The 72,089-nt window shown below is 39.5% G+C and overlaps 2 protein-coding genes and 1 pseudogene across 4 annotated transcripts; all 3 read right to left on the reverse strand.

Moving 5' to 3' along the window:
* Positions 1-2,278: 2,278 nt before the first annotated feature.
* Positions 2,279-4,717, reverse strand: LOC122092911 (ABC transporter C family member 3-like). The gene is made up of 6 exons (XM_042663213.1): positions 4,476-4,717; positions 4,157-4,365; positions 3,615-4,009; positions 3,150-3,202; positions 2,545-2,784; positions 2,279-2,423 (listed from the first exon to the last, which is right to left on the reverse strand). Exons 1-6 carry the CDS (start codon positions 4,636-4,638, stop codon positions 2,323-2,325), a joined length of 1,161 nt encoding a protein of 386 aa, XP_042519147.1. The 5' UTR covers positions 4,639-4,717; the 3' UTR covers positions 2,279-2,322.
* A 14,281-nt stretch (positions 4,718-18,998) lies between these two features.
* On the reverse strand, positions 18,999-34,440 carry LOC122092912 (annotated as a pseudogene).
* LOC122092806 lies at positions 33,802-40,871 on the reverse strand. 3 transcript variants are annotated; one of them, XM_042663100.1, is made up of 7 exons: positions 40,644-40,871; positions 39,206-39,639; positions 39,073-39,125; positions 38,280-38,317; positions 36,730-37,159; positions 35,857-36,135; positions 33,802-34,262 (listed from the first exon to the last, which is right to left on the reverse strand). In XM_042663100.1, exons 1-6 carry the CDS (start codon positions 40,655-40,657, stop codon positions 35,887-35,889), a joined length of 1,218 nt encoding a protein of 405 aa, XP_042519034.1. In that variant the 5' UTR covers positions 40,658-40,871; the 3' UTR covers positions 33,802-34,262; positions 35,857-35,886. The 3 variants fall into 3 exon arrangements, with proteins under 3 accessions (XP_042519034.1, XP_042519033.1, XP_042519032.1); XM_042663099.1 differs by having other exon boundaries at positions 33,802-34,279; XM_042663098.1 differs by lacking the exon at positions 33,802-34,262 and having other exon boundaries at positions 35,657-36,135; positions 40,644-40,869.
* Between the last annotated feature and the right edge of the window lie 31,218 nt (positions 40,872-72,089).

Below are 72,089 nucleotides of genomic sequence, written 5' to 3' on the forward strand. Positions count from 1 at the left end.
GTACACTAAAATAAGGTCAATATATATTCTACATTATGCTAATTCGAGTAAAAAATTATACCTGAGCTTGACCCCTATTTCGGGTCAAGAGGGGTGGATCCCTTGATTAGTGTTGGCACGAACTTTCTTGTGGATTCTCCCGACTCAGGGGAAGATGGTCTTGACCTCCAACTTCCTTTTCGAGAGATGCTGACTATGATAATATTCGGATAGAGTTCCAACTGGGAACGGTTACTTTCGGGTTTGAATTCTCGCACAACTTCGGCTAGGAAAGGTTACTTCCGGGTTTAGGCTAAGGTGGCACTCTGGTAGAGCTTTAGCTAGGAATGAGTTACTTTTGAATTTTGACTGAGGTAGCACTCTGATAGAGCTTTCTCTAGGGATAGGCTATGGGAGGGCTAGGATGAGCTAGGAATAGGCTATGGGAGGGCTAAGCCAAGGCTTCAAGAAATTCAAATGATTGAAGAACTTCGAAGGCCCGAAGAACACTTTGAAGATTCAAAGAACACTTTGAATCTTATGAAGATTTTTTTGAAGACTTGAAGAACCTCAAAAGGGGGGGGAACTGAAGGCAAGGTTTCTCCTATGAAAAAAATGCTCACTCAAAATTTTGAATGATTGAAGAACTTCGAAGGCCCGAAGAACACCTCGAATCTTATGAAGATATCTCCGAAGACTTGAAGAACCTCAAAGGGTGAGGGGAGGAGAGTGGGCAGAGCTTCTCTACAAGGGGTGCTCACTAGGAGGCTTTAGTATGGAAAATCAAAGGGAGGGGGTATTCATAGGTTTTCGGGCCAATGGGGGGGGGGGAATGGAGATTTCCTTGGCCAATGGGGTAAAAAAGTCGATTTTCTTGACCAATGGGATGAAAATGTAATTTTTTGGGCCAATGGGTTGAAAGTTGAATTTCTTTAGCCAAGGAGGTGAAAAGATATTTTTTTGGGTCAATGACGTGAAAAGATGCTTTTTGGGCCAATGGGAGGTCGTAGTGTAGGGTACGCTAGTAGGGCGGTGCAGAGTACACAAGCCGGTGAGAGAGAATATCCTCAAAACTTTGGTCATCGGAGTGGGGATACCAATCATCGGCAGGGGAGCATGGGTGAGTGTAGGGGCACACATGGGGCTGTCGAGGGCACTAGGCAGTAGGTGGGGGCACTAGGCAGCAGGCGAGGGCACCAAGTAGTAAGTGGGGGCATTAGGTAGTAGGCGGGGGCCCTAGGTAGTAGGCGGGGGAGCAAGGCAATAGGCAGGGGCACAAGGTAGGTGTACATAGGGCACGCAAAGCTAGGGCTAGTGCACATGGGGCACTCAAGGCTAGGGCTAGTGCCTACGAGGCACGCATAGGAGGGTTTTTGGTGCTTATGGCAAGGTGTGGGTGCTTGCATGGGCAGGGTTTGGGTGCTCATGGCAAGGTGTGGGTGCATGCATGGGCAGGGTATGGGTGCTCAAGATGTAGCCTTTGGGAATGATTGCAGGAGATCTAATGATCCGATTTTGACACGCCAAATATCGTTGGAATCGTGATTCCGAGTACTATCCATCTGTATGGTTGCTTTGGACCGGATTCTTTTGTATATAAAAATTCATAATCAGACCCCTCTTTTCTCTTGCACGAGATTTTTAGGATGTTTTTGTGAGTATAGATTGCTTCTGGGTTGGGTTACCTCAGTCAATTGTCATCTCTATTGATCGGAAGTGAAAGGTCACGTCCATGATCTGTAAGTCATCATAGGTGGGGGAAGGTGACAAAATTGGGTGTCTACAGTATGATCACTACCATGGAGGACCCTTTTCAGTTACCAAAAAAAAAAGTAAATCCAACTTATGTATAATACATAACAACACCTTAATTTCTTTTGGCTCAAATACATTGCTGCTAAAGCATTGCATGAAAAACCACTGTTACAAGCGCTGATATTTTGTACCTCGCTGACCCTATGTAACCCCTCCCCCTTTTTCCTCTTTTATTAAAAAAAAATCATGTATTGGTATGTTCACTTTTATTTTTAGCCATTTATTTATGTAAAATTACATTTTCATTGGATTTTAAAGCTTTATTTTTTTAGCTTGGAGAACTCCGTGTTAACAAAAACTTGACATGTGAATAAGAGACCTTGAGCTCTAATTGTCTATAAATTTTGGTTTTGTCCAAAATTCCAGTATATAGATATTCATAATGGTTTAAAGATGTTATTGGACCACTAAAACTTCTACCAAGTTTTTAGGCATGCATAAAGAGAAAGATTACAAGAGCTTTAATAAGTTTATTAAAGCCTGTCTACATTTGGACTTTCAAAATTCATTTATTTATCCTTTCAAAAACTAAGAACTACATCTTCGAGTATACTCCTTAACAAGCTTTGCAAATGATGAGGATTTGTTCTCTAACAATTTGGTTGGGGAATCATATTCCACTACAAGGCCTGCTCAAGACAAGAGAACATATCAACCTGATTAGGAAATGACCTCAAAAAGGATGAGCAACATTTTTTCAAACTTAATTGAACCCAATTGATTGTAGTATACTATTTACTTGCTACTAACCGTTATCAAGAAGGAGAACCAGATTAATATCAATAATTGATGTTATTCTATGTGCAATTGTGATGACAGTGGATCTTGAGAAATATTTCTTAAGCGTTTGCTGAATTAGATAGTCAGTTGTTGTATCCACCGATGATGTAGCTTCATCAAGTACTAACACTTTACTCCCCTTGAGTAGTGCATGCCCTAAACAGACTAGCTGCCTCTGACCCATGCTCCAATTCTCTCCATTCTCAGTCACTGCAATCACCATAACATGTACACTAAAAATAAAACAGCCACCATATGAAAATGGGTTAGCTATTCAATACCTTATTATCATTAACTTTTGACTCCCTACTTTTTTTTTTCGAAATGGGGTTGGGACCTAGGAGGTTGGATTGTGTACTAGAAGTTAGTCATATCATAAGAAAAAAAAATTGGAAGTAGTGTGCGTTTGTGCACAAATTGAAGTTGAGAAACTTTGGAAGAAAACAACAACTGCCTAGCGTAGTTGGTGAGCTGTGGTGTGCAAAAATCCCATGCTCACCAGACTTCCTTTACTAAATATTAAAAAAAAAAAAAAAAAACACTTTGGAAGAATGTGTATATGAGAAGAAACTAACCTGTAGAATCAAGCATCCCCTTCTTCTTTCTAACTTCATCACCAAGCTGAATTCTATCTAAGGCCTAAGACAACAAATTTCATGTCAATTTACCACTTTTCTTGATTTTTTTTTAAGATGACATAGAACCGATCATTAAAGATGAGTGGTGGGAAAGATGAAATGAACAAGAAAGGGGTGCAAAGTGGAATAAAAATTTGGGTAATAACTACAATGCACTCTAATTCCTAGGTCACAATTAATAGATTCTCTTAAGGCCAAACATGGTTCTAAGTTGATTTAATGCATCCAATGAAATTATTTTAATATTAAATAGAGAGAAATAAAAAATAAATAAAAAATAAAAAGAAGATGACCACGAGAAAGGAGCTTATAGAGAAAAACCAATAGAAAAGAGTTCATAGATATACTAGAAAGAAGTTTAGAGAGACAAATGTCCCTAACAATCAAATATGATGTGTTTGCCTTGTGCAGAAAATACCAGTAAGAAGGAGATATGTCCATCCTATCTTTTTGTCAATGAATAAAAATTTCATCAAATGAAAAAACCGCACCTCCCAAATTTGTTCATCAGTGTACTCTTCAAGTGGGTCAAGATTACTTCTTAGACTCCCCTCAAACATTGTTGGGTCTTGTGGGATAATACTCAATCTTGACCGCAAGTCATGAAGGCCAATCTTAGAGATGTCGATACTATCTATCAAAATCTGACCGACTGTAGGTTCAAGCACACGAAAGAGAGCTTGTACGAGAGTTGATTTACCACTTCCTGTTCGCCCAACGATGCCGATCTTCATTCCTCCTGGAAAATTGCATGTAATACCTCGCAAGACAAAAGGAAGATGCGGGCCATATTGGACCTACATACATATCATATAATCAAATCATATAGCTCAGTAGAAATTTATAAGAGCAAAAAGAACTATACAACAAAATTAGGCTTCAGAGTGTCTATTCCATAGAAAGTAAAGGAAATATAAACTTGGTAAATATAGATTAAAGACCACCTGTAGATCAATAATATCAACTTTCCCTTGTGATGGCCATTCATGACCGGGCCTATTTTCTTCTCCCAGTAAAAGGGGTTCACTAGGGATGCAAGTGTATTGTAGCATTCTCTCAACAGATATGATTTTAGTCTGAAGTTGGTTAAGATCCCATACAACACCATGTAAGCTGAAACTAAGCCCATATGTGACAGCTAAACCCACAACACCTTCAAAAGAGAAAGAAATCAAAATCAATTCAAACACTAAATTACATAATCAATATATCATGATTTCTCTAAAGAATGATTTTATAAAAATCTTAATTTCAACTTTTTACCAGGATTGAGTGCATCCTTCGGCACTAAGATCAAGAAAACCAAAAAGACAGCATATGTAATGGATGCCAATATATCCATACGAAAGCATAACCACTCGATTGCACCTGAGAAATGAAATTTTGGCCGAGCATACCCATCTACTAACTTGAGGTTTATCTCCATAAACCTCTCTTCTTGATTGAAGCACCTAATAGTGGTTGAACCTAAACAAGATTCAGAAAAATGTTGTATAATTGGAGCTTGGCATATTCCAAATAGTCGTGACAGTTCTCGCGCTGCAGATATGTAATATTGCTACAAAGCAAGGTTTGTAAAATAAAAATAAATTAGGTATGATATAAAAAAAAAATTGTAATGAATACAAGATAGTAGAAAAATGATATAGACTTTGGTTATGAGAAATTTCTTAATGTTAGCTGCTTACATTTAGATGGTTGATAGTATTTGATCATCATGGATGAAACTATAGGTAAATATTTAATTCTATTTTATTTAGTTCAATTCTTCTCTTTTGAATGGTTACAATTTTCTAATTTTATTAAATGTTGACTATATTCTTCGATAAAATATTTACCGAAACATGAATATAATTTTATCCGGAAATTTATGTTTTGTGTTTACAAATTCTCAAAGAATTGATAATCACATTATCAAACTTCAAATTCAATTTATAATTTCATGTGTCCATATAAAAAAAATCTAATTATAAAATTACATATAATGGATTAGATGGTATGATCTTATCAACTAACTCTAAAAGCATATGAATGTGCAGTTTTGTGTAAAAATGTCACATAGTGCAACCTAGGTACTTTACTTAGGCTAAGTGAAATCCTTTTTCATGATTAGCATAAGGCGAAGCTTATGTGCTTCACTTTGGAAAGAAAGAGGGTTGTTAAGGAAAGATATAATAAGGGAAGAGGAAAAGAAAGATGAAAATGAAAGAAGAACAAGAATTTTCCTTTGAAAACTATAAAGTGATTATAATTTGGCAATAGGTCTCCATTAAGATAGGATTATCTTTACTACCCAAATATTAGCCACATAACAGTTCCATTGAGGCTCAAATTTCTTCAATATCGATTGTCCAAATCACCTTGGGACTCAAATTTGAGCCCTGGTTGATTTATAGTTCAACTTATGTAACTGAAGAAAACTTTAGTTCAGCCATAAAAAATACATGACTAGAATTCAAACAGGGCGAAACATACACTACAAATTGGGTCCAAAACTCTGGTGACAAATCTAAAATAGGAAACAACTATTCAATGATTAGTTTTATTAATGAAGCCTTCAATATAAATCAAATTGTTGGACCATTAAAACAAGGCTCTTAGTTAAGCCTTGCGATGGATATATTCCTTTAATCCTCAATATTTTAGATTTCAAGTATAATATGATAATTTTTCATTTACTAATTTAGTTTCACCAATTTATCATTCTGAATTATCCACTAATAATTTTCAAAAATATTAATGGATTTTTTATTCTTTTTTGCTAATAGGATACTTTTATTAAAATAAAGGGAATGAAAACAATCAAAGAAAAACAAAAGAACATGGCAGAAACTGCTAGGCCTACTTGCAAACTCCAGCTTTGGCATGGCCATTAGCAGAGAGAACAAGTGAGTGACCTAGTATAATCTAAAACTATGCTTATTCATAGCATCATTCTCAAGATCAGCAACAACATGAGTAGGAAAAACCACCGAGAACTCTGAGGTGCCAAACTTTGCTGCCTTCTTTGCTAAGTAGTCTGCAATAGGGTTGGCTTCATGAAAGCAATGAGATATCTTCCAAGGAATAGATTCTAAATAGTGAAGGGAAGAAACCCATTTTTGGAGAGAAAACCAGGGAAATTGTCTTCTTTGGATCGCAGAGACAATTGGCACCGAATCTGATTCTGTCCACATACTTATAGCATTATGCTGCTTTGCCATCGTAATCCCTTCCAAAACTGCTTCGAACTTTGCCTCGTATATCTTTTTTATACACAGGAAAATGCTAAAGGAGTCATATACATGGCCCTCACTCTTTCGCAGAACACCTTTCCAAGGTTGCCCAAACTCCCATCCACATTAATTTTGAACCAACTAGGGGGAGGTTTACACAAGTGCACTTCTAGGGGAGGAGAGGTGTATGAATTTCTAATCATTAACCTAGTTTCCTATAGCATAAAACATCTAAAACTAATCTCACCTCTTCACTTATGCCATCATTATAAAGCATAATCTCCTGTCTATTGCTTTCAAAAACAAATTCAGCCGGTCTTGCTTTGGTCTTGTACCCCCTTTTATTTTTCTCCCACCAGATGTGAGAAGATATTATTGGCAATCCCATCTTCCATGGCTTCTTAATATTGAGGGCACAAGCTCTTCTCTTCCACTACATTAGGAAACTTTCTATAGACACCTCCTCCTTCCTCGTTTCTTGGGTATCTTAGCCTTCGGTCTTTTACTTAGTATCGTGGTGGAAAGCTAAGAGTGATCAAGTCCCTGTCAAAGAGGCTTGGTTGGCTTGTCTCATCCTTGTGCCCTTCTTTCTTTGAATGTAGCATAACGCTAGGACATATGAAACGAAACAATGAAGACATAGCTTGTCCTGCGGTAGATTATAGCAACTATCAGAGAGCAAATCCCATCTTGCAAGTGTAGATTGCCTTCTATGGTGGATCTAATCTGTGCTACAATATTGGGTGTATCAATCTTTTCTCTAAAAAATTCTCGTACCTTGGAGATATTTCGGTGTGTGCCTCCTCCCTCATTGTTATACCCATGCCCTAAAATTCCTATTTTAAATGTACAGATGAGGCACCAGAGGACACTAGTACCAATGAATACTGGGCAGTAGTTGTATTTTGTCAGGAAGGGAAGGATGACCCCACTTGCATCTGCTACTCATGCCACAAAAATTAAAAGGGGTTCTAGGCATAGAAAAAAATGTTAGTCAAGCCCTTACACTTCATGGGAAGATCCCCAAACCTTAAAAGTGAAAATACAGGCCAAAACCACCTCTATTGGTTAGTACCACCTACTGTGTAATGGATTAATGTATTGGGACACCCTAAGGTGGGCCCATAATCCTAAATTTATAAATTAAACCGATAAAGGGTAGAAACCTATTATTTTTCCAAACAAGCCTTAGGCAACTTAAGTGAATAAAAATAGAAGTCTTTGCCCATTCTTTTTATTTTTACCAAATTAAAAGCAAAAGAAAGGAGAAGTAGAAGAAGAAGGAGAAGAAGAGCAAGGGAGGAGGAAGAAGAGGAGAGCAAGGGGAGCACCTACCCATTTAGATGGTGCAAATTGGATGGAATTGACTATGTCTTCGTAAAACAGGAAATTCCTATGGCAACAAAGAAAGCCCGTGCCCAAGTGGGATGACCACCCAAAAGGCAATGTCGTGCCACAAGATCTGTTGCGGACCTATCACCACCTCCTGTACCTAGTCGGGAAGCAGTGCCCAAAACCACTATCCTGGGAGCTCCACCTATATTGTCTACCCAGGATGTGACCTCAATCATGGGTAACATGTTATAAGGGTTGCAGCAACAACATAATGCCATAATGTAGGGGTTGCAATAGCAACAGTTGGATTTTATGATGGGATTGAATGCACAGATCAATGTTAAGCTTCAAGCTAGAGAGGGACAAGTTGTTCCACCACAAGCACAATCAATATCTAATGTTGCCCCTACAGTTGTTCCTCAGGCACAACAAGTCCCTACACCCATAGTTCACCCCACAGCCCATCTAGAAGGCTCTAATGTGCAATCTACCCCACAACCAGACATACTAGTACCACAGAGGCAGATGACACCACTAAGCCAAGTCATGTTGCCTATGGTCATGGATAATGTGAAAGTAATGGAGAAGTGTCAGAAGTTTAGGCCCCCTTACTTTAGCGGGATTGCACATGACCCTTAGCACTCACCAAATGGGTGGAGGGAATGGAGAAGGCATTTGAGGCGTTGACCCTCACTAAAAAATAAAAGTTAATGTGTGCCAACTACCAACTCTAGAATGAGGCAAATGCATGGTGGAAATCCACTAAACGCATCGTAGTTGCTCTGCAACCCAACCTCACCTAAGAGCACTTTAAGGTGGCATTCTACAACAACTATTTCCCAGACAGTGTGAGGGAGAGGAAGGAGACAGAGTTTATGAATTTAAAATAGGAATCCAAATCGGTGTTGGAATACCAATAAGGGTTTGAGAGGTTGTTCTTCTTTGCACCTGAACATTTGAAGAGAGATCAAGTGAAGGCCAAAAGGTTTGAGAATGGGTTGAGACCCACCATTGGGACTATGTTAGTTGCCCAATACCTCCATAGCTATGACGAAATAGTTCAAGCTGCCAAGTCCATTAAAGACAAGCAGAGAGAGAACTATCAAGCCCTATAAGGGAGGAGAACTGCAGCACCTAGCAGTTTTGGTAGGGAAGCATATTTTGGTGCAGCTCCTAATCAATTTAGAAGACCAGAGGCAGGGCAAGCTCCACCACCATTTTCAGGAATTGAAGCAGAAATTAGTAACAGCTCCAGTACTCACTATTCTGGGTAACGGATACCGATTCTTGATAGTCAACTTATTAAGTTTCTGGTAGTCTATGCACATTCTCATACTCCCATCCTTCTTGACAAAGAGTACTAGTGCTCCCTATGGGGACACACTAGGTTGGAAAAACCATTTCTTCAATAAATCTTGTAATTGTTCCATCAACTCCTTCAATTCTGAAAGTGCCATCCTATATAGTGATGCATCTAAATTGGGCCTAGGCTGTGTTGATGCAAAATGGAAAATTTATAGCATACGCATCTCGACAGCTGAAGGACTATGAAAAGAATCACCCCACTCATGACTTAGAGTTAGCAGCAGTAATCTTTTCCTTGAATATCTGGAGGCACTACTTATACGGTGAAAATAGTGAGATGTACAGTGATCATAAAAGTATATCATACTTTTTCACCCAGAAAGAATTGAATATGAGATAGAGGAGATGGTTGGAGCTGATGAAAGATTATGATTGCACCATCCATTAATATCCTGGAAAGGCCAATGTTGTGGCTGATGCACTGAGTAGAAAATCCCAGACTCTGTCCCTAGCAGCCTTGACTATGAATGAACAACTTATTGAAGAACCTAGAAGAATGGACTTGGAACTACTAATGAATGAGGTGACAGTAAATTTGGCTATACTTCTGATACAACCATCATTAATGGAGAAAATCCAAGCTACCCAATTATCAGATGAAGGTCATCAAGAGATAGTAAATGACATCAAAGAAGGAAGACAAAAGGACTTGGACTTCAAGTTGATTGAAGATGGAGTCCTCAAGTTCAATGAAAGGCTTTGTGTACGAAAGGATGAAGAAATGAGAGAACTGATACTGAGAGAAGCTCACAATTCACCCTACTCAATCCATCCAGGTAATACAGAAATGTGCAAGGACTTAAAGAAGTTCTATTAGTGGAGCGGCATGAAAGCCAATGTAGCCTTTCACGCAGCCAAGTGCTTAAATTGCAAATAAATCAAAGCTGAAAGACAAAGGCCACATGGATTGTTAAATCCCCTACCTGTACCAAAGTGGAAAAGGAAAAGCATCACCATGGACTTTGTCACAGGACTGCCACGTACTTAGAAGGGGAATGACACAATCTAGGTAATGGTATACTGGCTGACCAAAGTAGGCCACTTCATTCCTATGAAGATTACTTATCCTATGGAGAAGTTGGCTCAACTGTACATTGACAATATTGTTTGACTGCATGGAGTACCAATTAGTATTATCTCCAATCGTGATTCCAGATTACCTCTAAGTTCTAGAAGTGTTTGCAAATAGCAATGGGGACACAGTTAAACTTTAGCACAATATTTCATCCACAAATAGATGGACAATCAGAGAGGACCGTACAAAATCTAGAAGATATGTTACGGGCTTGTGTGCTAGACATGAGGTATAGTTGAGATGAGCAATTGTCACTCATAGAGTTCTCCTACAACAATAGCTATCAGGCTACAATAGGTATGGCACCCTATGAAGCCCAGTATAGGAAAAAATAAAAAATATCTTTGTATTGGGATAGATTGGAGAGAGAAGGATCCTAGGCCCGGAACTAATCCAGGTCACTTGTGAGAAATGGATGTAATTAGGGAGAGGATCAAGGCAGCTCAGTCAAGGAAAAATAGCTATGCTGATGTTAAACGGTAGCACCTATGAGAGGAGTGAAGAGGTTCGGAAAGAAGGGAAGGCTAAGTCCTCGATACATGGGATCTTATGAGATACTAAGTTGAGTCAGAGCAGTGGCTTACTGAGTTGCTATGCCATCCGAATTGAAGGAGCTCATAATGTATATCATGTTTCCATTCTCAAGAAGTACATTCTCAATCCAGCTCATGTTTTGACACGTGTACCCTTAGAGCTTGACACTGATTGGAGGTACATGGAATAATCGGAAGAGATTATTGACCGAAGAGACCACATTCTTCGCAATCAAACTATTTCCTATGTGCTAATCAAGTGGAGGAATCACTCCAACCAAGAAGCATCTTGGGAACGTGAGGATGAAATGAAAGAGAGATATCCTCAATTGTTCGGATTGCTAGGTACGTCAAATTTCGGGGACTAAATTTCTTGTAAGGTGGGGGGGATGTTATAACTATGCCTTAAAATCCTATTTTAAATGTATAGATGAGGCACCGAAGGACACCAGTACCACTAAATATTGGGTAGCAGCCATACGTTGTCAGGAAGGGAAAAATGACCCCACTTGCATCGGCTACTCATGCCATAAAAATTGGAAGGGGTTCCGGGCACAGAAGAAAAGGTTAGTCAAACCCTCACATTTCACTGGAAGATCCCCAAACCTTAAAAGTGAAAATATCTATCAAAACTGGGTTATTTGGCTATGGGTCTCGAGACCTCGCACCCATGCACCTCAAACCACCTCCATTGGTTGGTACCACCTACTAGGTGATGGATTAATGTATCGGGACACCCCAAGGTTGGCCCATAATCCTAAATTTATAAATTAAACCAATAAAGGGTAGAAACCCATTATTTTTCCAAACAAGCCTTAGGCAACTTAAGTGACTATAAATGAAGTCTTTGCCCATTCTTTTCATTTCTACCAAATTAAAAGCAAAAGAAGGGAGAAGGGAGAAGAAGAAGAAGAAGAAGAAGAAGGAGAAGAGCAAGGGAGGAGGAAGAAGAGGAGAGCAAGGGGAGCACCTACCCATTCAAGGTAAGCTCTCTCTCTCTCTCTCTCTCTCTCTCTCTCAAGGTCTGCTCTCTCTCTCTCTCTCTCTCTCTCTCTCTCTCTCTCTCATTTCCAATCATTCTTAAGCTAGATAAGAGAAACCCCAACCGATTCTCGCCTCCCCACTTGTCAAACTACTAATTTGGGAGGGGAATTTGATGTTGGGGACTTGTCTTAGCAAGAGAAATGGTTTAATTTGAAACCATGAACCCTCCCTAGTTAAATCCCCATTTCAAACCCCAATTTGGGCAACACAAAACCTAGAAATGGGAAATTACTTAAAACCCGTCTTCCCATTTGTCAAGATTACAAATTGGGAGAGAGGTTTAGTGTAGGAGACTTATCCTAGCAAGATTGATGGATTAATTTGAGTCCATGAACCCTTCCTAGTGAAATCCCCAATTTGGATAACTAAACCCTAGAAATGATGGGTTTTGCCTAAACCCTCTATACCCCACCATTCAAATCCAAAATTAGAATGAGAAAAATGAAATTAAATACATATATAGTGGTTTGGGGTGACCATATAAGCCATTGATGGTCACCACATAAACCCTCAACCAAAATCTCCAAATTTAGTTTAGTCGCGACTTGAACTTTGGGAAAATTTAGGTGCATTATTTAAAATCATCTTAACCAACCCATTGAATACACTTAATCTAAGTTAATTGAGGTGGATAAACATCCCCCACGTATATATCAGCTTTGTAGTCATAAAACCCGCAATTTAAGAATGATTTCAAAGAAAAGAGAAATAGGAAACGTAGCTAGAACATGTGCCTAGGGTCTCATTTCTCTATGTGTGATTTATTTTCTTAAAATTCTTATATATTCTAAGAGTAGAACCAAGAGGTGACAAGACAATGCGGCACAAGGCCATCGGCTGTCCATCATCACCGAGGACTCGAGGTGAGGGGATTTGTGTGATTTTATTTTATGGAATGCTTACGTTATGAAGCATATGTCGATAGGCATGTTAATTTCATATTATAACGTTATTACTTGTGTTGGATGTGTATGTTGCATAATGACATGAGTTATGAATGGAGTGTGTGTGTTTGACTGGGATGCAGGTTAGCCAAAGGTTGAGTTCAGTCACTATATGCCCAGGGTGAATGTGTGTGTATGAGTGTGTGTTGTGGAGATTGGGGTGCAGAGTGGCTAAAGGTTGGTTTTGGCACTGCATGCTCATAGTGTGTGAGTGTGGGGTATAGGGTGGCCGAAGGTAGGTTCCGGCAGTATATGCCCACGAGGTGAGTGAGTGTGATTTTAATGTGGTGTGGCATGTTAGAATGCATTAGGCTAGGATAACCACCCTGATGCTACAACCATTGCCAATAGGGGTTTATGTATTAGCTAATCCTACCATCCAACGATTTGAGATTGGGGATGATTTTCGGTGACTGAGGTGTGTAGATGCCAGTGTCATGACAAACCCTCATGTGATGTTGGATTCGGTGGTGGGTATACCTTACATGCGATTTTGTATGATGTAGTGGTATTATGGGGGATTATTAATAAGGGCTTACCGGGTACTGAAGAAACCATATACTGAAGAAACCATGTAGGGATCAGTATGCTCCTGACTCGCAACTAACTTGTATTCTTGGGGACTGATAACATATATTCATGACTGGGGATACCACTTATGTTGTAGTAGTACTAATACCCATTATAGACTTAGAATCTATTGATTAGGTTTGTTTGCTAATAATCCGGATCATGGAATTGCATTAATATTGGTTTGGTTAGGCATTTACATTGTTTTATTTCATGATTTATTGTGGATGTTTATGTGCACCCCTCATTAGGATTTTTGGAAGCTCACCTCCGTTGTTGCCCCCTTTTTGGATGTGGATTCAAGGAACCATTCAGAGATTGTGGCTGAGGAGCCAACCCTCTACGAAGGTGACCTCTGGGATGAGGAGCTGGTCATGCACGAGGACGGCTGTTTATGCGATGATTGTGCTTTCGGAGCACATTGAGGATGAGAATATCATCTTCACTTTTTATTTTTGCTTACATATCAGAAGTAGCCCTAGGGGCATAACTATAATTAATATTTCATTGCGAAAATATTTTGGAAAATATGGTAAATATTATTTGTGACGACTCAAACCCAGGATAAGGATAAGAGTCCCACCTTAATGACCCAAAAATATGGTAAGTACCAGACCCACCTGGGAGATCGGTGAGGTGTCCCTACCAAGAATATGGAAAATACCAGGGGGTTTGAGAGATCGGTAAAGGTGTACAAACTTTAGTCTCATATCGCCTAGGGAGAGATTACTGGGCTAGTTAATAACCTCTAGCCTTATTAACATAGCACAACTCGTTTTAAAACCTTGAGGCCCATGGGCTAAAGAGGACAATATTATGCAAGATTAATAGGGTTGGGGCGTTACATTATTAGAATTCACCAGTTATGTATATTTGATTATAATTATTATCTTCTGATCATAGAATCATTTCATAATTTTATGCACTTAAAGTACTTGATCGTGGATCCTATATGGATTGTGGACACTTGTGCGTGTCCATATCACTGGCCTTTAGGTGAGTGGAGGCAGCGTGTGACACTCATGGTTCAAGCTTAATGTGGATGGATGTTCTCTAGGTAACCCTGGGAGAGCGGAAGCAAGTGGTGTTATCTATGACTCAAATGCTATGGTGATAGCTTCTTTTGGGATCTTTCTAGTAGTAAGAACAAATTATGAAGCAGAATTTCAGAGCTTAGTTAAAGGTTTAATGATGGCAAAAGAGCTGGGAATTCAACATTTTTGGATTGAATCAGATTCTATAGTTGTAATAATGGCAATGAATAGAAAATATATTCCATGGTATATTCTTTAGGATTGGCTCTTCTTAAGTCCTTTTCTTCAATCCATTCAGTGGAAGATAACACATTGTTTCAGAGAAGCAAATCCCATTGCAGACTATCTCCCTAAATTGGCAGCTCGGAATAGTACATCTTCTGCCACCCATGTCTTTCTTCACTCATTGGAGGATGAGCTTCATGTTGATGCATTGATTTGGCCTAGGTTTCATTTCTATTAATGTTTTTTTAGTAAGATTTTAGGTCTTCCTTCCCCTGCTGATGGCAATGCCGAAGGTGGGGGTAGTATCGAGCATATCATTCATGACCTAGGTTGTATTCTATTTCCTTTTTTATTTATAATATATGATATCTTTTTAGCGAAAAAAATGGTCCTTCCACGTTACGCCAAAGCAGATTTTTCCCATATGGGAATAGAGAAGGGGCATTGAAGGAAGATATGCTCGATACTCTCTTCAGCCTTAACACAAAGATTACAGATAAAAACCAATTGAACACCTTTGCTTCTTACCATCTCATCTGTAGAGAGCTTGCAATGCACCAAATGCCACCCAAAAGTATAGTATCTTGGAGGTAAGTTTTTCTGCCAAATCAAAGAGGCCCAATGCACCTTAGGCGATTCCCTTCTGATGTCCTCCCAAGCTAACATCATAGAGAAATTCCCCATAGGCGATAGGGACCAAACACGCATGTCCTGCATTTGCATAATGGGCAATTTAATCTCCTTGATCTGATTAAAAATATTTCTAAGGAGAGGAGAGTTTACCTCTAGAAGGATCCCTTTCCTCTCTCTAATAAAATCTCCCACCTTTGTCGAAGTAGAAAGGGAGCTGAAATTTTTTAGATTCACCTTCTCCATGATAGATTTTGGCTCCCACCATTTGTCCTTCCAAAATTTCGTAACCTGGCCATTCCCAATAATCCATCTCTCCTATCTCCCATAAAGCTCCACATCTTCCTGACTCCTGTTGCAATAGAAGAGGGATGACACTCTCTAAGAGTCCTTCCATCCTTTTTGACAAATCAGGCTCTGGGAAAAGAAGCAGCAGAAGATTTTATTCATTTTTCATTCTCCAGACCAATTTGCCTAGTATGGCCATGTTCGAATCTCTTAGCCTTCTTATCCCCATGCCCCCTTCTTCCTTTCAGGCTTGCATAGAGAGTCTCACTTAACAGTAATCAATCTTATTGTTTCCACCTCCCCATTCCAAATAAAATTCCGCATCCATCTCTCCATCATTGCAATAAGAGACGAAGGCTACCAGTATACTAAAAAACTGTGGGTAGGCATTTCTGAAATAACTGATTTTACCAACTACTCTTTCTTTACTCTCCCCTTGAAAATTTCCACACCGAGATATCTTATAGGAAAGTTACTCATCGGGATGCTTAGGGTTTTAGAGATACTTTGCTTTTTGTTGAGAGAAATTCTCCCCATTAAAAGCTTACTTTTCTGTAAGATGATACGTTGTCCAGAATATTCTTGATACTCAATTAAAAAATCTCTTAAATTCCTAACATACCTCATTGAAGCATTAGTGAAAATGAAGATGTCATCTGTGAAGAGAATGTGACCAGGGATAGGGGCACCTCTTGGACCCTGAATCGGCTTCAACTTATTCATTTGAATCAAAGACTTCAGCCCCTTAGATAGCACTTCTTCGGCAATAATGAAGAGCACTAGAGAGATAAGGTCTCCTTGTCTCAAACCTCGCTCCACTCCAAAGTACCCCTGCGGACCACCATTAACCCTAATAGATATCTTAGTAGAAATCAATATTTGATGCAGCCATGTAACCCACTTCTTAGAAAATCCAAATTTACACAGCACCTGAAAAAGGAAAGGCCACATAATTGTGTCATAAGCTTTATTTATGTCTATTTTAAGGCCAAGACCATCCCTTCCTGTTGTAGCAAACATCATATTACCAAGCTCTGATGCCAGACTAATATTAGAGTATATCATCTTCCCTTTATGAAAGACACCCTGTTCTTCTGAAATCAATCTTAGGAGAATTTTATAGCCTCATTGACATCACATTTGATATAATCTTGCAATAAAAGTTCCCCATGCATAGAAGACGAAATTTATCCAAAGAAGAAGCACCATCCACTTTTGGAATAAGTACCAAAAAACTATTATTTACCCCTTGGGTCATATGACTAGAGCTAAAGAAATATCGGGCAACATTGCATACCTCCCTCTCCACAATATGTTAGCACTTTCTAAAGAAAGCTCCTATGAAACCATATGGCCCTGGAGAACTCTCTAGATAAATCTTCCACACCGCCTTTTTTATCTTTGCATCACCCGGGATAGAGTCCAGGTAGAAGATGTCTCTCTGATGAAGCACCATGGGAATATTATCTAACAGCTCCACATGTTCCACAGTTAGGATAGCTTTATGGAATTCCTCGTAGAAATGCACAATGTATTCTCCCAGTTGATCACTACCTTCCACCATAGAAGCATCTTGCTTCTTGAGGCATCTGATGGTATTTTTGAGTCTTCTCATTTTTGTAGACAAATGAAAAAACTTGGAATTCCTATCCCCCTACTTCATCCGCCTAATTTTGGCCTTTTTTGCCCAAAGTTTTTCATGGTAGTCCAAGGTTTTAATCAGGGCAGTCTTTGCGTTAGCTTCCAAAGAAAACAAGTGGTCATCTAAGCCATTGGCTTCAATATTCTGCTTCACCTACATCAAATTTTCCTTTGCCTCTACTAGAGCTCTCTCAATATTTGGAAAAGCGGACCTTGCCTGGCTTCTCGAAGCCCTTTTTAATCTCTTCAATCTGAGCATGAGGCAAAAAAATCAGATTCCCAGATATCCATTCACCCTAAGAATCCACAACCACATTATCAAACTCCATATTGGTGGAACCGAAAAGGGCAGTTATGAGGACACTGAGCCAAGTCAGAGGAGTTCATAATTGGGGCATGATCCGAGGCAATTCTAGAGAGGACCCTTTTGGGAGCAGTCTTGAAATTGAGTAATCCATTCATCGTTACGAAAGCTCCTATCCAACACTGCACACATATTATCTCTGCGATGGTTATTGGACCAAGTCAACTTCCTTCCAGTAGATGGCACCTTAGCCATTGTACACACATCAACCATGGCACCAAATTCAGCTGCCGAACCCATGCTAAAATTACATGGGTCCCTCTTCTCATGAGATTGCAGAGTCGCATTAAAATCACCTATTATTACCCAAGGGGTAGGAGTCTGAGGAAAATCGGCAACCAAATTCATCCACAAAGCTCATCTTTTAGCAGTTAAGCTACTCGAATGAAAGAACGAAATCTAAGCCACTATTGAATTCCACACAAGGGAAGTCGAAATATGCTGCTCAAACTTCGAAATCACCACAAGAATATGCAAATTCGTCTTCCATATGATCCACAAGTTTGGGACTTTCCCTACTCAATTATTGTGGATAAAGTCACTACAAAAACCCAATTTATTAAAAAATAAATTAGGAAAAGCACTCACATTGACCATGGGCTCACAATGCATAGGAGGTCAAGCTCCTTCTCTTTACTAAAATTTCGTAAGGCATTTTTTTCAGCCGCCTTCTTCATTCCTCTGATATTCTAGAAGAAGAGCTTCATAAGCTTCATAAAATCACTTCTTGTGCAAGGTTTGATGAACAGACTTAGCAATCTGCTCCCTCTCTGTAATAATAGCTTTCTCCTTTTTTACTGCCATCTCCTCTACGTAACTCATAGCATTATCGATATCATCCAACTCCTAATGATGCACTATAGCCTGTCCTCTGACCAATTGGGTTTGAGAAAACCCCGATAAAATATGCTCAGCTCCCTCCAATCCATAACCATGACCATTTCTTCCTCCTCTAGCCAATCCACAGCCTCCATTGTATTTGACTTTCCATCGAGGTCTTAAAGTTCAAGCAACCTGTGTCTCCCTCAACCTTTTGGAATCAGCCCGAAGCATAGTAGGAATTTCCTCTCTCTAGTCACCATCGTCCAGAGATTCCTGAGATTCTTCATCAGATAGGATGGTATTATGGTCCGCCCCGTATTCACCCCCAGCAAATGGGTTATCCACCATAATCAATTGCTGACCAACCAGTCGTTGCTGTGGTTTGAATTAGGTCATTGTAAGGAATATTCCTATAATTAGAGATATTCTCTTGGCATAAATCGACCACAAGGTCGCCCTCGACATGGCAAGTCCTATCGTCCTTCCTAGTTTCCATAACCATATGGGAGAGATCTTCTCCTACCATTCTGGGACTCCTCTCATGGCTAGGGCTGCCAGTATTACCAGCCGACCCTTCTTCCCCAACTCTAGCAAGGCTAGCACCCTCATGATCAGCGCCTCTTCTCTCCTCCCTCTTCCCTCTGCATTGGTTGGACTAGTGTCCTAATTTTTTAAAGAGGCTACAACAGGTAATATCATCCTCATACACCACATGCTGCTTGAACCAGAAGAGAAATATTCGTACCAGGTTGCTTTTGCTCCACCTGAATCTCCTCTACCCTGGAACCACCCAACTCCACCTCTACAAGGACCCTGGCATAGTTGCCCATCATCCTGTTCAAGGTTCTACAATCCAGGGCCCTGCGACTTTTGCTATAGTCAGAAGGATTTTTCATGCGAGTACTCCATCGGGAGTTCTGGAAATCAGACCCAAACCAATTTAGTTTGAGTGTGATTATCATGAATATTGAACTCTGGTCTCCACCTCTGAAAGTGGATCACCTGGCTTCTCACCTTTATTCGTTCTCTCCTCCATACCGATGACATATCCCCCTCCAATTCAAAGTGAAAAAGGATGAATCTTTTCCCTAGAGGAGCCAGGTTTACCTTCCCCTTCAAGTTCCATGATACTGCGTAGTCTTTTCGGATGTCTTCCATAGATACAAATCTGAAATTCACCTTTCCGATCAGGGAAAAAGAGAACTTTTGAAGCTTCTCTTCATAGGCCTCTTGTGGTATCACCACCTTGGTCAGAGCCCCAGCGTGGATTGGGTCTAGAAGATACTCCACAGCCGGCAGCACCTTCTTTGTGACAAATGCATATGATCTGTGACCTTCAATTCCTCCTACAGGTCCTCCTTCCCTCACCTCCTCCTCCTCCAATGGCCTTTCCTCCTCTATCAACCATCCTTCGGATTCACCAGCTCTAGCTGATTCAACCTCAGGTAAAGGGCCATCCTAATTAATGTGTGTAGCTCGCTAGAAATCAGTGATAAGCCGTTGTTTGCCCCTATCCAACAGTCGGCCTCTGTCAGGATCGAGCATCTTCAGCTTGGTCGTAAGTCTCTCCTCTACCCTCTACTCTCTCTCCCATACCAATCCATAGTGAATTTAGGGTGGCGTAAGAATTCATCGCCTAAGAGAAGTTAATAAAGCATGCCTAAGCAAGCTGGTTTGGCAGGTGAAACGTGAAGACTCTATGAGTAATTTTTTTCCAGAGCAAGATTTGTAAATCTAGATTTTAATGGATTTGTTATTCAGCAAGTGCAAAAAATAAATTATTTATTAAATTTATTAGTGGGTAGACTGGGTAAGGGGATCCTTGATCAAGCCACCTCATTCCACCATAGAGAAGGATCAAATGGTAAATCTAACAATTGGACACCTAGGAGATAGTCTAAATAAACTAACGTCATAAATTTCATATCCAAATTCAATAATTTAGGTCACATATAATGTCATACCTCCCCTATATGTCCTTGCATCCACTCAATAGCTCCTTACACCCATATCAAATCCATAGATTATTCAATAATCTATTTCACCACAAGGCCTAATCTGTTTGGCTGAAATTTGACATGTGAGTAGGGAACTTTGGGATCTACTGGTCCAAAAAATGCTATCTCTATCCAATATACCACATAGAAAAAATATGATTGAGCTTGATTTGAAATTTTAATTATGAAAAATGGAAGTAGCAATAAAATTACCTGGTACCAGATGCATATCACAATCAATGGAATAAAAATTATTAACATTTTCCATGCAACTTGTGACATCACTGCAATAGTTCCCAAGAATTCTATGACTGATATAATAAGATCTTCAATTTGACTTGGAATAGAGGTATCAATTGCACTTTGATCTATGGATACCTGTATATAGAAATAGATTTTATTTAGAACTTAAAATTATATTGTGATCAAACAAGATAACTTGGATACCAAGAGTAAATAAGCATATTTACTAACCCGATTTAGAATCCGTCCACTTGGAGTAGAATCAAAAAATGATAAGGGAGCACGAAAAATGCATGAATGCATTTTGCTAAAGAACAAAGTAGATGTCTTATATCCAACAGTTACAATCAGCATGGATCTTATAAGTACACAAAGAGTGCTTCCAAGGATCAAAGTAACATAAACAAAGATGATAGTAGAACGTCTATTATGAGGTCTCACATCCTCTGAAACAGGAGTAACCAACATCATCCAGTAATTACTGACTATTTGGAAAATCTCAACAAGAGTTTGTGCCAGCAATATAAATGGTACAAAAGCCCCTCTATATGTTGCAGTAGCGTACTTCCAGTAGACCGAAAAACTAACTCCATCCTTTTCTCTCTTTTCTTCTTGAATAAGTTGCCCTTCTGACCCAACGAATTCTTTTGCTTTATTATTTTTTGGTTCCTTTTCCTCATCATCTTGAATAGACTTCTCTCTACTCAACATATTGCCATCTTCCTCACTATTAATTAAGTTATCCAAAGCAACCCTATGCTTGATATTATTAAGGTTTGCCAAAGCTTTCTTATGTGAACCCACTAATTCCATAAAGTCAGTTCCTGAACTAAGGATTTCTTTGTATTTTCCTGCTTGAGCAATTTTTCCATCTCTCATAACCTATCAAATGAGAAGGTAAATAATCATTCTCAAAGAAGGTTCAGAGACTTGAATTCAAGAAGAAAGATAGAATATTCTCACCAATATAAGATCAGCAGAAGATAAAAACTCTACTTGGTGAGTAACATAAATTACTGTTTTTGTATTCAAAATTCCTAGCAAGCACTCCTGTCACAAAAGTTCAGATGTGCACATTTAGGCACTCAAAAAAGAATTTTGGTCACTTAAGACACAAATAATTATAATATCATAACAATAAGAAACATCAAACCATATATTTTATGCCAGAACATTCATTGCTCAATATCATGTGTCTATATCCCTTGTTTAGTTAGACAACCATGATTTCAATCTTCCAAATAAGTTTTTGGTGAATAAAATTTTGATGCAAGCAATGATATTTTAACTTCACGTCAATTTCACCAAGGAAAACATTGGAAGTAGAGGTCAAAGAATAACTACCTTAAATAGATGAGTTCCTGTGTGAGCATCCACAGCACTAAACGGATCATCAAACAGATAAATATCAGCATCATGGTACAAAGCACGTGCAATCTGAATCCTTTGTTTCTGCCCACCACTTAGGTTGATTCCCCTCTCCCCTATGATAGTCTGGTCCCCAAATGGGCATAATTCTAGGTCCTTGTTTAGTGAACATGCTTCAAGGATTATCTGGTACCTTTCCTTGTCCATCTGTTTACCAAACAATATATTATCTACTATCTTTCCACTTTGTATCCAAGGTGATTGTGCGACATAGGCCTTTGTCCCATTAAACTTAATGATTCCAGAGATCTTTGGCACTTCCCCTAATAAGCATGAAAGTAGGCTTGATTTTCCTGATCCAATAATACCACAAACAGCCACTCTCATACCATGGTACACTTGAAAATTAAGATTTTTTAATGTAAAACTAGGAGAAGAAAGGTCCCAAGAGAAATTTCCATTGACTATCTCAACTGCAACCTCGACACCATCTCTTGGACGTTTTTGTATCATATTTAGATGAAGATCATCGAGACAAAGATATGAGGCTATCCTGTCAAGGGAAACTTTAGCCTGAACTACCATAGAGATTGTGTTTGGGAGACTATAAATGGGCCATTGTAATATCTCAAATGTTGCAAGAGCTGATAGAATGTTCCCCGATCCTAACGGGATCCCCATTAGCGTACAAAATCCAAAAGTAACCATGGATACAAATAGGGGAGCACAAGAGAATACGAAGGAATTAATAGCTGATGCAGTATAAAGTAATTTTTTTAACCATCTTGCTTCAATGTTCCTAAGCTCAATTATCTTAGCCAAGAACTTCATATCCCAGCCATGGAGCTTGAGAATTCTCATATTTCTTAGAGCCTCAGATGTCACTTTCATCCTTCGATCTTTTGAATCCATCAATTTTTCTTGAAATGTTTCTTGTAGTTTTCCTAGTGGAACATTCAATAACATCAAAATCATTGTGGCAAAAAAAGCTACAAGAGAAGCAAGCCCGACGCTCTTATACAAGATCAACAATGCTAGAATAAGTTGAAGAGGCACCTTCCATATATTATGCAATGACCAACTAAAAAATCCAATCCTTTCAACATCAACACTCATCAAATTAATGTTCTCCCCACTAGTGTGGCCCTGCTTTGATTGGCTTGAAAGCTTGAGAGACTTCTCATAGATTACTGAGAACAAGGCAGCACGGACCCTGATTGCCATATTTCATAATTGGAAGAATAAGTGCCTCTCTGAGAAGCATCTCATGATCTTTGAAAGAAAGAAAATAAACACTAGTTCACAGCCTTTATATTTTAGTTGTTGAGGGCTATTGATATACTGAACAAATGTCTTAATAAGATATGGTCCAACAAAAGAAGTCAATGTGCATATCAAGGATAATAAACCTGTCCATAGAATTTCTTTCCACGTTGAGAAAAGCAATGCTTCCGCCAGCTTGAGTATGCTTACCTTACCATCATCATTACCATTAGATTCAAGTTTATTTTTAAAATGAGAAAATACCACATTGGCACTATGACAATTGGCGAGCTGAGGAACATCTTCAAGATCTAGTGTTTTTTTATACCCAAGTGCAAGCAGGGGTCCCATCCATGAGAAAGTAAAAATGCTAAGAAAACTAGCATTTGCATAAGGAGTTACACCCTCTCCACTGGTTCTTGATCCTTGTCCATCATCACCACTATTTCCACTAGAACCATTTTTCAAAAGTGGCTCCAATATATCAGAGTCTTCATCTTCGCGTCCCCTCCAAAATAAGTCAGCATAACAAAGTAACAAACTAGCAATAATGGATACAATGTCAGAGACCCATAGCAGGAAGTATGACGATGAATGTTTCCAATATAAACCAAGATGCACAACAAGATAGGAACAAGACATCAGGAAGTAGAAGGTGCACCAATTCTTCAGTAGAATAGGGAACTTGTGTTCATTCAAACAGGAAAACAGGGTGTGAAAGTAAGCAGAGATTACAATCCAAGTGAGTGTTCTTAATGCAAAATCCAATTGGGCAACAATCTTTAGATTAGACCAGCCATGTCTATCTACAGAGAGGTAGTTCAACACACATAGGAGAACATCACAAAATGATAGACCCATGCAAGACATAAGGGCTAATAAATAGAACAAGTATGTATTCTTCGATATTGGTTTTGAACTTTGAGGGCAATGAATTGTGTGTCTCTTGCAAGACCAAGAAATGCATAACAATAATAACAAAATTAGATGTGAAGAAGCAGAAAACCCGTGCATGAAAATGGTTGCAGAAGATTGTAAAAAGGATATCCAGATTTTCATATCTTTCTTTGATTCTTCAAAAGTATCCATGTTTCCAAAAAAAAATTCTTTTGTTTATAATTTGCTGGCTCATTCATGCAGCTTCAATAGAAATCCTATTAGCTTTACCACATTCTCATTGATGCAAGCCCATTTGCAAAAATGTTATGGAAACTCCAGCATTTAATAACAACCATTTCCAGCTTATTGTTCCATAAAGACTTTGATGAACATTGAAGTCTGAAAATCACCCTTAGATGCACTTGAACCTATTAATGACCAGACAAAAAAATATGTTTAAAAATATATAAAGAGCAAGAGAATTAATATAATTTTCACAGAAAAATCAAGAATGGAAGAAGTTGCAGTTTTGTATGAAAGAACCCTATTGCATGTGTATTTCCAAAAATAATGCAACCATAGAACATTAGAAAATATGTAATATGTGAAAGAACTGCCAAACGGTTACATGCAGTAGCCTTTCTACAACAAACATTTCCATACCATTGATGGAAACTTGAAGATCATCGAATACGAGGAGGGAAAATCCTAACAGTGCAATACTACGTCTAACCACACTCAACCTGATTTTATCTACAAAACAATAATTGGATTGAGTCATACGCCAAGTTAAGTGAATCATGTAAATACATCTCATATGATCAATACATTTTCTTTTTTCATATATAGTAAACACATTTTTGAGGCCATAGTTACACAATACTGCAATTAACCACACTCATTCTTCCCCTTTTTGCTGTGAAAAATGGAATTCCTTGGGCTCTAATGATTTTCTATATAAATTGTCATGCATCAGAAAGTTATTATATAAATGGATTTGGGAGGTTCTTGCACATATCGATAACTTAAAATCCACCCTCTTTTCCAGAGCTCTCACCTTGGAAAATCTCCTCCCTCCCCCTACCTAACCTTGATGATATTTCTCCATTGGATTTTGGATGGTGAGGAACTTTTTCTTGCATTAAAAATCTAGACACTCCTACATTTTTTATTTGGGCCAATTCTTAGGTTCACAATCTTAGAATTCTATTTTGGATAATATTTCTTGTGCTACAAACCCCCCTACTTATCAAGGCTTGTGATTCCATTATAGGAAATCAGTGGAATATTGGTCTGTTAAATTCCTTGTTGCCTCTGTCTTTAACTAACTCTGTTCTCCAGACCCCCATATCCCTCAAACAAAATCGATGGTGATGCCATATTTCTAAGGAGGGGTCTTTCACAACTAAACTAGCTGCCAAATTTCTCAAGACTAATCACTGACTAACTTTAACGAATGCTCAAACATATGTTCTTGCTCATCTCCTTGCTCATAGTGGTGGTGCTATTTTTGGAAAATCAATATGTACCTCAAGTTTAAGATCTCCCTCTGAAGAATTTCCCATGAAGGAATCCCTGCCAAAGACAATCTACATAAGTGGGTGGATATTGACCCAACTTTTATCATAACCATCATAAGTCTTTGTAGTAGGAGTGAAATAGGGCCAGGTTAGCCCGGGTTTCTTAAAACCCAAGCCTAACCCTATGTTACACTCATTCCCTAATCCGGTCAAATTTGAACTTTTGTATTAGGTCTCACACCGGATGTTGTCAGCTCCAATGACTTATAGTTGCCGCAGTCTACTATGGTGAAGGGAGGGATGACCTTACCTGCCAACACATTTTGTGCCTAAAGCACTGGAAGGGATTCAAACCTTCTAAGCCTAAATGGTGGGTGACCTAACACCTCCTCACTTGAATCCCCTCACATATTATAATTGGTCGAGAAGACCTTGCACACATTCCTAGGGAAACACATTAGTGATTAGCAAAAGGGGATAGAAGACTGGAAATTATAGCAACTGGGAAGGCCATTGGTAGTAATCCATCGGTAGTAACCCATCGGCAGTAACCCATCGGCAAGACCACCTCCATCCAGTGACCTCTTTCTGGTGGTCTTTATTATACTAAAATAGCTTAAATGCCCATGGGACCCACTATGTGCATCACACCAACTCCAACCATCCTCCCACACTATATGGCACATTTTCCCTTGACTTGCAAACCTTGTGAGTCCAAGGTGGTCGGTCTATGGGATTCATCCATCGTCTTAAACCGGTTTGGTCCCAAACTAGTGTGTAGGCAGTTAGGCCTAAAGCCACTATATAGGGGTGAAATGAGCACATTTCTAACAAGGACAAAACATGGGAGAGCGAGAGAATAAGGAAAAAGGGAAGGAGAAGAAAGAGAAGAAGAAGGAAGGAAGGGGAGAAGCTCCTAGCTACTTCGAGTGTTGCCGGTTGCCACTAAAGGTAAGCGTGTACCTTCCCCAATCCCATTTCCTTCCCATTTTTGTTTAGGTTGTTGGTAAACAATGGATTCATCAGATTGGAGGGGTACGCCTCAACCCCAATGAATTCCGGTAGTCGGGGTGGTGTGCATTTCACTCCCTCACATGTTTTCCGAGCTCAAAGTTAACTACGTAAGCTCCCGAGCCATTTTGATCAAATAGGGAGGTTAGGGTTTCAGCCATTAATTCACCTACATCATAAATAGATTAGTAGAAATGTAAATATTTTGGCTTAAATGAAAGGTGGGAAGACCCCCACAATCCGCACGGAACGATACCCAAAGATCGAGCTCAAGTCGACAAAGCCCCATGAAGTTGCTGAACATTGGGCAGGTCACTAGCAAAAGTCCATTGGCTGGAAAGTGCCCTTCTACTGACTTTTAGCAGGTGAATTTTTGAGGCCCTAATTGGCCTCTGTCTAGACCACCAACTGGACATAGTGTCCTTATGGTGACCTGTTGCCGGTGAGGTTACTAAAATGTCAAATATTACAGTTTTGATACTTTTTGGGGAAAAACATGTGGGACCCTGTGGATACTTTTGACACGTGTTAACACCCATTTACCCCTTGTAGCTAGGATAGAGACAATCCCAAATTGATGAGGCCTAGCGGGATTTGAATCGGGTATCAAACTTGGGAAATTTCACCCGTCTAGTCGATACACAAAGTGAGTGGTGGTCTTACTTTCTTTTAGAGTGTTTTAACCTTATAGAATTGTATACATGCTATAGCAATCGTGTTTAGTCAATTCAATTACATGTATGATATTTTGAATTGTATGTTGTGTTTTATTGAAATTGAACTGTATATATGATTTTGATTGTGTGACGAGATCTAGTGTGGTCAAGGTGGATTCTGGTATTATGATCACCTTATGGATGATTGCATCATGCATTGGCCGCACATTAGATTTTTCTATTGCTATAGATGTACGTTGTGGCCAATGGTAATTTTGATACTGTGTATGCCATGGTCATACTTGGAAATGGGTAGCCAGTGTGGCTAATGGTAATTTCGATACTGTATATACCATACTAAACTGTATGTATGCTAGATAAACTTAGACATGGATTCAATGTGGCTGATGGTGATTCTGGTATCGTATTTTAGGCTATATGTATCCTTATGAAAGGCTTGTAGCATACTGTGGTTAGGTCTCATTCCCTATGCTATGATCCCTTTATAATAGGGGTAACCAATTATGGTATATTCAATGAACTTTTCGGAGTGTCACCTTCGTGATACAATGTGATTGTTGTCGGAGGTAAAAATTAGTCCAACGTGGCTGATGGTAATCCTGATGTCATGACTGCCAAGAGGGGGTTATTAGGGGTTTGCTAGATGACCAATGGTTGCATTCCAAGATTGATAGGCTCCTAATCACGATTAGGGCTTGTATTGCTGAGTGACTGATGTATGATTTTCGGGACCAGAGATACAACCTAATGCATTGTAGTAGCTTGAAGCCGACTTAGTTGTATGATAGGTGGTAAAAGTAAAATGAATTGTATCATTCTTGCATCATGGTCTATATGTGTGTATTTGTATGAACCCCATCCCTCACTGAGCTATTGGAACTCACACCATATGCGTTTTGATTTTTAGATGATGATGCAGGTACAGTCACACTATTGGAAAGTGATACATCCTTTTTCTATGGCTGAGTATAGTGGCTATTGGTGAACTTTGGAGCCTGAGGAGTACGATCTCAACTGTGTTTGTGATGCTTGTGCATATACTGCACCCTAAGTCGAGAACAAAGCTGCCATTTTCTTGGTGTCGTATTTTTTTATGTTATTTTCTAGACTACTATACTTATGTTTTGGTAAATGGGGTGAAGCATAAACTAGTTTGCATTAGTTCTTCCCCAATTGTTTTATATTAGTTTACTTATAGTTGTACTCTGATTCCATTGCTATAACTTTAGATGGTTTAGTTATGTTATGATTATGATGATTAATGTACTGCTATCAGAGATCTTGGTAGAGATATAAGACGTGTAAGCATCTTATTCACATTGCTGGTATCCTAGAGGGAGCGGGATGTAACATCTCACATCCCTTTAATTGGGCCCAATCCTAGCCCAACCCTGCCAAGGTCTGGAAAAAATCAACCCTAACCCGCCCTCAGGACGAACCGGATTGGGTCGGGCTCTTACATCTATCCCACTTTTTTTGTTTTTCTATCATATATCTATGCCAAATGAGATATCATTCCAATGAATTTTTAAAATCAAAAGTGGATGATAGATTTATACTTTATAATATATTATGTTTAAAAATGTGAGCGGACTGTGCATGTAGCATTATAATATATTATATTATAACCTATGTTACAATGCATGTATATATTATAATAATATGTACAACCAATGAAGTACAAGCAATATATATATATATATATATATATTAAACATTTATATAATTAGGGTTAGAAGTTAGGATTGGGTTGGCCCCAACCCGGCCCGACCCAACACTGACCCAGGGTTGGTGTGTTTCAACCCTAACCCGCCTTTAGTGTTAGAAAACTTAGCCCAAGCGCTATTCGGGCTCTGAGCGGGTTAGGGTGGGTTCGGATTCTCAAGGGCAAATTTACACCCTACTTTATCACATGTTCTCCTTGAATGCAATTTTTCTAGAAGAGTTTAGGCTTCCAGCCCTTTGGGACTCAAACCTAATATTTTTTCTTTTCCCTCTTTTAACATTTTACTCAAGTATTTCTTCAATTTCAATGATATTCATAGAAATAAATTGTTTTTTTTTTCCTCTCCAATTTTAATGATTATATGTTATTTTGTTTAGAAACATAGAAACCAAGTAATTTTTTGTCTTGAAAAATCAAACCCACATGTCATTTTAAAACAGGTTGAATTATGGATTACTAATGGATATTCTGATATATTTGTGGCACCTGAGCTGATTATCTACTTTTCAACCTACCAATGCTCTCCCTTCTCCCCTCTACTACAAGATGATTCTTGTTGTTATAGGGACTTTTGATCATACAACTAATATTTCTGGATGGGTTGTTGCTATTTTATATAAAGGCAAAAATATCTTATTTAAGGCTAATTATTTGATGATAGGAAAAGATGGTGAGGCCACTACAAGGGGACTTCTATCTGAGTTGAGGAAGGCTAAAGAGAAGATATGGAAGGTGAACGAAATCTAGAGCGATGATGACTTATCTCAGTTTTTGGATGAAACTTTTGACACTAACAAACATTTTTTGCCTTGGATAACAATACCCCTCCACATGAAATTGAAGTTTTTTTTTTTGATCCACCTAACTTTTTATTAAAAACTAACAACTACCTTGTCTTGGTGATAAAAAATATTGGCAAAGAGGCAATGACTAGGAAACATTTAGTACACAATATGGATATTCTGTACAAACATTAACTACTCTGTGTAGTTGTTCTCAGTATTGATTTTTGTTTTGATATGGAATTCAAAAGAAAAAAAAAAAGAAAAGAAAAAAAACAACACTCAACCTGATTGTATCTATATATTAGTCAGCAATTGAATAATTCTTTGAGTGAAGTGACTCATGTCAATCCAATTCATAAGATCAATACAAATTCATAAATTGAGTACAGTAATCACATTTTTGAGATGCTAATTATATTTCAATACTCTAAACTATGACAATTATGTAAGATGACTATTAAAACTCTACAGCATGTGTAATTTTTAGATTTCCTTGTAATAAGTTAAGCATAAAGTAAAGACTATCACATCCGACAATAATAGAACCCATGATGTAACAGATGGAAGCCACTTGAAGGCCCTAAATTGTCCAAATGATTTCTAACAGTCGCCACAATCAGATATCAATTCAGAACATATACATGCCACAATTAATTATGTAACAACAGCAAAGTTAAGGCCAAACGATTAGTTATGTAATACAATAAAGCCAGAAAACTTACGACCACACTGTATTACTTATCTAAATTCTTAGGAACTAAACAATCAAATCATGTGATAAAGCTTTTTATTTTTTATTTTATTTTATTTTATTTTATTTTATTTTTATTTTATTTTTATTTATTTTTTTTTTTTTTTTGCTAGGGAGGATTACTAGGCCTTCGGCCTGACTATTTCCCCACTTCTAGTTGGCCCTTTAATCACTGGATCAGGTCATTAGCAGGATTAATCGGAATGTCAAAATCAATCCTATTGTGAGTGGCCCCAAAGGTGCTGCCATGGTGATTTAAACACATGTGAGATGCTTTGTGAGGCACTTTATCCATGAATATCCCTCAATGGACCAACCCCTTTGGGTTAAATGATAGTTTCTCATAATTATCTAGTTTGGAGGGTGGAGGGGGGAGGGGAGGAGAATTCAAACAATTAAACCATACCCATTGTAGCCTTAACGGTTATTTATTGTGGTTGCAACATTTGAATCAAGGTTCAAGGCTCAGTGGAGGAGTAGAAAGAAGTAAAACAACTAAAATGAACCTTATTTAAGCATCTCGTTGACCATAAAAGAACTCAAATCTTCATCAACAAAGTAGGGTAAAAATGTGTTTGTCTGAAAGAAAAATATAAAATAAATTGCTTGACATAAATTGTTAGCTAAACAACAGAAAATTTGTAGGATTAGGAAAAACAAAATTATTTGTTGAAGCATAGAATACGTTTACTACTTTATTAAAGGAAGGAGGTTCCTACAATTTTCCATGGTATGTGTAGTCAGTTTTTTTCTTAATCTTGTAATTCCAAAAGCACCTTCATACATTAGAGAAAGCATGTCCTTTATTAAAAAATAATAATAATTATAAACAACATCATTCTAATTCCTTGAAGATTAGCAATCAGATATACTTATTCCCTTCCCAACTACCTTAACCATGTGACTTTCCCTTTCCCATTTGCAATGCTCTCTCTCTCTCTCTCTCCTTTTGTCATGTGCAATACAATACATGTAGACTTCTAGCGTTGTCATGGGCCAATAGGAGCACTAGTATAAGCATCAATAGGGATAGGATTTTCACTTTTTATGAAGGGTAGAGTGGTCATTTCGCCCCGCTATATGTGGGTGTATGGCCACAAACCTCTCAACCGGGAGAAGTAACATGATTCACAAGTTGAGTAGGTCAACCTTAAGAAATGATCAAGAATCTACTACGGGGAGTATCAATGCAATTTTATAGGAAGGCTTTCATGTTACTACTCTTATAAATGAAAGGGATTGATAAATTTGATAAAAAAAAATTTAATTATCTGATTCAATTTCTAAGGTTTCGCTTCATCCAAATTTGATGAATAGTTCTAGATCAATCTGCCCAATTTCTAAGATTTCGCTTTATCTAAATGTTGATTCTTGGTGTCATTTTCATTCCTATAAAGTTTCAGCCTTTCTATAGTAAACCAATTTCCAAGTTTATTTGATGATCCCAAAACCTTGTCTTAGTTAAAGTTGCAAAACCTTAATCCTGCTTTATAAAAAGGATGGAGAGAGAGAGAGATGCACCTTGATGGAAAAACTTCAAACATTCTAGTTTCTTCATGCACTTGTTCAATGAACCAAAGATTTTTTCCCCTGCACCTCTTCAAACAGCAAAGATGTGTTGTTGGTGAGCACAAGGATCGTATCTTGTATCTTGTATCTTGTTGCAAAGGAAATGGGCGTGTTTGACAGTTTTGACTTGGCCTCATAGTTCCCGACTTCCTAAGAAATAGGAAAGTGGTGGTTCATATCCTCTGGAATGCATGCACCTCTTGAGAAATAGCAAAGTTGTCCTCTGGAAACGAGCATTCTTGGGGATTGCAGATGTCCAAAAATATTCAAATACATTTTAAGTACTTTAACAGCTAAAACGCTGAGAAAAGGGATCATTCGTGGACATAATGACCATAGGAGACTGATTTGAAAATTTCTTTTTTTCCAAGTTGGTACTTAGCCCGTGGAAAAACCCACTCCATGGAACACACTTATCAAGTGGCATTCTATATGGGAAATATATGGCTTCAACCCCTGTTCATAGCCAAAGAAAATGAATAATTTACCTTCTCCCCTGGGTTTACAAATATCCTCCTAAGTTTTGATATTTTCAAAAATACCCTTTAAGATTGCATTTCTTAGGCTGTAAGTAGGGGTTGCAGTTACTTGGTTGTAATCCAGGTAGCAGCCAAGTTTTGTATTGTATCTTTTATATGTGATACTCTTCACATGTCATCATGTCAGAAGAGGATTAAGTCATGATTGTTAGGAACTATTAGCACCTTTAGTTGAGTTCGTCGATCAAATTTGTTAAGTTTATTGATTTTTGCATTAGCTAAACTTGTGAGCTCCATAAATGATTCGATATCATGAATCACGCAACTTTTTTTCTTTGTTGGAAAAAGATCCAAACATTTTTTGTTTCTTTAGTAAAGGAAAAAGGGTGCTCCATGGTAATGATTATAGCCTCCCAAGCCGAAGCCTCCATACGATAAGCAACACTTTCGTAGGACCAATGAACGATAGTAGGGTATGTCAATTCGAACCCACAACCAGCTGAAGAAAGAGGGAAAAAGGCAGGGTAAGGAGAAAGAGAGATCCTGGAGTCCGACTCCATTTAGCAAATTCAATCTTGAAGATCCTGGGTAAGGTCTTTTGCTCCCATGCCTTTCTTGGTTGGACCAACCCAACCAGCAATTTCCTTCTTCCTGAGTTCGGAAGCAAGACCAAGTCTCTATTTTTTATTTCAGGAGTTTCATGGCTGCAATCTCCTTCCGATGGAGACATGACGCACCACAAAAAATTGCTCCTTCAACTATTCAAGGCCCTTTGTTTCTCTCACTATGTCTATCATCCTCACCATCAATTTTTTTTATCCATCTAATAATCAGCAGTAGTATATTAATGTAAATGAAAGATGTACAAGATTAGGTACATGCATTCCCAAACTGAAAAAATAAAAACACAACCTCTTGATCATCCCTCACCCTATTGCCATCAATAAAGGAAATAGGAAGGCCCTAAAAAATGACATTTTTTTTTTTTTTCTAACGATGGGTATCCAGGCCTTGAGCCTGACTATTTCCATGGACCCATACTGACTCTACAACCGCATGGATCAGGTCATACGGGGGTTGAATGAGAACCATTCAACTTTCACTGCACTAAACATCCTTGTGTGAGTGGCCTAAGAGATGTCAAGTGGGAGTCGAACTTAGGACGTCCGAGTTTATGGCTCACACTAAAAAATGACTTATCGATCCACCTTTGGCATAGTCATCAACAGAACTACAAACCATCAAAATTGAAATGATAAATTAGTCTAAGAATCGTAATCCAGGTTCACCTAAACATCCTAAATCACATCTGAAACCACATAGCTTGGCTGGTCTACCCATACATTGGACAACAAAGCAGCTGCAACTTTCTTTTCTAACATATCAGCCACCGAATTGGCTTCCTTGAAACGATGTGTTAAAATTAAAAAACTTAAAATAAAAAAAAAATAAATAAATAATTAAGAAAAAACAAACAAACTTACGCTATAGAGCCACTCTTGGAGGAATAACCACGGAGTGGACTAATAAAGGTGACCACAACCATTGAATCGCATTCAACTCATACGTTAGAAATCCCCATCTCCTTTGCCATTCTTAAACCAATAAGGAAAGCTTGAAAGTTGTCTAAATCCCAAGGAACTTTGCAAAAAAGCCTCTAGACACCCCATGTGAGTCTTTGAAAATCCCTCCTGCACCTGCAAAACCCAAAAACCTGCAGCAGGCTTTATATCCAGCTGAAGAAGGCAAGAAAGAAACTTCAAACCAACTAGATGCAATCAGACCATCCAACGATTTATTTTTGCAAGACATGAAAACAGCAGCCTTCTTGATATCTTGTTTAACTACAACAGCCTTTACCTTCAAACCTCCCATGATTACGCTCCAACCAAATCGTCAGTTGGAAGCCTGTTATTTACCCTAAAAGAGAATGGTGTGGCTACAGATACTTTGCCCAAACCACAGATTAAACCAAGGAGGCTTACAACTTTGCCAAATTACACCATATGCTGAGTTCACCGAAAAAACCCATGTGGTGGAGGCTTTCCATAGTATCTTGTCAATCACATTAGATTCTGAAATTTAAATTCCAGGGCAGCAGCAAATTTTATCTCTTAGCACAGAAGATGACATCATGTTTGTTTCATCTCTTCCCAACCCATCATTTCACAACCACAGCGTAAACAGTCTCGGCAAGTAATTTGGCTTTGATTAATAGTTTAATTCACCGTTCATTGGTGGCTATATTAAGTAGGACAGTCCAGATTACTGAGAAGGGGAAAATGGATCATCATTATTCTCCAAAGATTCAAATTCAATCAAGGAAAAGAGTAATTTCTAATTATCACAATCAACGTGGTAAGAAAAAGCAGGCCAATTCCAGCATCCATAAACACAGTTAGAAAGCCACGCAATTATCACCAAGGAAACAAGAGGATCTTTACTCCTTTTTTGTTATTATTATTATTTTTTTTTTTTGGGTAAGAACGAGGATCTCTACACCACAGTTAACAAGGCCGCAACCCAAAGATTTTAACAATTGATGCCTGATAACCCAAAATAACCAAGATAACCTAGATGAGAGATGGTGAGAATTTGGGTGTACAAATGTCATTAAAAGAGGGAAAAAAGAGAGACAAAGAAGGCACAAGGAGTTTATAAGTGATTCGGCAATTTGCTTGTGTCCACTCCCAAGTGATAGTACCACACTTGACATTTGCTTTTGGGGGAGGGGGCGATTTCATAAGAGTCACTCACATATAGGAAATCTCTATAAAAAGAAGGGGGAAAGAAATAATAGTTACAATGACAAGCATCCATTCTTTTTCCATTTTTAACAAACATCCATTCCAGGATATGGAACCCTTGTTCATGTACTTGTTAAGTTGAAATACCTCTTTTTCACACAATCTTGGCTACATATCTTGGAAAATTACAAATTATGGAAAGAACAGGCTTTAATTCTTTTAACTCCAAATACCAATTGGGTTCATCTTAATGATGACAATATCAGGACCTTATTGGGTTCTTGAAAAGCTAATTTGAGGTTCAATCACAAATTATCAAGTGTGTACAAGTACTAAAATCGCACTTGGGATGCCAATGGATGTTTAGTCTGCTGCCACCATTGTACTGCTTAAACCCAGCTGAAAAGCTAGGGAATGTCCATGAACCATTCTGAACACATCTCAATTACACAGGCTGACTAGGTTGCTCAATTATTTCATGCCTTCGCAACAAATCTAAACCCATGACATCAAGTATAACATCAGTTTCCTACAATTATCTTACCTCCTGATGCTGCAGGTAGTGAGCCTTAAGCTAACTCTTCTCTTCTCCCATTGACCATGTAATGGAAGGATGACTCCTAGACTCTGCCAGAGATTCCTGTGCTGCATATTCTGCTCTTCTGCTCCTTGCAGCTTCGATCTGATCAGCAAGTGAAATTTCTTTTCGCAATTTTTCTCTCTGAATAAACTTTAGATCCCATTTTTCAGTAGCCGGCTGATGTCCTGTTGTTGTGTCCTCTTGACTACCAACTTGACTGTTTATTGACTTCCTTCTGTGAATCTGAGGTCCAACATGTACTAGCATTAGTAAAATACAGAGAGAAACAGATACACAGAATCAGAGTCCCTCCAACAAGGAAACATCCTAGGCCAGAAAATTCACATATCAGAATCTCCAGAGAGAACAAGATAAACAGAAAATCAAAATCTCATAACCGCCCTATCATACAGGTTCTATTGGGCAGGAGATTGAATTAGTACAGGTCCACAATCTCCAGAGAGAACAAGATAAACAGAAAGTCAAAATCTCATAACCGCCCTTTCATACAGGTTATATTGGGCAGGAGATTGAATTAGTACAAGTCCAGAAGAACTTTATTAACTAACTACTCTTCCTTTTCCTGAACGAGACTGAAATATAGTTCATAATGTTCGTCGACAGATAGGGTATATTTCTTGCCTAGGAAATCTGCCTCAGATGGGAAAATGGAAAAGAAGCCAAACCAAACACCAAACCACAACCCCCCCACCAAAAAAACGAAAGGGAAAAAAAAAAAGAGAAAAAAAGAAAACCAGGAGGGATGGGGAAGAGGTATTTTACATAATTCCAAGAAATTAGGGATGGGATCATGGGAACACTACCATGTTGGCTTACCTTTGCTAATACTGCTTTGAGTTTTATCTCCTTTGAAACAGCCAAGTCTTCTTTCTCTCCCATTGATTTATCAATCTTTCGCTTCGTTATTCCTTTAGGTTTCACTTTCTTTCCCTTCTTTTTTCTCTTCAGGGTAATCCTTGCCATCTTCTCAGCTTTTGCCTCAGCTGCATTTTCTCTTCTTAATTTTGCAAGCTCCTTTTCCCTTTCCTTGTCTGCAGCCCACTGAAGCTGTTTAACAGCAAGTTCAACTTTTATCTTGTCAAAGCTATCCCATTCTAGTTCATGTTGGTTGTTCCCACCTCTCCTGGCTGCTTCTGCTATGCTTAATGCCCATTTCAGATATAATTTCTCACCCTGTCTTTTCCATTTCAAGCGCTTTGCCCAAACCTGTCTCTGTGCATAGCCTATTCTTGCCTTGCTTTGCTCGCTAAAAGAGTGAACAGGGTTTGAGTTAGTAAGGTTCAGAAACTCATTTCAACCCCCTCCCCTTTAAAGTTAAAGGGTCGAAGTCACAAAGTCGCAATCCAGAATCAAGTTCCCTGATCATAAGAATGTGTCTCAGGCAGTGAAGCAGGTGAGTGTGGCAGTAATAATTTTGAGACTGCATGTCAGCACGAAGGAGAAGTGGGAGGTGCAAAGAAATACAGGAAATTTTGCAATCTGTAAAAGTGGTCCAGATGCTGGCAATAGCACTCTACTCATGTTCTGCTTAAAAGCACTATGCCACATAGCAAATTACATCCTTATTTCTAGGTCTTTGTTTAATTAAAGAGTGGGAGGAGGAACCATGACAGTCTGGCATAGGAAACACCAAGACACAGCCCCTGTTTTCAGGGAGGCAGGGGTGTCTTTTCACAGCCCCCCTGAAAACAGGGGCTTTGTCATTGCATTCCCTACACCAAACTGGCAGGGTTCTTTTTCCATTAAAATTTAGATTTAAATAGCATAAATGACAAGGAAGAACTGAGAGGTCTAATACAAGTTAATTAAAGCTGAGGTTTCTCTAAGAATGGACAATGTGGCCAGTCCAGTATGTATGTCCAGATGGACAGTATGTACAGACCGCACAATCACTCAGTTCCCTAACCAAAGAAACCTGGATAATCTGCATACAAAACCTTTTTCTGTACATGCCAGTCCAGCCAACATTGTGGGACAGATCCCGTGTTTGCCACATGGCAGCCTATGTGGTACCCAAAACACAGGCATATAGGCCCCACCTCACCCACTCATGTATAATATAGCACCAAGTCAACAGCAACAAAGACCAAGTCACTGATAAATGCAGAAACACAAGAAAATCAGCAAGGACATTTGTATGCCTGACCACGACAGGTGGCAAAACATGGCCAGACTCAGTTATGATTCTACTAATGAAGTATCAAGCAATTCAGGTAAGCTAGCCTTTAAGACTATTCTCACCAGATACTTAATCCCCCCCACCCCCCCCAATCCAAAAAAAAAAAAAAATGCAGGGGTGGTGAGAGACAAAAAGAATCTACTAGTATCATAGATTTGTCCACTGGGCTTGAAGAATAGAAGCATACGTATGAGCATGAGGGTACTCGGACATCTTCCTTCGGACCTGAAAATTAGATAAGAAAATATATAAGAAAATTTAGAGGGGAGAGAATAATTCATTTCATGAAAAGATAGAGACTATACTCACAGATCGATAATAACCATAAACATAATGAAAGGAAGAAGGCAAAATGAAACTTAAGAAGAAATATTCTTTCTTAACAATAATAGAAGTAGCGGCTATAGTACTAGTGACACTAGCGCAGTAATAGTAGTGAAATCATTTTGGGTCCTAACATTCCCCATTCCTAGGGAACCTTACTGATTCATAACCTGTCATGGTGCAGTACATGGTTAGGTCCATAACCCCCCCCCCCCCGGGGCACATCCATTTCACATGTAACATTTCATCCTAAAACATGTAAGTAAAGTGGCTCAAAGTTCAGTTGATAGTTCCCAAGAAAAATACAAAAATGCCAAAAGAGGTGAAAGTATAGATTTCACTAATCCGTAACTTTTTGAAACTTTCGGCTTGATTGTAGCCATTCCCTGCACACTTAGGGCTGAAATTTTACCAACAAGATGGGTGCAGGGGGTCCTCCATCACATGGACCACTCCAGTACCACCACATGACAGATTATCAACCATTATTGTTCCGTTCGCTATGGTGAACGAAATTTTTTTCTCTCTATTACCACAATAACAAGAACCAAAACATACATGTCATATAAAATATGACTATTTCAAATAGTTTCAATTATATCTCAAACAGTGTCTAACAAAAATCATGAAACCGATTGATTCTTACATGACTTCACCTTGGGGTCACTCAAAGCTTCTATAGTTTTCTGCTTGATCAGAGTGCGGGTTTCTGCAGGTAAATGACGGTAATTGAAGAATTAACTAAATAAACTGGTTTAAACTAATAAAGAAGCAAACCAAGGCTTTTACCTGCACTATGCTTCCGGCCTTTGTTCCAAGGAATTTTCCCTTTATTTGCTAACCCTATCTTTCTTCTTCTCCGTAATTCCTTATGATCCACATCACCAACCCCTTCATCAGAATCAGAATCACTATCACCTTCAACATCTTCAGAGATGGTCTGTTTCGGCAATAATCCCGTATCAGCTTCTGCCAGAAGGTTATGCCCAGCGTCAGATTTCTCTCCAGCGTTTATGTTGAGTTGTAATGTTCCAGCACAGTGCACAATTGGGAAGGAATTAGTGAATGTAACTGTACGACATGTGTTCTTCGAAAAAGCTATTTGGATATTTGATTGTAACATGGCTGGTTGCAAATGTGCACCATCGACCACATAAGTGTATATTGGCCCCAAATGGGTGTTGACAGCAAAACTAGGAGGTGAGCTCGGAACCAGAAATCTCCTGATAGAAAAATGCAGAAGTGTGATTTGGAGGAAATGACATTTCAGTACCAAATATTGTTCCTAAACACAATAATATGTTTCCATCATTCCACCGCCTAGATTATCCAACTCTAAAACATCTACTAAAATAAAACAGGACTACAAAAAGTAGTTTTTTCTCCCTTGGTAGAATATTCAAGTAAATGACAATATTTTTCTCAGACCCCATTATCTAGAAAATCTGATGTATAGATCTTGATAATTAAATTGACCTAAGGTTGCACAAACTGTTTCAGGAAACAAAGATACGGATCTTCATACTACGCCTACAATAAAATACAGTCCAACTTATGTTCATCTCAGTCTACCCAAGGAGAGGAAAAGGCACAAAGCATATCATTGGAAAGCTTGTTGGATGATTTACCGAATAATAATTAAAATAAATAAACTTGTTGGATGTTTATGCCAAGAGTAGCGAATGAAAATGAATGGTTATATTGTCAAACAGTGAATCAAACTTTGTAATCATCTCAATTTATACTAACTCCATTCTCCAACTATATCCTCTCTGTCATATTTTATTATACAGCGAGTACCACTTGCTTCAGTCTAAACACACTCGTACTCGGGAAGGTGTAGAGAGGACACAAAGACAGGAGCTGGCCAAAAATATCAAAGGGCAGGGATAATTCTCGACAGCTTTGCCTACTTTTGTGATTTCAGAAATAAAAGAAATTTCTCATCGAATCCAAACAATTTCAGAAACAAAAATGGTTAGCAGTATAATCACATTCAAATATATTCATCATACTCATATACCATTTTCCTAAAGGATATATAATAAAAGAAATTAAGAAAAAAAAAATTAAGGGTTACTTCACTAACCTGAAATTCTTATATAACTCTTGAAGCATTGAAGAAATATTTAAGCATACAACAGAGCAAGACTTTGAACAACAAAATTAGGGTAAGAAGATGAAAGGAGAGGAGAAAAAGAATGTAGATGAAAGTGTCGAGACTTACAGGTAAGATGGCATTTCAGAATCAGCGATGGGTCAGTTAACAAAATGATGAAGAGCTGCTGCCTCCTTGGCAATTAGACATTGAAGTTGTGGTTTACTAGAAAGTTCAGGCTCCCAAAAGCTGGGATGGGGGAACGTTTTAAACGTTTTTAGGTTTGGGAGATAAACTAGGTCCCTTGCACTTGCAGCGACAAAAGACCCTGGAGCCGTAGAGTTAGGGGAACTTGATTTTATTTATCCACGCGCCCCTTATGATGGACTTAGAGGTGCTGAGGTGGCATTACTCCGGTTGTCTGCTACTTAGACGGAGCTGTCCCCAGCAGGGGTGCAACCTGGCCGGGCTGGCCGGGTTTTCATGCCTAGCCCAAAAATTCTTAGGGTTCAGACCCGATGTGGCTCCGCTGGGCTCAGAGTTCCATCGTGTTTTTGTCATTCTCATGTTATTTTTTACTAACAAAATTAATAAATATGGGAGAGAGAATCATGTCTGTCATTCTCATTTTAATGGCAGTGAAGAGCACTAAACACCCCTAGTGGTCCTAAGGAGATAAGAGGAGTCAAACTTTAGAACCACATGCTTCCTAAGACGATTGTCACTTGGCAGCTCAATCACCCAATATTATACTGCTATTATAGTAATAGATTGAAAAGTTCGTCAACTGAAACTTTCATAAGAGAAAATACCACTCAAATGCATCAAAATATAGCCATAAAACTTGAACACGAGAATATGAAATATATACTTTAAAATGGTACAAGCAGTACCGGTTCCATCCGGCACCTAAATGGTATTTTAGTGCTAGTACCATTGGGAGAACTATCCCAAAACCGTCCCGTCCCATTTATTATTCAATATCAAAATTAGATCCTAGGATCATCTCATTTATTAATGAAACAGTCTGATATTAAGTTTCAGCGGGATGATTTTAAGATGGTTCTCTCAGTTCTGATCCTAAATTGACACCGTTAAATTGTTTTCAAGAGCTGTGAAAATATATTCTGCTGCTCTGATTTAAAGAATTGTGTTTTGGCATAGAAAACGCAAAAGGGTAACATTATTTCTCCCTCTAAATATATGAACAAGTTTTTTATTTCAAATGACTCATGCCCCCTCTGCCTTTTAGAATAGGAATTATATTGCCTTATTTTTTTTTATGTGTTGCTTCGCTAAGCGCATTTAGGCAGCAGGGTTACTGGGCTTGAAAACCGAATATTTTTCAAACTAACCTCTTCTTCCCTTGGAAAATTTTATCACCCAATATTTCATATCCAAGTTGGAGATATTCTTTTTCCTATTTGTTTCTATTATTATCAGTTACTTCATTTGGACTGCTAGTAGCCCTTACCAGTCTCAACCCTCTCTTGATCAAAAACAATATAAATAGATGGATCAGCGATTTGAATCTTCTTGAAAACTCTGGGATGCTCTTTGAATATTCATCTTTTGACCCTTCATGTTTGTTTTGCCTCAAACAACATGAGTCAGTTTGGCATATTTTCCTTTCATGTGAGTTTACTAAAAGGGTTTGGGCTGCAAGCCCATTAGAGTTGAGAACCGAGAACATAACCGCTTCTTCCTTTAATAATCTTATTATGTATTTTTTTAATACCACCTCTATCATCGGTTCCCTCACTAAATCGTTTTTTGCAAGGTTCAGTATTACATGTTATTTCATATGGAAGCATAGAAACAATATCATTTTTAAAAGACATGCAACGCCAAACCTATACAATATTTTGGTACCAGCACAATAGTGGATAAGCATTTTAAGTAAACATGAGGACAAATAGGTGATGTCTTTCATCCGTACACCTCTTTTCCTAATTTTCCCACATTGGACTGCCCAATTCTAATTATTGCTATATTCTCTAGAAAGCGGAAGAAGAAATCAAGGTGGGTTGTGTGCATTATTTTGAATGGGAAATGTGTCTTATTGGCGACTGGTTATGTATTGACAAGAGAAACTTCTGACACGTGTGTGGGCATTATATCATGGACTAAGGTTAGCAAACAAAGTAGGTTGGAGCATTGTTGAGATCTGAAGTAATGCAAGTGAGCTTCATGGGCTCCTTTTTGACAAAAGTACCACACCGTGGCCTTTGAGCATATCTCTTCACTGACCCATTTTTTGCTCAAATCAAACAACGACATGGTACTTCTTTTGACTTGTACTGCCTATAAGGCAATAAAAAATGACTTTAGTCTAACTATCCAGAATCCATCCAGACATAGATGTATTAAAATATTTATTAATCTAAGCTATCTTTGGCCTTTTCTCATCATCCAAAAAAAAAAAAAAAAAATCATTTCTCAATAGAAAGAGTTAATTCCAAGCACATCTTCTTTTATTGTATGCGATGGAAGTTTTAACCATGACGATTGTTCAGCTGGGTAGGCTACTACCATCTTCGTAAATGGTTCATGTATATATTCCTCAACTCTAGATTTTCTAGTAGTGTGAGGAAGATTTTCATACTCACCCATTGAAGTGGTGTTTGCGAGGCTTGAAGTAGATCTCCCTAGGCACCTCTCTTTGATGCATGCTTGGCCAGAAACCTAAGGTCTACAAGCCATTTCGTTGAGCGTTTTCCTATTTTCGTATTTGTATGGCTCTCTTCCCGCCCCTTCTCCATGTTCCAAAGTTTTCTCCCCGTTGGATGGTACTCATACTACAATGAGATCGCTGCTCCTAGACCCCTCTCCTTGCAGTTGTGCCGTCTTTGGACTTGAATTTGGAACTCTGTCAAAAGGAGTATGAGTACAGAGGCAATCATTCTTTTGAGTTGTTGATGGTTTCCCTCTACTTTGTTTGCGAGTTTTATTTCTCCTCTAGTGTTCTATTGGCCTCTTTTGTTCAACATTTTTATGAGCATTTTGTTCTCCAAGATTCTCACTGTTGTCGTTCGGCTCATGTAGAGACCCTTCATCTCCCTATCGCTAATATCTAGGTGGAATCACTATTTCCCCTCAATCTCAGATGCTTCATTATGAATCCTACGCTAATAACCATCATGAGACCTTTCTGCTACAGTTCTCTCCCTTTTCCCCTCCCTCTTTCTCTCAGGTATTTATGTTCTACTGTGGGGAAAGGATTGTATTACCTTCTCGAACCCTTGTAGTAGTCTTGCCTTCAGTGATCGTACCTGTGGTGAAGTTGTGTGTTGCATCCCCTTTCTCCATGGATCTTGCATCGAACATCCTCTTTATGTCATGGAGAGACCCTTCATCCCCCTATCCCCAATATCTGGGTGTAATCACTACTTTGCCCCTCACACGCAAATGCTTCATTGTGAACTCCACTCTAATCACCATCATGAGACCTTTCTGCTGGAGTTCTCTTCCTCTTCCCCTCCCTCTTTCTCTCTGGTATTTATTTTCGATTGTGGGGGAAGGATTGTATTACCCTCTCCAACCCTTGTAGTAGTCCCGCCTTCAGTGATCGTACCTGTGGTGAAGTCGTGTGTTGCATCCCCTTTCTCCATAGATCCTGCGTCGAACATCCTCTCTATGTCTTCGTCCTTCTCCCTTGATGATAACCCTAGCTCTAAAGCCTTTATTGGTCAATTAGCTGACGAGTTCTCCTCTAAATTTCTCACCTGATATGAAAGTCACTGCGGTGGATGTCTCTGAAAGCTCACTTTAACATACTAGAATCAACCTATAATTATCTAGTGTTGCCGAGGTACTGGACAACGTTCACATCTTTATTTTGGAACTTCGCTCCATGTTTAACAAAGCGGGTCATTCCAAAACTATCAAAGGTTTTGAACTCCATCTGGTAGAGAATGCATTTGATCGGTTTGTCATCAAAATAAAGAATGCCAAAGACATGCACGTCATCCTTCTCTCTCAATCGTGGATTACCTTGGGCACCTAACCATTTTGCAACGCTGGAACCCTGAAATTCTAGCACATCATGTCATCTTCCTGTAGGCATCCAATTTTGTCACCCATAGCTATGATGACTTACAAATCGTGGACGTAGCCATTTTCTTTCAATCAACAGAAATGGCAACTAACTAAGGTGGTCTCACACCCCAAAAGCCAAAAAACCCTAGAACCTGGGGAAAAAGAGGGGTCCGATTATGACATGCATATATAAAAAATTCAAAACCAAGTAACCGTACAGATAGGCAGTGCTCAAAACTACGATTCCAACAATATATGGTACATCAAAATCAGACCATCGGATCTCCTGTAATCACCATTAGAAGTTAAAACCTACATACACCACCAGATTAGGATCTGGGATATTCTTTGGAATATTCCTTGGTGGCCCTGCAAAGACATCGGCAACCCCACAAATCACTAGCGGCCTCGCGAATATCTCTCACCCAATGTGAGCCAAGATGAGACAAAAGCTCTGAATTTCACCCCCTTGGGATCCGAAATTCTGTAAATAGGATCCTATTCACCATCCCAAGACACACTTGGTTGGTATACCTACCCCCTCCCTTGGGTGAGTTAATCCCTTCTTACCTTTGCCTTTGTTCCCACACCCCCCCCCACCCCCCACACCCTTTTCTAGCCTTTTCCCTAGTTGGTCCCCGTTAGCCCCTTCTCTTAGTTAGCCTTTGTTAGCTTAGCCTTTCCTTAGCTTTCCCTAGCCTAAGCTCTGCCGAAGTTCCTCTCAAGCCTTAGCCCTTCAGTAGCTTTCCCTAGCCAAAGCTCTGGCAAAGTTCTGCCGTAGTATTAGCTTGAGAATAAAATTTCCCTAGTCGAACCCCGATCAAAATATCTGAAGGATCACTATAGTCAGCATCTCTAAAGAAAGAAGTTAGAGGCCAAAGCCACTTTCCTCTGAGCAGGGAGAACTCGTGAAACAATTCACATCCATTTTAGTAAGGGGCCCACGCCTCTTAACCCGAAATAGGGTTCAATCTCAGGTAGAATCACTGACAGAATTAGCATAATGTAGTTTTTTCATTTACATTGTGGTAGTGTATGTAACAAATTAATATAGTCATGCATATGGTATGGGAATAAAAGTGGAAAACGTTCGCTCTTAAGCATCTAGTAGGAAGACCGGTTGAACCGGATAGATTGAGTGCCTAACACCTTTCCAATTCTACAACTTGACACTTACCATATTCTCTGGACCAGACCAATTTTTAGGCCCTTTCTGTAAGGATTGGGCCCACCCTCAGTTCCTAGGCCCATAATCCTAGGTGGTGACTCCAAACCCCTTTTTACATGATCCCAATCCCCCATATCGTACCATCATCAATACCCATCTCGGAGGGTGTGTACCTCTAAACCACTCCTCAAGAAAATGAGCCCTACAAATTAGGTCTCCCATGCTTCCCCGAGAGGGGATGCAGTGGTGCAGGGACTGCAAGAGTGTCGAGGAGACAGAAGGCCGACCCCCGACCCTAGTTCGGCCACTACCCTCACAGTGGTGACTCCATTGGGGATTTACTTGTCAAGCTTCCTGAATTAGATGCTACCGTTAAATGCAAAAATATTTCCCTCCACACTGGTTTGATGACATGTTTTGGCTAACCCATGTTTGAAAATGTATGAGCTAACCACTTCATGCATCGTGCTCGAAGTGAAATCATTTAACGAGAGTACTCCTTGTTATGCCCGCACCCCCGAGGAGGCCAGTGCATGTCATACTAAGTAATATGAGATCAAATGATAGTCGTTTTATGTACAAGAATGTGTGGGATATTTTCATAACGGTGAGGATGTTCGTAATTGTGCCAGCACCGTAAGGGAGGTCCGCACACCTTATGACATTCTGAGATCGGTTGATGGTAACCTCCACATTAAACTTATGCACACAACCACATCACGGTTCCATATACCCCCGTGGCTAGTTGCCTAACCTTGTGTATACTCATGAGTAATGGGCAGCAAAACCATCCCTTGATACAGTACCTTCAGGTATATCAAAAGGATCACGTACCTTGCATATATAGATCCTGTAAAGGTTAGCCGGTTCGGTCCTATTGCATCCACTGCATACTCGCATCATATAGGAAATAGATGGAGAACGTGAGGAACACCACAAGCTAACTTATAGAACTTGTTTAAGGTCTTGGAAAGGAATCTTCCTATAACACATTTTAGTCATAAGGAAATATTTTCCGAAGTGGGTTTCGGAAAAAGGTGTCCTTCCTCCTTAGGAATAATATTCGAATGGTTCGGCATGCATGATTTCAGGGTGATTCCGATCAAGAGATGTGCGCTTCTTGGATCATTCAAAGACCCGAGAAAACTAGGAGGAAGGCTACCTAGTGGGCATGAGTAAGGAAAGTGTAACCTTGTTGACATGGAATGTTTTATAGGAATATTTTGTTCAGGCCAATTGTGTGTTTTTCCCACTTTATGACACTGAGTAGATCAAGGGCATCGACTTCGGTCCACTCCCTATCATTAGGTGGACTAACTTTGAGTGCATCATTGATTGAAAAATGGATGAATAAATAAAAGGGGTGGGAATACAAGAATCCTAAAATAAATCACTCATGGTTCAAGCACGATTCCACGTCTCAAGGATTTTTCCCACTTCGTCTAGATGCGTGTAATATCCCACCCCAAGATTATCCCATGTAATTACCCCATGAGGTAAAGAGAGAAAATGAGGAAGGAAGACAAAAAAAATGAAAAGAAGAGAGCGGGGATTCGTGAGTAGGCTTTCCCTAACATTGATTTTGAAATTAAAGGAGAGAGGGAGGAAGGTGAGGTGGAACCCACCTGTTCCCTCACCTCCCTCATTTTTTGATAAACAAATAAAAGAAAAATAAAAGAAGGAGAGAAATGAGAGTGATGTGTGTGTAAATGTTATGGAGGTAAAGACAATGGACGGAGGGAGTGTGTATCCACTGCTTCGCATTGATGATTTGTTCGACTAATTACAAGGTGCGAAGGTATTTTTCAAAATTGACCTTAGGCCCGGTTATCACTAGTTGAGGACAAAAGCAGAAGATGTCCCTAAGACTACGTTTAGAACTCGATATGGGTATTATGAGTTCTTAGTCATGTCATTTGGATTGACTAATGCCCCAATGGAGCAATGCCAAAGGGCTCTTTCTGCCTGTGCAGTGGTGCGGGTTCGAGTCCTAAGAACCAGCCTCTCCGTAAAGGGGGTAAAGCTATCTACCTATATACCTTCCCAGAACCCTGCTTAAGTGCGGGAAGCCTTTGTGCATTGGGTAATGGCCTTTAATGCCCCAGCTGCATTTATGGACCTAATGAACTGGGTATTCCATGAGTTTCTAAACTGGTTCGTCATTGTCTTCATTGACGATGTACTAGTATATTCCAAGAGTATTGAGGACCATAAAAAACATCTAAGGGTAGTACTTTAGAAGTTGAGAGGAGAGAAATTGTTCGCCAAGCTTAATAAATGTGAGTTTTGGCTGAACCAAGTAAATTTTTTGGGACATGTCATTTCTAAAAATGGAATTTTAGTGGATCCTTGCAAAATTGAGGGTATTCTTAATTGGACTAGACCGACTAGTGTGACAGAGATTAGAAGTTTCTTAGGATTGGCTGGTTAGTACAGAAGGTTTATAGGGGGATTCTCTAGAATTTCCCTACCTTTGACTAAGCTAACAAAGAAGAATGCACGGTTTGAATGGACCGATGAATGTGAGGGAAGCTTCCGAGAATTGAAACAGAGGTTGGTGACTATGCCTATTTTGACTATTCCTTCAAGTTCAGATGGATTTGTGATCTACAGTGATGCTTCAAGGAAAGGACTTGGTTGTGTTCACATGCAACATGGGAAGGTGGTAGCATATGCCTCCCGATAGCTGAAGCCATATGAGCAAAACTACCCTATACATGACCTTGAGCTAGCAGCTGTTGTATTTTCCCTAAAGATTTGGAGACACTATCTATATGGGGAGAAGTGCGAAATCTTCACAGACCACAAAAGTCTTAAATACATCTTTACCCAAAAAGAGATAAATATGAGACAAAGGAGATGACTGGAGTTGTTGAAGGATTATGATTGCACCATTAGCTACCATTCTGGCAAGGCTAATGTTGTAGCCAATGCTTTAAGTCAAAAATCCCAAAGGTTTTCGACAGTACTTTTGACCCGTCAACTAAACCTACTTGAGGATATGAGGAGACTTGAATTGGATGTGATAGTAAGAGATACTATAACATTATTGGCAACATTAACAATATAACTGACATTGATCGACAGGATCAAGTTAAAGCAGGGCAGTGATACATTATTAGTGAAGATAAGAAGGGAAGTTGAAGAGGGAAAGAGAGCAGACTTTGACATTTCCACCAATGGGACATTGAGGTTTAAGGGAAGATTGTGTGTGCCAAATGATATTGAGTTAAAACAAATGATCCTAAAGGAAGCACACTACTCACCATATGTGGTACATCCAGGTGGTACTAAGATGTACTATGATTTAAGAGAGACATTTTGGTGGAACAATATAAAGAGAGAAATTGCCCTATTGTACAAAAGTGTCTGACATGCCAATTGGTTATATCAAAACATCAGAGGCTATTAGGATTACTACAACCACTTCCTATTCCTGAGCGAAAGTGGGAAAATGTTTCGATGGATTTTGTCACGTCATTGCCCAGAACTTCCAAAGGGCACGAAGCCATATGGGTTGTTATTGATCGACTGACTAAATTAGGTCACTTCTTGCCTATTAGAATGAACTACCCAATGGAGAAACTCACTAAATTGTATGTTGATGAGATAATTAGATTCCATGGAGTGCCAGTCTCCATTGTTTCTGATCGAGACCCATGATTTACGTCACACTTTTGGCAAGGCTTACAGAAGACCTTGGGTACTCAATTGAACTTTAGCACTGTGTTCCATCCACAAACAGATGGTCAGACAGTGAGGACTATACAGACTCTTGAGGATCTGTTGAGGGCTTATGTTATTGACTTTAGGGGTAATCGGGATGAACATCTTCCTCTTATTGAGTTTTCATGTAACAATAGTTATCAGGTTACCATTGGCATGGCTCCATTTGAGGCTTTATATGGGAGAAAATGTAAGTCTCCCATTTATTGGACTGAGGTTGGTGAGTGAAATATTGGGGCCAGAGTTGGTTTAAAAGACTAGTGAGAATGTGGAATTGATACAAGAACGGATCAAGACGGCTCAAAGCCGACAGAAGAGTTATGCGAATATCATAAGAAAAGCACTGGAGTTCAAAGTGGGTGACATGATATTCCTCAAAGTGGCCTCCATGAAGGGAGTCATGAGATTCAGAAAAAGGGGCAAGCTGAGCCCAAGATACAGTGGACCATTCGAAATCCTTGATAAAGTTAGGAAGTTGCTTACCGAGTTGCCTTACCACCAGCTTTATCAAATGTTCACAATGTCTTCCATATATTAATGCTCAAGAAGTATGTGGTGGATCCTTCTCATGTGCTGAACTATGAGCCATTACAGTTGAAGAAGGGCTTGTCCTATGAAGAGATACCTACTTCAAATATTGGACCGTAAGGAACACATTCTTCGGAATCGTATGATTTTCATATGTGAAAGTCTTTTGGAGGAATCATTCAGTTTAGGAGGCATCATGGGAGCGCGAGGAAGACATGCGAGCTAGATATCCCTAGCTATTTTAACATCTAAGGTACGTACAAATTTTTATGAAAAAATTTATATAAAGTGGGGAGAATGTAATGCCCCATAATTTTTAGGCCCTAATGAAAATGCTAAGGTGTAGACAATTAGTTTAGCATGGTGGGGTAGGTACATCATAGTATATGTTGTGTTTTATATATATATATATATATATATATATTATGTATGCATTTGTATGGTGTGTGCTAAAGGTGTTAAATGAGGAAAGGATTGTTGCCGACCATGGCATGTACCATCTCTTCTCATTTCTTCATTTATCATCAATTGCATCCAATAGCCATTAACTAAGTGAGTACTTACTTTGGCTTCTTCTCCACTAATATTTAAGACAAACCAATGAGGTGAGAAGGTAAATCTTAAATTTTATTGAATTTCATTTCTAACAACAAAATTCAATTTCACATATGGGGAGGTAGATAGAATTAAAGTGTGTTATATTTTAGGTGGAGTTTAATGTGAATGAAAGGAGTGTGACTGGAAGGTTTAAAGAAGGTAGAGTCTTTTTCTTTTTATTTGTCTTGGTGAAGATTTAACGAACTTGAGAGCGTTAGGAAAAAAATAGATAAGAAAATTCATTTCAGTGGTTTGTGAGGGGATTTGAGGGCTGAAATTGAAGATCAAGAAGGCTTAAAGCTAGGAATAAGGAGGAGTGAAGGGCCCAAGCTAGAAGAGAGGATTTGTATTCTTCAAGAGATAGGTCTTCTTCCCATTTCTGATTCAAGATTTATATTTAATGGGAGAAATTCAAAATTAGGGACTGTTTGATTTTAAAAATATGTTACCGCAAACATGTGGTATATTGTAGTCAACAGGTCGATCACAAGGTGATTAGTCACTCTATCTTACCTACTCTAAGTACGGCGAGAGTGAACAAGGGATGGTTGATTTTAGATTATGGTTCTAGAACATGCATATAAATGAAAGAAAATGACCTACACATTCAACACCTAAATTAAATAGTTCTAACGCCGGATTACTTTAATTAGAGAAGTAAAATAAATGATGAAACTAACAAAAAAAAAAAAAAAGAATCTACACATAATAAAACTAAACTAACAAATGAAGAACTGAAATAGAAAGCAAGTAAGTAAAGAAAATTTTTCAATACATCAACCGAATTTCTGGGAGAGGCACGAATGTAGGCATCACTTTCAATTGTAGCATATATGTAAATAAAAACACAAGGAAAAAGGAAAAAAAAAAAAAAAAGCATAAAAATCCTAATTCCACTACTTTTATTTAAATAAAAATCTTAATTCTACTAATAAACTTTGTCATACCTTGATCATGTGTAAGCTGAATTGAAACTTGATTGATTTGGAGTGATGGTATTGGAAAAGAATTATTGATGAAGAACTTGCTCTCTTGAACTTGAAAACTCTTGATTCTTGTCACTTTAACTAATTCTTTCCTAGAACTAGAAAGTTTGAAAACTAGAACTATGGATTGCACTAATTAAATTAACTAAATTATGAACTAAATTAACAAAGTAAACTAATAATTAAACAAACTAACAATTAAAAACTGAATTGTATTATCATTAATCACTTGAATAAAAGCTTGAAGAAACATAAGGAGAGAAAGAAGAGAACTAAGCATAAACTAGGCAAAAAAAAAAAAACTAGAAACTAAACTGAGGGGCATAATCATGCTTGGAGGGGGAAAGGGGCTTTTATAGGGCTTTGGTCTTGCCTCATTCCTTCTCCAAGTCTTCTTTAAGAAAAGAAAGAAAATAAAATAAAATTCAATCTTGGTAAAAATCCTCATTCTCTGAGATATTGTGTGAGGAAAGAGAGAACTTGTTTCCAAAATTAACAGATTTTATTCATTTCCTTCAATATTAACCAATATATTGCAATCTTGACTAAATCAGGGAGGAATCTCTGCATAGCATCTTTAAGATCTTGTGAGGTGGCAACGAGAGAGAATAATTTTCAGGATTTTGTAGGGGAGAGGATGTGGTACCACTAAGTTGGTTCCTTTGGACAAGTTAGTTCAAGCTTGGACTGGTTCTTGGTTCACTTTAAGCACTTTTTCTTGTAGACTTGAAAACTGTAAAAAAAAAACAAGAAAAATAGAAATAGTACTATCCAAAGTGGGGCAAAATGTACACTTATATCGCTAAGATTTCATACATTATTGTGCTCATCAAATTCCACCATACTTGACTTTTGTTCATCCTCGAGCAAAACAAATAAAATAAAAAAACAAGAAAAAAAAGCCTAACTCACTTTCGTAGGAATCACAGTTACATTTTACACGTGTAACAAGCCTTTAAACCTCTAAGTTACCCTAGTGGACGAGTTGTGTCTCGTGGGTGTTTGTAGTGAATATACAACTAAAATTCAAATTAACTTCAAAAATTATAATTTAAAGCTTCCAATAACTACAAAACACACACCCTCTTTCAATTAGAGCACATCAACTGAGGAACCCCCCACACTTGAACTTTAATATTTCATCTAGATTTAAGAACAAACACACTTCTCAAATAGGGTGACCCTTATATTTTCTAAAGCATGACCTATCCTGAGGCAAACCACATTATAAGGTAGGGACCATGAACTAGGGTTTTGGAGCGTTGACTAATGATAAACAACAAGGCACAATGGTATCTTTTCTCTTTTTTTTTTTTTTTGAGAATTTTTTTTCCGTTATTTAGTAGAGAACTCATTCTACTCCACTACATTTGGCCTGAATAATATGGTGGAGCAAACACCAGAAACCCAAGTTACTAAGTAGCTTCACTTTATGGATATGCCAACAAAGACAGTGATGCTAAGTACTTTTCGGAAGTGTTCCTTCCTAAGAGGTTTGATCAAAATACTCCGCTTCATAAGATGTAGTGTTCTGTCTAGCTCTTAGAAATTCTATACTTATTTTCTACTTTTCTGACCAATTTTCACTTTCTTTGTATATCTATATCATATATTTTTATACCATGCCAAGAATTCGGTATCGTCTCCTAACCTAAAAACAAAGACATCAACTAACAATTGGTCATACACCTTAAGATAAGTATCTCTAAATCATTTAAGGGAGGTCCCACTTCCATCCTCTCAATAGGGATTATAGTACCAAGATGGGTCTTAGATCTCAATTTTATTTTTTTGTAGGGTGTGTATAAAGCACAGAAAAACTCTAATATGTAACCTCAAGTTCTAAATTGTCAAACCCTCCCCCATACTTAAATTGTGCAATGTTCTCAATGTAGAAAAAGAAAGAAATGATAAGACAAAAGAATAAGAAGGACAAAGAAGAGAAAATTACCAAATGGGATAAAATATCATCATAAAGAGGCTCATGGAGAATCATAACCTCTGCATTATGCATTAAAGGTAGCTCAAGAAATGGCTTCAAATGATGCTCATTGACTTTAAAATTTCCTGGGTGGATGGATTCATGACCTCTATGGCACCATGTGGGTATACAGTTTGCACAAGGTAAGGACCTTCCCACCAAGAACGAAGTTTTCTAAGAAAGATATGTAATCTGGAATTGTATAGCAAAACTTTATCACCAGGCATAAAAGATTTCCTAATAAAGTGCCTATCATGAAAAGCTTTAGTCTTTTCCTTGAAAAGTTTTGCACTATCATAGGCATCATTTCGCAATTCCTCTAACTCAGATAGTTGGAGACCTCTATGAGCTCTTGCGGTAGGTAAATCAAAATTGAATTTCTTAATCGCCCAAAATGCACAATGCTCTAATTCAACAGGAAGGTGATAGGCTTTCCCGTATACCAAACGGTATGGGGATTGACCAAGTATGATCTTGTAAGCAGTCCTATATACCCACAAAGCATCCAATAGACGGTTAGACCAATCCTTTCGATTTGGATTAACTGTCTTCTCTAGAATCTGCTTGATCTGTCTGTTGGACACTTCTACCTGCCCACTGGTTTGGGGGTGGTATGGGATAGCCAAATTGTGGGTAATCACATACTTCTTCACTAAGGCCTCAAAAGGATTATTATAAAAATGCTTGCCCCCATCACTAATGATAGCTCTAGGGGTACCAAATCGGGAAAAAGTATTTTTTCTTAAGAACTGAATGACCACCTTGTGGCCATTGGTCTTACAAGCACGAGCCTTAATCTATTTGGACACATAGTCCACAGTCAAAAAAATATATTCATATCCACATGACTTAGGGAAGGGGCCCATAAAATCTATTCTCCAAACATCAAAAACTTCAACCACAAGGATTGGGTTGAGAGGTATCATGTTCCTTCTACTAATTTTTCCTAAAGACTGATAAGAAGGACAAGCCTTACAATAAGCAAATGCATCCTTGAAGAGACTGAGCCAATAAAATCCACATTGTAATACCTTGGCCATAGTCTTAGTATGCCCAAAATGGCCACCACAAGCCTGATCATGGCAAAAGAAAAGAATAGAATGGTACTCATGATCAAGGATACTCTCCAGGTAATTTGGTTAGGGCATGACTTAAAAAGGTAAGGAACATCCCAAAATAAATACTAAATCTATGAGTGAAAATGGTACTTCTCTTGGGACGACTAATGATCCGGAGTCTTGTTTGTAATTAAATAATTTACAATATCTACAAACCAAGGTTCACTAGATGCTGTAAAGAGTTGCTCATCAAAAAAATGCTCGTTAATTGGAGAATTCTTAGTCAAAGAATTTGGTAACCGGAACAAATGATCTGCAACCAAATTTTCACTGCCTTTCTTATCCCTAATTTCTAGGTCAAATTTCTACAAAAGCAAAACCCATCTGATGAGACGAGCTTTGGCATCCTTTTTCTGAACAAGGTACCTGATAGCTGCATAGTCAATGTAAATAATTACATGAGAACTTATCAGATATACACGGAACTTTTCTAATGCAAATACAACAGCTAAAAATTATTCTTCAGTTGTGGTGTAGTTCAACTGTGCATCATTGAGAGTTCTACTGGCATAATAGATAACACGAGGAAGCTTATCAACTCTCTGCCCTAAAACTGACCCTTGAATAATGGAGGTTGTAGTCAATACCTTCTTTAATTGCTCAAAGCACACGAGGCATTCACCAAAAAATTTGAAGGGTTTCTCTTTAGCCAAAAGATTAGTGAGAGGTCTAGCCTTGTGACTGAAGTTCTTGATGAATTGGCAATAGAACCGTTCATGACCCAAGAAGGAACAAATGTCCTTAACTTACTTAGGAGATGATAAATTGAAAATTAAGTACATCTTAGCTCTATCAACCTTGATCCCTTCTTTGGAAATAATATGACCCAAAACTATACCCTATGTAACCATGAAATGGCATTTCTCCCAATTGAGGACTAAAATTAGTAGTTTTGCATCTTTTGTGTACTAAAGAAAGATGATGTAAACAATTAAAAAATAAGGAGCCATGAATAGAAAAATCATCCATAAACAGTTCCAAAAAGTGCTCCATCATATCAAAGAAAATGTTCATCATGCTTCTTTGGAATGGCAGGGGCATTACAAAGCCCAAAAGGCATACGTCGATAAGTAAAGGTTCCATAGGCGCATGTAAATGTGGTCTTGTGTTGGTCATCTAAGACAATAGGAATCTGGTTATAGCCAGAATAACCATCAATGAAACAATAATACTCATGTCCGGCTAACTGCTCTAACATTTGATCAATAAAAGATAAAGGGAAGTGGTCTTTCTAAGTTGTCACATTTAACTTCTTGTAGTCAATGCACACACGCCATCCTGATTGGACACAAGTAAGAATAAACTCATTTTCAGCATTTTGGACTACTGTGACCCCTGACTTTTTTGGTACCATGTGCATTGGACTTCCCACTCACTATAAGAAATAGGGTAGATGATACTATGATCTAAGAACTTTAGGATCTCTTTCTTGATAGTGTCTTGCATCACAGGATTAGCCCTTCTTTGTGGTTCCTTAGAAGGTCTTGAATCCTTCATGAAGTGAATATGATGTTGAATGATTGAGGGGCTAGTTCCTTTAATGTCTTCCATGGTCCAACCTAAGGCTTCCTTGTTTTCTTTTAAACTTTGATCAACTCTTCCTCTTGACTTGAAGTTAAATCTGAGGCGATAATAACTGGTAGAGTTTGATCTTCTCCTAAGAAGGCATACCTTAAGTTAGTGGGCAACTCTTTCAAATCAAGTTTAGGAGGATTAACAATTGAGGGTTTAAGAAGAGAATTTGATAGAGGAACAATAGGCTCTATGAGTGTATGAAGACTCCAAACCTCGGAGAAAAAATTTTCAGTATCATCCTCTAATTCTTCCATACACTGTTGGACTTTTAAATCAAAGTCAATGTCAAAAGGTTTAACAATATCATCAGAAAAATCCTCAAGCATATTGACCTCTTCATCAATTGTGGGTTGCTTGCCCAACCTGTACATGTTGAACTCCATAGTGTGATTGCCAAAAGATATCCTTAGTAGACCATTCCGAGAATTGATTAATGCATTGCTAGTAGCCAAGAATGGTCTTCTAAGAATGATAAGTATCTTATCCCTAGTGGTGAAGGGTTTGATGTCCAAAACAATAAAATCAACTAGAAAAATAAATTCTCCTACCTTAATAGGACATCTTCAACCATCCCTTTTGGAATCTTGAAAGAATGGTCGGCCAACTGGAGAGTGGTCCCTGTGGCTTTCAAATCTCCTAATCCAAGTTGCTGATAAACATGATAAGGTAAAAGGTTCACACTTGTATCAAGGTTAAGTAGGGAATGATTAATACGAGTGTTGCCAATGACACAAGCGATAGTGGGACACCCGGGATCCTTATACTTGGCTGTTATAGGTGGTGTGATCATTGAACTGATATTAGCTGCCTTTGGGCACACTTGTGGTGCACTTGTGAGTGCATAAGTCTTTGAGGACTTTGATAGGCTGGGATTTGAGTTATGGCATCCAAAAGAGGGATGTTAACCTCTACCTTCTTGAAGACTTCTAAAATTCTTTCCATTGAAGTTGTCTTCTTCTTATTCATCAAACGGTTAGGATAGGGGACAGGAGGAACATAAACACTATCAAAAGTTCTCTAATTAATAGAATCATTTTTGGTGACTTCTGCCAAATCATCCTTAATTTCTTTAGGTCCATATGGTGAACCTGGAATGGGAGGCATAATAGTAGCCTCGATAGTCGGGGGGTCAACAGAAAGGTCAGATAGTGGAGAAGGAGTGGTACCATTCCGTAGATACTCTCAGCCACTCCATAAGGCATATACCGTATTACACTGGTTCAAAGGCCCTTGGTGTTGTTGACTCTATACAACATTGAGCTGAGGAGCAGGTATCCCTTGTGGAGTCAGCACCTGATGTCTAGGATTTGGCTCCGGCTAACTAGACAATTTTACTTTCTCCTTCTCATGCATGATTGTGACAAGTTGGGTGTGTTGCCTCTCCACATTATTATGGCTTGTCATGAGAAGGGCCATGCTTTTCTCTAGCTCACTAATTCTTGCCGCCTCTCCAGTGGATGTAAACCCTAGGGGTTGTTGATAATGTGCTTGAAGAGGGGGCCTAGCAAAATTTGACTGAGGGTCTAGATTAGGCCGAGGGAAAGAATTAGGTGGTGGTGCAAAATTGGGCCTCTAGGGACTAGGCTGCCCTTGGTTGTGAAAGTTGGATGCACCTCCTTGATTCCCTTGGCTCCATGAAAAATTAGGGTGATTTCTCCACCCTGAATTATAAGTGTTGCTAAACGGGTTGTTCGGGTAAAGAGCATTAACACTTTCATTGCCTCTAGAATTGTTGGGGCATTCTTCCATTACTTGTCTAGGGGAGTGACACCAATTACACATAAAGACCTGATTTTGGACTTAGTGGATAGGGGCATGTGCTTTAGGGACTAGGGCTTCTATTCTCGTAATGAGGCTATCTAAATGGGCCTCCTTGGCTACTGTCCCATCGATATAGTACCCTTTACCTCCTATAGTTCTCTCACTTTTCTGAGTAGATTCCCATTCTCTTGTCTTTTCAGCTAGGTCAACCAAAAAGTTCCAAGCTTTGTTTTCCTCCGCATAAGCTATGAAGCCTGTAAGACATAGACTCTAACATCTGCTTGGTATGGTAGTCTATCCCTTCATAAATTATTTGGCAAAGATGTCATTTGTCTATACCATGGTTCGTACACTCTTGGAGAAGGTTTTGAAATGTCACACCCCATTTCCAGTAGACCTAACTTATCATTAGGAATACCGATGGTGTGAGTAAGACACGTACCTGTCTTATAAACCTACCAGGATCTCTGATAGCAGTACCTTAATATTTCACAATCTCACATCACAAACCAACTATAACCAGCAGAATCAGAGTATAATGGCAGAATCATCAGAAATAAAGGAGAAATTATCTAATGATAAATATAATATCAATAACCAAGTTATTCTATTTACAATCCTTCAAGACTTACATATATCAAGTTTAAAACATAATATTCACAGACATAATCAAAAATACGCCAAACATCTCATGGCGCTATGTATGCACAAAAGTCACAAGCACAGTCCTGGCCATGCTTCTTCGCGTCGAGCATCCACTAGTTGCTCACGCCATACTCTGACCCAGAAGATACTGGGTCACACGCCATTGGCACCATAGTACCTGCATCATATCTAAAAAGGGGTGTATGAGTGGGTGAGCTTTCCAACTCGCTCAGTGAGGGATCGGGTTAAGCACATCCAAGCAAGATAATAGTAGTAATAATTTATGATGCATGATTACGGAAATTAGACTCATAGTTCATGATGCTTGTGATGCAGTTCATTTATTTATTATCCATTTAACAATACAAACTAAGTCTGGTAAATGCTACTACGGCGCATTAGGCTGTATCCTTCGTCTCAGAACCGTCATCGACTATATAAGGATACAAACCTTAGCCGTGAATATAAGCATGTCGGTCCTCTTATGCGTCCATGGTCACCCAGAAAATCCTTGATAATCCCCTCCTGGCAGTCATGGCACCGATACATCATCGGCCACCCCAGACAGGTTTCCGCCTCTAGCAATAATCAAATCATACTGCGAGTGTGGCATTCTAAAAAGGCACATCGAACATATCATAATGGGTTATCCAACATCTCAACCCCTGTTGCCAAGGGTTCGTAGTATAGGGAGTGATACCTAACCACATATATGCTTCATACCTTCATAATGATACAGTTAGTATGAATTACACGATACCGGCGAGACCTCAACCACAAAGTGTAATCCATCTCTAAATACAGTCCTAAATACATGATACCAGTAACACAACAACCACAAAGTGAAACCCGAGACCGTTTACCTAATCTAGCATGCATATCATAGTTGAGTATGGACTACACAACACTGGTACCAATTATAGGCCACGAAGCATATCTATTTCCAAATGCAATCCCAGGGTACATGATACCAGTGAGACCTTGGCCACAAAGTATAACCCGTGACTACAACTAACTCTAATGCACATAATCAATGCATGAATGCAACATACATACAATAATCACGGCACCAGTACCACCTTGGCCACATCGGATTTCATCTCACACACACACCAAACATACGATGATCACGGTACCGGTACCACCTCGGCCACATCGGATCCCTTCATCCATCTCTATACAATTCATATCATAATCATAAAATGAGAAATGTAACATATCATCATCATATTTGAGCAATTACAATTAAACATGTAATTCTAAGCATGTGAATAATTTAATAATAATAAACATAGTCCATCCCTCACCTTATTGATCTTTGCTTGTTTTAGGGTTTAGATAAGGCCACTGATCAATCCACTCAGTTTTGATCTCGGGGCTCGTGCGCATTATTGTCCTAGACATAAGGGCAATCATACATTAATACATGTCGAAAAGATTGGGAGAGGCCTACTTGGGTCACCCCCAAAAGATACAGTCAAAGTTTCCCAATGACAGTAATATCACCGGAAACAACCACCGAAAATAGGGTCTTTTCTCACCAAAAATATCAGTCTTGTTTTTTATGGTGGAGACAAAGAGCTCATAAGCCTCTGAGGTCCACAGGAAATATGCCACCAAAAGCATGCCTAGTGGATCTAGTGGGCTGTTTTTGCTAGTGGTTCAGAACAGTCCACTCATTTTGGGGCTTTTCGACTCGGGCCCGATCACCGGGATTTGTTCCATGGAGTTTGTAGGGGATGTTCCTAGAATCATTCTAAGCCAATCAAATCCTAATTCCACTGAGCCATTTGGGAGATACATCGATCAAACGATCAAAACCCTAGTTGGTCATTTGACACTACCTGTTACCGGAGCTCACTGGGCTTGGTTCGAGCTCGGTAATAGCACTGGGAGGGTAGAACATGCATTCCACGACCTCCACATGGTTTGTACACTAAGATTATATATAAAATTAGCTTTTTCTAGGTCAAAATGAAGAGATAGTGTGGTGGAAGAGAGTGTACCTACCTCTGGCAACGATTCCGGCAGCTAAGCGGCAACCGGCACCAAGATATGCCTTCTCCTTCTTCTTCTTCCTTCCTCTCCTCTTTCCCTCTTCCCTTACGTTAGACATAATATAAATGAGAAAATAAAATCCTTATTTCTTTGTTAAGTGTTATATGGGACTTTAGGGTCTGTTTGGTTGGACCCTATTCAGACCGATCGGGTTATTGTGACTTTCGAAGCCCAAAGACCCGACTACTTAGGTTCAAAATGAGTTCAGGTCATGAGGAAAATATGGAAGATGATTTGGGATCATCGAGACTATTTACGATGTGAGTGGCGGGACCCACAGGCATTAAAACCATGACTGTAGCCTATTAGGCTTACCAAACGCAACCCACCGGATTTAGGCCCAGTGAATCTGGTGGCTTATTTCTGGTGCTCAAGACAGCTTGCTGTCCAAGGGCTGATCTTGCACAGGTGGTTGCCCTCAGTCGTGCTCATAGTATTTCGATAACTTTGATACGTACCAAGATTTATGTGTGAGGAGTTGGGTTACTTACCGTCTGGGATCAGAAGGTACGAATCCCCTTCAGTTAGACTGGCATAAGATGCATGAACATGTGGGGTCATCTCTCCCCCTTTGGTAATGGGCAGCTGGGGCTAAAACTCAGTCATGCTTTCGATCTCCGGTCCAAGGCCTATCACAAAAGTTCAAATTAGATCGAGTTAGGGCGCAAGTGTAACATTCCCTCCCACCTTACAAGAATTTCATCCTCGAAATGGTACATACCTCAAAAATTAAACAATCCAGAATACTGCTCCACCATCTCATCTTTCAGCTCCCAAGATGCTTCCTGCTTGGGGTGGTTCATCCATTTCACTTTGACGAAGGAAACAGTGTGTTTGCAGAGAACATGCTCCTTTCGATCAACAATCTTCTCTAAAAACTCCACATAGGAAAAATCCTCGTCCAACTCAAGGGGTATGTAAGTCAAGACATGAGTGGGGTCGGGGATGTACTTCCTCAACATGGATATATGGAAGACAACATGTGTACCCTCCAACTCTGGTGGTAGATCTATCCGGTAAGCTACTAGTCCGATCCTTTCCAATACGTCATATGGTCCCATAAACCTTGAACTAAGCTTTCCTTTCTTGCCGAATTGCATCACCCCTTTAATTGGTGAGATCCACAAAGACACCTTTTCTCCAACACCAAACTCCAAATATTTCCTTCTGAAATTTGCATAGCTTTTCTGCCTGGACTGAGCTGCCTTGATCCTTTCTCTGATCATGTTCACCTTCTCGCTAGTAGCCTGTATCAAGTTTGGACCCAAAATATGCCGTTCACCAACCTCATCCCAATAGAGTGGAGTCCGACACTTTTTGCCATATTGTGCCTCGAATGGGGACATTCCGATGGTGGCTTGATAACTATTATTGTAGGAGAACTTAATAAGGAAAATGTGCTAATCCTAACTATAACTCATATCCAAGGCACATGCTCGGAGTAGGTCCTCCAATGTCTGGATAGTCCTTTTCGACTGACCGTCGGTCTAAGGGTGAAAGGCTGTATTGAAATTCAGCTGTGTGCCCATAGCTTTTTGCACACATGTCCAGAACTTGGAAGTGAATCTAGGATCTTGATCAAAGATAATGCTAACTGGTACACTATGCAACATGATGATGTTATCTTCATACAACTTGGCCAACTTATTCATAGAAAATGTGATCTTGATTAGGATAAAGTGAGCTGCCTTGGTCAAGCCATCCACAACTACACTAATGGCATCCATACCCTTCTATGTGTGGGGTAGGCCGGTAACAAAGTCCATGGTAATATTCTCCCATTTCCACTCCGGAATAGGTAGGGATTGTAATAACCCATCGGGCCTTTGTCTCCCAGCCTTGACTTGCTGGCATGTGAGGCATCTAGACACATGTGTGGCCACATCATTCTTTATTCCTTTCCACCCGTAGGAGCCTTTGAGGTCCTTGTACATTTTAGTGCTACCTGGGTGAATGGAATATGGAGAGCTGTGTGTCTCTCACAAAACTATATCTCTCAAATCACCATCACTAGGCACACATAATCTCACTTTGAACTTGAGAATCCCGGTTTCAGTTACTGAGAAATCTGGGTCCTTTAGGGTTTCTTTCTAGCATTCTTCTATCAGCTTCTGTAACTCTGCATTAGTAACCTGAGCTGTAGTGATCCTATCCACCAGACTAGGTTGTACCACCAATGCCGATAGTGACAAAGTGACACCTTCTACTAATATCTCCAAGTCTAGTTTCCTAGTCTCCTCTATTAGATGCTCATTGGTGGTCAGTGATGTAAGAGTCAGTGACTGAGATTTCTGGCTAAGTGCATTAACTACCACATTGGCCTTTCTTGGATGATAGTGGATAGTACAATCATAGTCCTCATCAATTCCAACCAATGTCTTTGTCTCATGTTAAGCTCCTTTTGGGTGAAGTAGTACTTGAGGCTCTTATAGTCACTGAAGATCTCACTCTTCTCACCATATAGGTAGTGTCTCCAAAATTTCAGTACAAAAATCATAGCTGCCAACTCCAAATCATGGGTGAGGTAATTCTTTTTATAATCTTCCAACTGACGGGATGCATAAGCAATGACTTTCCCATGTTGTATCAATACACAACCCAATCCCAGCTTGGAGGCATCACTATACACAACCATACCACCTGTACCGATTGGAATAGTCAAAACTAGAGCTGATACCAACTTTTGCCTTAGCTCCTTGAAGCTCTTTTCAGAAGCATCCGACCACTCAAATTTCACACCCTTTTTGTGAGTCGAGTCATCGGGGTAGAAATACGGGAGAAGTTCTCAACAAACCTCCTGTAGTATCCGGCCAATCCCAGAAAACTACGTATGTCTGCTACACTCTTGGGAGTCTCCCACTCTAGAACTACATTCACCTTGCCTAGGTCAACCTCTATACCCTTGTCTAAAATAATGTGACCTAGGAATGCCACCTGTGATAACCAAAACTCACACTTACTGAATTTGGCATAGATCTGTTTATCTCTTAGGCATTGTAATTCTAACCTCAGGTGAACCACATGTTGCTCTGCACTCTTGGAGTAGACCAAAATTTCATCAATGAACATAATCGCAAACTTGTATAAAACATCTTGAAATACTCGGTTCATCAAATCCATAAATGCATCCGGTGCATTGGTTAACCGAAATGACATCACCAAGAACCTATAATGTCCATACCTTGATTTGAAGGCTGTCTTACTGACATCACTATTCTTGATCCTGAGCTGGCGGTAGCCCGATCTAAGGTCGATCTTGGAGAATACCTTGGCACCTGCAACTGGTCAAATAGATCGTCTATCCTTGGCAAAGGTTATCGGTCCTTGATGGTTAGCTTATTAAGCTCCTGGTAATCAATGCACAACCTCATACTCCCATCTTTCTTCTTGACAAACAATACTGGTGCTCTTCATGGAGACACACTAGGTCTAATGAATCCCTTCTTCAGAAGGTTCTGAAGTTACACCTTTAATTCCTTCAACTCTGTGGGGGCCATATGGTAAGGAGCTTTTGACACTGGTGTCGAGCCGGGAAGTAGGTCTATAGCAAACTCTATCTCTCGGTTCGGGGGCAAACCTGTAAAGTCATCCGGGAATACATCAAGAAATTCTCTCACCACATCAAGCTTGGTCAATGGCCTAATCTTTATCTCAGTATCTATCACAGATGCTAAGTAACCTTGACATCCCTTATCCAGTAGCTTCTTCATCTGGAGCGTGCATATGATAACCTTCTTGGGTTTCTTGGACTTATCCCCTTGGAACACAAACTCATCATCATCATGAGGTCTGAAAATGATAGTCTTCTCTGCACAACACACTAGCTTTGTATGTAGACAGCTTCCTAAAATCACGTTGAAGTCGGTCATATCCAACTCGATCAAGTGAGCATTTAACTCATGTTCACCTATGGTCACTGGACAAGGCTCATACACATAGTTTAGACCTACTACACTTCCTGTAGGGGTGCTCACAACCAAACATTAATTCAATCCCCTGGGTGGAATTCTCATCTTCTTTGGAAATGCCGGTGACACGAACCAATGCGAGGCTCTTAAGTCAAATAACACATGTGCAGGCAATAATGATATCAATAATGTACCTGTCACTACATTGGGTGCAGCCTCAGCATCCTCTGTGGTCATAACAAACACTCTGCCCTGTGGTCTTTAGCCCTGTGGGCGCTGTGCTAGTCTAGGGGCTGCATATGTCTGCTAGGGCCTAGGTGGCAGAGTGTATAGTGCATCACTTGGCCTCCAGTGGGGGTATGTTCTCACCATATGGCCTGGCTGATCACAATGAAAGCACCTCAGGCTCGATCTTGTAGACTGAGATACTACACTAGATTGGGAGGACTTCCTGAATTGCACTGAAGTTGGGTTGATATAAGGCACTCGGAAAGGCTTGCTACCTCCCCTGAAATCAGTAGATTCCACTGGCCTCTTTCTCGTTCCCTGCTAGGCCGTGAAGTTATCTCTATACCGGTCTTCAATAGACTTGGCCACTTGGACTACCTCAACATAAGTCTGTAGTTTTAGCCCAACAATGGTTGACCCAATACCTGGCCTCAACCCTTTCTTAAACTTCTTTGCTTTGGCTCTATCACCTTTGAGATGCTCAGGAGCAAAATGGAATAGCTCCTCAAAATGTTGCTAATACTCGAGCATAGACCGGGAACCTTGAACCAATTAAGAGAACTCACTCTCTCTCCTATCTCGAAAGCTTTTCGGAAAGTAGTTTTCGAAGAAGGCCCCTTTGAAGTTTTCCCTTGTAGGGTTTAGGTTATTAGCCCTTAGAATAGGCTCGGTGGCACTCCACCAATCATCTGCTTCGTTTTACAACTGATAACTCGCACACAAAATTTTTTGTTCATCAGTGCAGCCCATCAGTCTAAAAACTTTCTCCATTACACCAATTCATCTTGATGGATAAAATCGGTCTTGCCCCAAGCATGGGGGTCTAAGCCATTGAAACTTTTCCATCATTTTTGTCAAGTCTGTCCAACCCTCTTCATGGGCCTAGGCAAGATCCGACATTGGGTCTTGCACCTGCCCATGCACATTTGGATGCCCTTGCCTATGCACTTGTGCCCCACCAGATGTTTGAACGGTAGCTAATCCAGTAGGTATTGGAGTGGGTGTCTATGGAGTAAGTGGTGCAGGGGATGCATTATGGGCTCCCATCGCCGCTTGGATCCTATCATCGATCCCGACCTTAAACTGATTTTGCCTTTCCTCAACTCCCCGCATCATATTATCCATGATGGATGCCACATCATGGGCTGTAAGCACCAAAGGAGCCGGGGGTGCATTGTGGGGTCTACTCCGGTTCTGTGTAGGGGAAGTAGGAGGTGACGGGTGTGATTGGGATTGGGATTGGGATCGAGATCAAGTGTTCCGACATGACATGACTCCTGTGGAGGAATCTAATTAATTCTCATGCATATATAAGGTTGCATGTGATTGGAACACATGCATACATATTGGGTCCCACAAGTATACAATAGGTAAAATTAGGGTTAGGGCATGCATAAGTGGGGTCCACACATATTTGTATCCGATCACACGTGTATCACAAAGAGGCATCCCCTTAAGGCAATAAAAAAATAATCAAATTTAGAAAATAAAAAAAAATTATTTCCAAAAATAATCACTTGAAATAGGGGCATCTTTCACCAAAAAGATGACTTAATCCACCAAAAATATCAGTGTTATTTCAGGTGGGTAAAACAGAGAGCAAACTGGGACATTTTATTTCATCAGAAATAGGCACCGGAAGCAAGTCCAGTGTTTCTGGTAGTTCCAAAACGGCTATAAATAGACTTGGGTTTGGGTTTCATTATACAAAACCCTATTCTAACTTGTGAAAAAGGTGTGGAAAAAACCAAGGAGAGTTTTTCAACCCATTCCCTACCTTCCTCTCACTATTTCATAATCGATTGGCGCCACATATGCATCAAAGGTACGTTTCTCCTCTTTGTAACCTAGTTTTGTGATTTTCTTCTCTGTGAGCTTTACATTTAGCCATTGAACTAGGTTTTCCTTCTTAAATCATTAGGAATCATATTGCAATGATGTCTGGATGTCGTGTATACCCAACGTGCCATTGAACAAGAGGAGCAAGACATCGCCTCTTAGTTCAACCCAATTATGTTCCACTCTATGGCTGAGCGAGACAATTGGGAACTCTTCGAGTGTCGCAACATGGACCCGGAAGTCTATGTGAGGACAAGAGATTTCCATGCGTTCTATCTACGTCAATGCTTTCAGGCGATCAGGTGGTATCGCATCTTGAAACCCAATAAGTACTACTACCTAACACTGGTCAGGTTATTCTACTCCAACCTGCAATACGTGAACCAAGGTACCGAAGAGATGCGGATCACCTCCTATGTGAAGGGGGTGGAGATCTCCTTTGAAATGAGGTAATTGCCCAATATTCTAATGGTCGACAATGCTGGTGACCTGGTGTACTGCCCGCCTCGGACTCCAACTTATGACTTCCAGAGTCCTGGTACCTTTCAGGAGATAAATAACATGCTGACTAAGGAGGCCAAGGGATGGAACCATTCAGTCAACTATTTTTCTACTCTAAAGGTCATCTGTCGTGTGATCCAGTTGAACGTTCTCTCAACTTGTGGACACTACAATGAGGTATTCGTACTGCATGCCTATGTGACTTATTACGTGTACATGGGGGCACAGATGCGTCTTTCTTACATCCTTATATGGACCATGGTAATTCGGTCCGAGGGGTAGGATCGTCGAGTTGGGAACCTATGATACAAAAGAATACTGACTGACATCTTTCACCACTTTGGGGTGAATTTGGAGGGAGAGGCACGCTTGGGTGAGGAGGTCACAGACTTCAACCAAGATTCTCTGAGGAAGATGACCCTAAATATGAGGGAGGTGACACCTGATCCAGAGGCAGATGTGCAGCCTATGGAGGCAGAGGCTGGCTGGGCCAGTGATGTTGCTGGAGGTGTTAGTGGTGCGGGAGGAGAAACTGCTAGCGTTGGTGGGGTTCCACCACCTGATCCCTAGGCTATGGGTTCCAGGGTTGCCTTCACTTCCCAAGGCACTAGGGATGCGAGACCTTATGGTCACAATGATGTTATGGCATGCCTGGATACCACCACATCATTGATAAGGAGCATAGATGGCTGCCTCAACAGCATAGACAGGACCTATTGTATTATGGACAATAGGGTGGCCTCCCTAGAGGCACAGATGCAGGCAATGGTCTTCCATCTTGGTATTCCAGTGCCTCCTCCAGGTATGCATGGTCCAAACAAGGCTCAGGGCCAAGGACAGAACCACCAGCAGCAGCAGGAATAGTGGCATGTTTGCCACTATAGCTTGTAGGATTTCCCTTTCCATGTTTTATTTAAGTTTGATGTTTTGGGTTTAGTTAAACTTTCATTTGCTTCAGTTATTTAAATTCCTAGACTTAGGCTAGTTAGGATTTCCAGCTTTCAGTATTTAAAATTTTTTTTATAAAAAGTTGTGAGCTATGTATTCAACTTCTTTATTTTAATGAAACGGATTTAATAACTATGCTTGTCTGCTAATTGTATAATTCTATTATTATTGTCTTTGATATTTTTATTTGAATCTTAATTTCCCCAAGTTGTGGTTTGGTCGAGATTGTAAGTTAAGGCAGAGCTTCATGCTCTGATACCATGGCTGTCACACCCCACTTCCAGTAGACCCAACTTATCATTAGGAATACCGATGGTGTGAGTAAGACACGTACCTATTTTACAAACCAACTAGGATCTCTGATAGTAGTACCTTAACATTTCACAATCTCACATCACATACCAACCATAAGCAGCGGAATTAGAGTATAATGGTGGAATCATCAGAAATAAAGGGAAAATTGTCTAATAATAAACATAATATCAATAACTAAGTTATTCTGTCTACAACACTTCAAGACTTACATATATCAAGTTTAAAACATAATATTCACATACCTGTATCAACATAATAAAAAATACGCCGAACACCTCATGGCGCTGTGTATGTACAAAAGTTACAAGCACAGTCCTAGCCATGCTCCTCCGCGTTCAGCATCCACCAGTCGCTCACACCATACTCTGACCTAAAAGATACTGGGTCACATACCATTGGCACCATGGTACATGTATCATCATCTAAAAAGGGTTGTATGCGTGGGGTGAGCTTTTCAACTCACTCAATGAGGGGTGGGGTCAAGCACATTCAAGCAAGACAATAGCAATAATAATTTATGATGCATGATTGCAAAAATTAAACACATAGTCCATGATGCTCGTGATGCAGTTCATTTATTTATTATCCACCTAATAATACAAACTAAGTCTGGTAAATGCTACTACAACGCATTAGGCTGTATCCTCATCTTGAAATTGCCATCGACTACACAAGGATACAAACCTTAGTTGTGAATAGAAGCCTGCCAGTCCACGTATGCGTCCATGGGTCACCTAGCAAACCCCTGATAATCCCCTCCTAGCAGTCATGGCACCGATACATCATCGGCCACTCTGGACAGGTTTTTGCCTCTAGCAACAATCACATCGTATCGTCGGTGTGGCATTCCGGAAAGGCACATCGAACATACCACAATGGGTTATCCAACACTTCAACCCCTATTGGCAAGGGTTCGTAGCATAGGGAGAGATACCTTACCACATATATGCTACATGCCTTCATAATGATACAGTTAGTATGAATTACATGATACCGACGAGACCTTAGCCACAAAGTGTAATCCATCTCTAATTACAGTCCCAGGTACACGATACCGGTAACACATTGGCCACAAAGTGAAACCCAAGACTATTTACCTAATCTAGCATGCATATCATAGTTGAATATGGACTACACAACACCGTTACCAATCGTTGGCCACAAAGCATATCCATTTCCAAATGCAATCTGAGGGTACACGATACCAGTGAGACCTTGGCCACAAAGAGTAACCTGCGACTAGAACTAACTTTAATGCACATAGTCAATGCATGAATGCAACATACATACGGCAATCACGGCATTGGTACCACCTCGGCTACATCGGATTCCATCTCACACACACAACCAAACACATGGCAATCACGGTACCAATACCACCTTGACCACACCAGATCCCATCATACATCTCCATACAATTATATCATAATCGTAAAGTGAAAAATGTAACATGTCATCATCGTATTTGAGCAATTACAATTAAATATGTAATTCTAAGCATATGAGAAATTTAATAATAATAAAGACTCCAAAATAAACACAATCCATCCCTCACCTTATCGATCTCTGCTTGTTTTAGAGTTTAGATAAGGCCCCCGATCAATCCACTTAGTTTCGATCTCGGGGCTCGTGTGCGTCACTGTCCTAGACACAACAGTAATCGTACACTAGTACATGTTGAAAAGATCAGGAGAGGCCCACTTGGATCACCCCCAAAAGTTACAGTTAAAGATTCCCGGTGACAGTAATGTCACCGGAAACAACCACCGGAAACAGGGTCTTTTCCCATTGGAAATATCAGTCCTATTTTCGATGGTGGAGACAGAGAGCTCATAAGCCCTTGAGGTCCACCAGAAATATACCACTAGAAGCAGGCCCAATGGATCCAATGGGCTATTTCCTATGGTGGTTCAGAATAGTCCACTCATTTTGGGGCTTTCCAGCTCGGGCCCGATCATCGGGATTTATTCTGTGGAGTTTGTAGGGGATGTTCCTAGTAGGGATGCAAGTTTGGCCCTGATGGCCCGGACCTGCCCTTGGCCCGCCCTGATCCTGAATAAGTACTGACCCAAAAATTTAGGCCCTAAGGGCCGGCCCAACCCTGAAATTTCTGACCCTTAGTTAGGGTCAGTGCGGGTAAGGGTTGATGTCTTAAGCCCACCCAACCTGCCCTAAACCCAGCCTTGATTTCTTACCCTGATGTTGACCCTGGTTGTGACCCTGATGTTAACCCTAAATTTAACCTAATTTTATAGATTGTTTGCTTTATTAGGATGATCTTTTCGTTTATCATGACAAATAATTGAAATTTTTTGGATTATTTGCTTTCTTAGGATGACCTCCTCTTTGTTTACCATAATAGTTGGAATTATTTGTATTGTTTAAATGTTTGCTTTAAGATGTTCTCATGACAAGTAATTTGTAACTTTCTATTTTTTATCTCCTCTTTATTATTAATATTTTTTTATTTTTAAGTAATTTCATATTTTCCAGGGTTAGGGTCAGAGTATACCCAGCCCTTGATGGCAAACCAAGATCAGGGTCAGGGTCATCTCGACCCGACCCTGAAAAATCAGGGCCAATCAAGGTAGGTAAGGGCTGGGCTGAACCCTAAAGGGTAGGGCCAGGGTTGATGTTTTGCGGCCCTGAATCAGGGTCAGGGCAGGTTTGGGCCCCAGTTAAGGGGACTCAGGGTTGGGCTAGGGTTTTAAGAAACCCAGCCCAACCCGGCCCTGTTGCACCCCTAGTTCTTAGCATCATTCTAAGCTAATAAAATCTCGATTCCACCAAGCCATTTGGGAGATACATCGATCGAACGTTTGAAACCCTAGTTGGTCATTTGGCTCTACTTGTTGCCAGAGCTCACCGGGCTTGGATCGAGCTCGACAATAACACAAAGAGGGTAGAACACACGTTCCATGACCTCCACTCGGTTTGTAAACTAAGATTCCATCTAAACCTAGCTTTATATAGGTTAAAATGAAGAGAGAGAGTGGTGGAAGAGAGTGTACCTACCTCCAGCAATGATTCCGACAGCTAAGCGACAGTCGGCACCAAGGTAAGCCTTCTCCTTCTTCTTCTTCTTCCTCTTCTTCTTCTTCCTTCCTCTCCTTTTTCTCTCTTCCCTTACATTGGACACAATAGAAATGAGGAAATAAAATCCACATTTTTTTGTTAAGTGTTAAATGAGACTTTAGGGTCTATTTGGTTGGACCCTATTAAGACCAATTGGGTTATTATGACTTTTGAAGCCCGAAGACCTGACCACTTAGGTTCAAAATGTGTTCATGTCATGAGGAAAATGTGGGAGATGATTTGGGATCATCCAAGACTGTGTACGATGTGAGTGGCAAGAGCCACAGGCATCGGAACCATGACAACAGCCTGTTGAGTTCATCAGAAACAGCCCACCAGATTCAAACTCAGTGGATCCGGTGGCTTATTTTCGATGGTCAAGACAGTAAGCTATCTTAACTGCTTGCTGTTCAGGGACTAGTCTTGCATAGGTGGTTGCGGTCGTGCTCCTGGTCTTTCGACAACTTCAATACTTTTCGAGATTTATGTGTGAGGAGTTGGGTCGCTTACCGTCTGGGATCGAAAGGTATAAATCCCCTCGGTTAGACTGGCACATGATGCACGAACATGTGGGGTCATC

This window comes from Macadamia integrifolia, chromosome 11 (assembly GCF_013358625.1).
Source record: "Macadamia integrifolia cultivar HAES 741 chromosome 11, SCU_Mint_v3, whole genome shotgun sequence".
In the NCBI taxonomy this organism is placed as follows: domain Eukaryota; kingdom Viridiplantae; phylum Streptophyta; class Magnoliopsida; order Proteales; family Proteaceae; genus Macadamia; species Macadamia integrifolia.

What these genes read in the sequence shown, in the direction of transcription:
- LOC122092911 (XM_042663213.1), bottom strand. Translation starts at nt 4,638, where the DNA reads ATGGAGATAAACCTCAAGTTAGTAGATGGGTATGCTCGGCCAAAATTT. An exon ending in GGGGATGCTTGATTCTACAG is followed by an intron (nt 2,785 to 3,149) that starts GTTAGTTTCTTC and finishes TGGTGATTGCAG; the next exon opens with TGACTGAGAATGGAGAGAAT. An exon ending in GGTTCTCCTTCTTGATAACG is followed by an intron (nt 2,424 to 2,544) that starts GTTAGTAGCAAG and finishes TGTCTTGAGCAG; the next exon opens with GCCTTGTAGTGGAATATGAT.
- LOC122092806 (XM_042663100.1), bottom strand. An exon ending in AGGCCGGAAGCATAGTGCAG is followed by an intron (nt 39,126 to 39,205) that starts GTAAAAGCCTTG and finishes ATTTACCTGCAG; the next exon opens with AAACCCGCACTCTGATCAAG. An exon ending in AAGCTTTGAGTGACCCCAAG is followed by an intron (nt 38,318 to 39,072) that starts GTGAAGTCATGT and finishes TCTAATTTTCAG; the next exon opens with GTCCGAAGGAAGATGTCCGA.